This window comes from Microtus oregoni, unplaced genomic scaffold (assembly GCF_018167655.1).
Source record: "Microtus oregoni isolate MIOR12 unplaced genomic scaffold, Mior012 000027F_ref0000203, whole genome shotgun sequence".
NCBI classification, from domain to species: domain Eukaryota; kingdom Metazoa; phylum Chordata; class Mammalia; order Rodentia; family Cricetidae; genus Microtus; species Microtus oregoni.
The window spans coordinates 30,973,299-31,045,387 of NW_024543086.1; the positions used below are offsets into that span (position 1 = coordinate 30,973,299).

General features: G+C 44.4%; 1 protein-coding gene across 4 annotated transcripts; it reads left to right on the plus strand.

Moving 5' to 3' along the window:
- The first annotated feature begins 27,609 nt into the window (after positions 1-27,609).
- On the plus strand, positions 27,610-55,493 carry Ercc4 (ERCC excision repair 4, endonuclease catalytic subunit). 4 transcript variants are annotated; one of them, XM_041675839.1, is made up of 12 exons: positions 27,694-27,825; positions 28,774-28,897; positions 29,190-29,370; positions 37,518-37,713; positions 38,487-38,694; positions 40,595-40,775; positions 41,710-41,838; positions 42,634-42,744; positions 45,446-46,043; positions 47,892-47,984; positions 51,951-52,063; positions 53,611-55,493. In XM_041675839.1, the coding sequence occupies exons 2-12, from the start codon at positions 28,856-28,858 to the stop codon at positions 54,342-54,344; spliced, it is 2,586 nt and encodes an 861-aa protein (XP_041531773.1). In that variant the 5' UTR covers positions 27,694-27,825; positions 28,774-28,855; the 3' UTR covers positions 54,345-55,493. The 4 variants fall into 4 exon arrangements, with proteins under 4 accessions (XP_041531771.1, XP_041531772.1, XP_041531773.1 ...); XM_041675837.1 differs by lacking the exon at positions 28,774-28,897 and having other exon boundaries at positions 27,610-27,825; XM_041675838.1 differs by lacking the exons at positions 28,774-28,897; positions 42,634-42,744 and having other exon boundaries at positions 27,610-27,825.
- Positions 55,494-72,089: the final 16,596 nt, after the last annotated feature.

A 72,089-nucleotide genomic window follows, 5' to 3' on the forward strand; every position in this document is an offset into this window, starting at 1 on the left:
AGAGTCTCTCTGGCTCCTCCTCCACCAGCAGGTGTTTTCTCACTCCAGAGCCTGCAACGTACGCATCTTCTAAGACTACAAAAACAGGCGTCACTGGTGTTTCTCTGTAGGACACTGAGAAACAGAAGGCATTTCACCTGGAGAGCAGCTGCCTACATCTTTTATGAATTTGTTCTATGGGGGGCTTGCTAGGTCTGTGTGTGAGCATAGGTTCATGGAGAGTAACACATTTCTGGTGCTGGTGTACTTCAAGTATTCGGCTTCTGAGTGGGATGGGTCAACTATAAAGAAGCATTACCTTTTATTTTAAAAGTGTTCACTAAACAAACTTCTAAATTGTAAATTTCTAAATTGCTTCTGTTGCTAAAATTTTGAAGTTATAGATTAGGATTAAAAATATCAAATTCTAAGTATGATATTGTGAAATGCTCAAATAAATTTAATTTTCTAATTTAAAAAATAATTACTACCACAATAAGACAATCTTTATACAAAATATTTTCTATCTATCTTTATTTATAATTCCTCTTACAACTAGACTTTGTTCCCAGTAGAAGAAAATAAATTCTATACATAATAAGTTTTGTAAAACTGTTTTTATTCTAAGACTCCAAAATAGATTGAATGTTCTTTTCTGGTGCTTTATAACTTGGGATCAATAACCCATGTGATAAAAAGCCACAGATCTTGCTATTCATCAAGAATGTTTTGGTGGAATCATTAATTAAATGATGCGGAGACTTCTGTGAAGTTATGATTCACATGTGAGGATTATAAAAAGACACAAAACATAAGGAAAGAGAACATCACCCTCCAGACACAGAGAAAAGCTTCATTTAGAAGTGATTTTCTAAAGAAATGAACAAGAACGTTGTAAAATGCCAAGTAGGTATTTATATTTATATTCATACCTATATAGGCTCCCTTTATAGCTGCAGATACAGCTACTTGGTTCATAGCAGATAAGTGTTTACCTAATATCTGTATCTATTCATACATAGATATAATTAGACGCAGATATAATGGGTAAAGAAGTTGATATAATCAAGAGTTCCCCATGAAATAAAAGTATCAAACTGAAAGAGCTGAAGACAGCCCCTCCCTCCTTGTCCACCAGCCTTACCACTGCACACTGCATCCCTTACCCACTGCACACTGCATCCCTTACCCACTGCACACTGCATCCCTTACCCACTGCACACTGCATCCCTAACTCACTGCACACTGCATCCCTTACCCACTGCACACTGCATCTCTCTCCAGGCCCCAGTGCAGCACATCTCATTTATGCCCCGGCAACTCTTAAGCCTGCTTGGGCAATCCATTTTTTGGCGGTTCTCCCGTTGTTCCTATCCTGGGCAGTCCTAGATGCTTGTGCTATTGTCATACCCAAGGTTCCACAGTCTTCCTTATGCTGTCTATCCAGCATTTTATCCCGTGCACTTCTCCAAGCAGTGCTGTCTTCGGGTATCTGCCATCATTCATTTTCATAACATGGCCCAAGCGGCATTGCTGTATCCTGTAGTTTACTTCCTTCTGTAGATGGAGATGTTTCTTAATGTCATCATTACAAAGCCTATTTCTTCATGTAACACCTAGAATCCTTCTGAGACATGCCATCTCAAACACATTCAGTCACTGTTCAGGGGAGTGTTTCCCTGTCCAGGCTTCAGAGTTGTAAAGAAGTCAGTTCAAGACAAGCATCTCATATACTTGTAACTTTGTTGTTGTCATTATGTCTCCTGCTGTCCAAACCTTTCCTAGTGCCTGGAATGCAGTCCTCACTATCCCTATCCACCTCCACCTCTTGATGTCTGAAACAGATCCCTCCTTTATACTGAGGTTTCCTCCCAGATAGACAAAGTTGAGTGTTTGCTTGAGGTTCCGATTCTTTATTACAATGTTAACATCCTTGTGTGCCCTTCCCGTGTGTTGTATCTCAGTCTTCTTGATGTTTACTTTCACACCAAAGTTTTCACTGACTTCCACCTCCCTATTTACCATGGCCTGCAGCTCATTTGAACTTTCAGCAAGTAGCGCTGTATTGTCGGCGAAATGCAAGTTATTGATTCTCACACCACCTATCTGCAACACCTATCTCTTCATCCTCCAGGGCTGTTGCTATTATTAATTCCAGGAATATATTAAAGAGTAGTGGTGAGAGGAAGGATCCCCGCAACACTCCTATGATTGTCTTAAACTAATCACTTAATTCTCCACAGACTTTGACTGATGCAAAGGTATCTTTATAGGCATTTTATGTATTAGGATTTTTCTCTGGGTACCTGTAGAACCTCAGTGTTTCCCAAAGTACTTTCCTCCAAATGCTATCAAATGCCTTCCTGAAGTCAATGTAACAGACATATAAGTCTTTTCAAAATTCTTTTTATTTTTCTGCCAGTTGCCTCAAAGGGAAGATCTGATCACTTGTGCTCCTGTTAGCTCTGAATACACACTGGGTCTCTGATAGGATTTCCTCTGTTCTGCCCTTGATCCTTTGCAGGATAGTAGAGGAGAAGATCTTGCTGCTATGGCACAACAAGCTAATGTCCCTGTAATTTGAGCAGTCCAGCTTGTCCTTCTTGTGTATGGGAATTATGACTGAGTGCTTCCATTCCGTAGGAATCACTTCATGTTCCCATGTCTCTCTAAAGTGTCTGAGAAGCGTCTCGGCCCCTGAGCCTATTGTAGCTGCCTCCAGCTCCTCCACCATGATGTCATCCACTCCTGGGCCTTCTCACAGTTTGCTCTCTTGTTAGTTTTTTCTGTCTCACTCCTGTCAATATTTAATATTTCCTCATTGTCTCTGGTATTTGAGTGGCTGCCCAAGTATTTGTCATTGTCTCCCAGTAGATGCCTCTTCATTTCCTAGTGCTGATTTAGGGTAGGATCACCAACTTGTTATGGCCAACATTCAGCTGAAACTTAGGAGAGGCATGCCAGGCAAGATGAATTGGAAGATCAATCGTAAACAACTGAGGAGCCCAGCTATACAGAGAGAGTATAAGAGAACCACTGAAAAGAATATGAGGGAAATCATTACACAGCCTTTACAAATATAGAAAGTGAACAGGAGAAAATCAAAAGAGCTATACAGGAAGCTTCAAAGGAGATGCTCGGTTATGCAAACAGGGGACATCAGTAGAATGGCTTACTGCTGAAAGAAAAAATAAAGAGAGCAAATGAAGGCGCAATCTGGAGGCAGCAAAACACCACAACTATCTGTGCAGGGAAGGCAAAAGAAGAGCAAAAAAGTAGAGAACTGTATATACAAAGAGGCCGAAGACACTAGACTCCATAATAAAACACAGCTTGTCTACAAAGCTATCAGATGAATAACTGCCAGATATGCTTGCTCTTCAGATTCGGGTGATTAAAGATGGGCATGGTCATTTATTCACAGAATTGGGGGAAGTAAAGCAAAGATGGAGACAATACTGTGACACCTGATACAATGACCCCAATGCTGTCAACATAGGTCAAAGTGTACTGCACACCATATCTACCATCCTGCCCTAATGTACCACATACCATATCCACCCTTCAAGCCCCAGTGTACTGCATGCTACAATCACCCTCCAGCCCCAGCACACTGCACACTGTATTCACCCTGCAGGACTCAGTGCACTGCATACCGTACCCACCCTGCAGAACTCAGTGCACTGCACACCATACCCACCCTGCAGGACTCAGTGCACTGCACACTGTATCCATCCTCCAGGACTCAGTGCACTGCACACCATACCCACCCTGCAGGACTCAGTGCACTGCACACTGTATCCACCCTGCAGGACTCAGTGCACTGCACACTGTATCCACCCTGCAGGACTCAGTGCACTGTACACTGTATCCACCCTGCAGAACTCAGTGCACTGTGTATCGGCGTAAATAATTGCAATGCAGATATTAAAGAATATTTACCACTTTAATGATAAACTTACAGAACCAAAGTTCCCGTGTGGCACAGGAGGTAGGAAGGAAAGGGCGGAGCCGCCTCCCGCGCGCCCATTTATCTGTAGGCATTTGCCCGAGGCAAACCCCGCCCCCTAAAGGGGCTGTCTTAACCCTATAGCACTGCACACCGTACCCACCCTGCAGGACTCAGTACACTGTACACTGTATCCACCCTTCAGGACTCAGTACACTGTACACCGTATCCATCTTCTGGGACTCAGTGCACTGCACACTGTATCCACCCTGCAGGACTCAGTGCACTGCACACCGTATCCACCCTGCAGGACTCAGTGCACTGCACACTGTATCCATCCTCCAGGCCCAGCCCTGATGCACATCCTGTACTTTAGTACACCCTGGTAAGTCTGTTCTTTTAATTCTACCCCATGTGTATTCACGCCAGTCCTCAAGTGTTGTAGCTCCCACATGCAATGCCTACATGTACCTTCCCTAACCTCCAGGCTTGACTCAGGATAACATCCTGTATGTCAATCAAGTCTGCTGTGTTCACATCAGATACAAAGTCAACAAAAGGAGTCTGTATGTTCAGGTCTCATCCCAAAATACAAACAATGTTAAAGGTCAGAACAGAACTGCCCCCATCAACAAATTCAGGAATAAATAAAAATCCATGTATTCTATGCAATCATAGTGCAGTAAAATAAAATCAACAGCAAAGAAATCAATAGTGAGAATACAAACCCATGGAGATTAAAGAGCTCATTACTTACTGAGTGATGAATGGGTTAAAGGAGAAACAAAATAGAAATCAAAAAACTCCTAGAGCTAAACAGAAACAATAATAAAATACAAGAGAACCTCTACAACATGGTAAAAGCAGTCTACAAGGGAATCTTGCTAGCAGCTCCTGTGCTGGAATAGCAAAAAGAGCACAAACAAATAACTTAATGATGCAACTCAAGGAAGTAGACAAACATGAGCAGATCAAGCACAAATCCAGTAGAAGGAAAGAAATCATAAAAATTAGAGCAGATATGAATGAAATAGAAACAAAGAATCAATGAATCTAACAGCTGGTTCCTTAAGAGAATAAATAAGTCAGCCCAACTGATCCAAAATAACAGAATCTGAAATGAACAGAAAATATTATAAGAGATACCAAAAATCCAGAATATAATACCTTAAAAACCTATACACCCTTAAGTTGGAAACTCTTTTAAAAATGAATCGATTTCTAGATTCATCCTGATCAACAAGATAATCAACAACCTAAACAGACTCATAACCAATAAAAAGATTGAAACACCAACAACAGCAACAAAAAAAGCCCAGGCCTAGATGAATTCAAATGAACTCTACCAGACTTTCAAAGAAAATCTACACCAATGTTTCTTGAATTATTTAAAAAAAAAATGAAACAGAAGGATCTCTTCCAAACTCTTTCTACAAAGTCAGTATGCTTTAATATTAAAACCAGGTAAAAGTAGGATAATAATGACAGACCAATATCCCTCATGAACATAAATGCAAAATTCTCAATAAGATACTTACAGACCAAATATAAACACATGTCAAAAAGATCATCCACCACAATCAGCTTTATCCCAGAGATAGAGTGACAGTTTAGCATGTGTTAAGTCACTAAATGTAATAACTCATGTAAAGGGATTAAAGATAAAAATCATATGATCATTTCAATAGATGCATAAAAGGCCTTTGACAAAATTAGCATAACTTCATGATAAAAGTCCTAGAGGGAGGAAAACTCAACATAATAAAGACTGTATATGACAAGCCACAGCCAACATCATTCTAAATGGAGAAAAACTCTCAAGTAATGGGATAGGACTATGTTCTATCTCCACTCTTTATCAAGATAGTTCTCAGAGTACTAGCTGGAGTAATAAAGAAAAGAAGGAAATCAAAGGGACACAAATAGGGAAGGAAGAAGTCAAACTATCCCTGCTTGCAGATATGCAGATATATGATATTATACCCAAAATACTCCACTTGAATTGAAGCAAAATACCATGATACAAGATCAACTTAGAAAAATCATTACAGACCGATACACCACCAACAAACATACTGAGAAAGAAATTTTGGGCATATTCATATTTACTATAGCCCCAAAGAAAATAAAGTATCTTGGAATAAACCTAGTTAATTGTGGAAAAGATCTCTTCAATGAAAACTTTAAATCTCTGAATTGAAAAAAAAAAACACTAGAAAATGGGAAGACCTCCCATGTCATGCATTGGTAGAATTGTGGGGGGAAAAAACATTCTAACAAAAGTAATTTCCAGACTCAATACAATCTCAATCAAAATCCTAACAACATTTTTACAGAAATAAAAAAAATACTAAAATTCTTATGAAACTAGAAAATACTCTAGATAGCATATGCAATCCTAAAGAAAAAAGAACAATTCTGGAGGGATTACCTTTTCAAGTTTAAAGATGTATTACAGAGTTATAGTAATAAAAGCCGTATGGCACCGGTACAAAACAGACATGAAGGCCATTGGCATAAAATAGAAGACCTCAACATGAGTACATATAATGTCAGCTGTCTGATATTTGACAAAGATGTCAAAAATATACAGTGGAGAAAAGAAATGCTTTCAACAAATAGTGCTGGGAAAACTAGGTAGTCACTTGTATAAGAATTAAAATAGATTACATATCTATCACCCTACACAAAAAGTAACTCCACATATAAGACCTCAATTTGAAATCTGAAACAATAAAACTGATAGAACGAAACATAGGTAGTACCTACAAGATATAGGAGCAGGAAAGGACTTTCAGAATAGAACTCCATTTGCCCAGAAATTAAGGCCAACAATTAACAAGTGGGGCTTCATAGAACTAAAAAGCTTCTGTACAGCTATGGAAACAATCAATTGAGTAAAGAGAAAACCCATAGAATAGGAAAGAACCTTTGCCAGCTATACATCTCATAGAGGATTAATATATAAAATATATAAAGAACTCAAAAACAGAAGAGTCAAGAAACCAACACAATTTTAAAAATAGACTATGGTTCTGAAAAGAAAGTTCTCAAAAGAAGAAATAAAATGGCAAAGAAATATCTCAAAAAATGTTCAGGATCCCTGGCAGGTCAGGAGATGTAAACAACTCTGAGATTTCATTTCACCCCAGTCAGGATGGCAAAGATCAACAAAATAAGTGACAACAAATATTGGCAAGGATATGAAGAAAAAGAAACTCCAAATCGCTGTTGGTGGGACTGAAAACTGTTTTAGCCATTCTGGAAATCAGTGTGGAGAAGATTAAAAAAGCTAAAAAGAAATCTACCATATGACCCAACTTTACCACTCCTTGCCATTTGCCCAAAGGACTCAGCATCCTACTCCACAGATACTTGTTCAGCAGCAGTCTTTGCCCCTCTATTCACAATAGTGAGAAAATAAAAACCATGTAGATATCCTTCAGATGATGCATGGATGACAATAGCATGGTTTGTGTACATGATGGAATACTTTTCAGCCATAAAGAAAACTAAAATCATGAAATATGCAAGTAAATGAACGGATCTAGAAAAAGGATAACTCCAACCCAGAAACATAAACCTCATGTTCTCTCTCTTCTGTGATTCCTAGCTCCAGATCTCCAGTGGTGAGTAAATGAACGGATCTAGAAAAAGGGTAACTCCACCCAGAAAGATAAACCACGTGTTCTCTCTCTTCTGTGATCCCTAGCTCCAAATCTCCAGTGGTGAGTAAATGAATGAATCTAGAAAAAGGGTAACTCCACCCAGAAAGATAAACCGCATATTCTCTCTCTTCTGTGATTCCTAGCTCCAGATCTCCAGTGGTGAGTAAATGAACGGATCTAGAAAAAAGGGTAACTCCACCCAGAAAGATAAACCGTGTGTTCTCTCTCTTCTGTGATTCCTAGCTCCAGATCTCCAGTGGTGAGTACATAATCTGGGGTATTTCCAGAAACCAGGAAAGTTCAAAGGGACCTGGACTGTCAGGAGGACCAGTAGAAAGAATAGTAGGATGCAGGTAATGTGGAGGGGGAATGGGAAAAGGTTAAAGACCCTTAGTTGCAAAGGGAAGAGGAAGGGAATACAAAAGAAGGAAGTAGGGATAGACAACAGTAAGAATTCTTGAAAAAGATACCATGAATATTTTATAGTTAGGTAAAACTACTTATCAGTGTATGTATATACATGTACATATATACATACATATACAGTTTAAATTAAGTTACACCACTTGGGATGACGACATTTGCCCCAAGAGCCATAGACTATCCAACACAAACCCCAGTGTTGGGCACAGAAAATGTTCATTTCTGTTGTTGGTCAGGGGAGTCCAGGAGACTCGAAAACAACATAGACTGCTTTTATTGCCCTTAGTAGCTTTCCAGAAGTTGAAGGTGAGTCCGTATTATTGAAGACACCACACACCTTAGACATAGAACACAAAAAAAAATTAGAACTAGAAGTGGCCAAAAAAAAAGCCCTCCTTCCTGGAAACTAGGTTTCATGGTATGAGAAAATGCTATGGAAGCCGCTATGGAAGAAAGCAACCAATAACCCTACCTCACTGTGATACTTATGAACCACAACGATGTCCAACAAGGAAAATTATACCCAAATGTACAATAGAGGTACTTATATCTTGTCAGTAGCTAAGCTGTCTAATTGGACTCAAAGCCAGTTTGACAGAAGAGAAATCATGCGTGGAACTAGAAGCCTAGCCAGCTACACACAGCAAATAAGGTCATGGATCTTAGACACTTTCCTAAACAATTGCAGTTAGTAACTACACTCTAAATACTCATCCCTATTCCCTTTACATAGTGTAGCTCTCACACCTCATCAGATAAATTTCTTTTTGCAGCAGGTGGAGACCATTACAGAAAGCCCACAACTGTTCAAAATGCAATAAACATTTGACCATGAGGTGCCCAGCCACATCCACATATACACCTCCAACACAACTCCTGTACCTACAGCTCGGGAACATCCCAGACAAAGGAGTGGATAGATTGTAAGAGCCAGAGAGCCAAGGGGTCTTCTGTGATATTGTGCCTTCTAGCTATGGCAGGGAGAAATTTCAGAAACATGGTTGCCTAAACAAGACCTGAATAATTCCAACAACAGATGCCATCCCAACTTGGACAAAGGAAAACTCACAAGGCCCGTCCTAGGTGAAGCAATTAACAACTGAGAAAGAATTAATCTTCCACGGGGAAGAGCCCCCTGATTGGTTACCCAGTACAACACTGAACAGACTCAGCAAGTTGTATTTATTCATTTTTATGCATATGTAATAGCAGTGGTTAAAGAAAAGAAGTGTACTTTTTGTTTGGGAGAAAGCAGAGTCACGGGATGGAGAAGACAGAAGGAAAATTAGGTGATTATATTTTAATTAAAAATTTTAAAAAGATAAACTATAAGTGTCATATTAAGTAATACAATAAGTCAATAAACTCTTAGTTTTAATAAGAGTTAAAATTCACATTGGCAGCAGTTTCAAGGCGAAAAAAACTGTAGAAGACAGTGAGTGATATAAGAGATAAATCTAAGTCATCCCAAAGAAGGAGATGAGTCAATCAAAGTCAATTTCCTCTAAGAAGAAGAACAAAAATGGCAACCATAAAATATTGGGCTAAATCAAGCATAGTTTTGCAAAGATAAATATAAATAGGTACATTTCCTTGTCAGCTGTAATCATAAAACAAAATAGTAGATGGAACACCAACCATATTTATTGTGACAAAAAGTATAAGTGGATTAAATTCCCAGTCAAATGGTTGGAAATTTCAAACAATGTTTTAAAATGATATATGTTTAAAATACATATATCAAAAATGAAGATTAAACCTATAATCTTAGCACTCTGGAGGCTGAAACAGGAGAGTAGGGAACTATAGGACATCCTAAGCCACTTGGTAAGTTCAGGGGCAGCCTGAGTGTTGAGAGCCAGACCCATCCAAGGCTTTCTCAGAGGCCCTGTGAAAACACAAAAGGTACCTAGTTCTGTGCACCTGCCCAAGTGCAGGTGTGACAAGGCTCAGTCTGGGATGGCCATGGCCTCAAAGGAGTTAGGGTTTCAGTTCCTTGGAATCTTACTTTTTCCCTGAAGAGACTGAAGTCATCAACTCAAGGCCACGGTGTGTTTAGTCCTCAGTATACTTGAGGTACTGTGTTCCCTTTGTGCAACATTGCTTAGTTAGCTTCCTTCTGACTTCATCCCACTGTGTTATAGTTTCTGCTGACTTCATCTGTTTTTATCCACAAATAGCATATAAGATGCTATACTTTTGAATAGCCTTCTTGGTATAAAACAAAGCTTGTGCAAGACCTTCTGATCCTAGTCATCCCCTGTCCCATCTCTGGGCTCTGACTCTGAATAATGTAGTCCAGGTCACTTGAGTGAGGTCACAATGAAACTGCATTCGATAAATAAGTAAATGGCAAGTATAAGCAAAAAAGGTGAAATATGGCTACATTATACACATATATGGAATTGTTGTAACAAAACTCACTGTTTTATATGATTAATATATGCTGATTTTAAAAAGATCATGATACAAGGCCAAGTATGTAAGTTTAGCACATATATGAATGCTCAGGGTGTGGAACATCTGTTCACAAGAGCTGGCTGTACAAACCTCTTCTCAACTCCATGTTTGGTAAGGTCACCCTGGTAACCAGATGCCAGACACCAGCAGAATGCTAACACTGAAAACACCAGCATCGCATACAGAGATTAGGAAGGGCTCCTCTTCTCTTTGGGAAAGTGCTCTACTTTGAATCATAAATGTCTCCCCAAAGGTCTGTGAGGTGAAAGGTTTCTTCACTATTATAATGCTACAGGGTGGCAGGGAAATGTTTAAAAGGAAGGATGGCAAATCTGAAGTCTTAAGACAATTGAATGAGCCCTTCATAATGGGACTCGGTCCCTTCTTTCTCCTCTAGTCCACCTTCTAGTAATGACTCGAGTGGTTTTATTGTGCTTCTTCATAGGCCTACAGCAATGGACTGAAACTTTGCACCAATATAAGCATACTATAGAAACAAAGGGCATGAGGGAGGGTTGTTGGCTGTGACTCTGGCTAGGGTGGGTGTGTGGGTATAAAGCTGGCTACTGGAGCTTACTATAAACACCTTCCTTCATTCATCTGCTAGACTTATCTCAGTTTTGTTATGCCAACTGCTCTTCAGACCCTAATTATGATTCCTGAAGGGCTTGTATTAATTGTCATGGCCTCCTGGTTTGCGTTTTGGATCTGTGGTAAATACCATGACCAACAGCACCTTGGGAAGGAAGAGGAGGTTTATTTTAGCTTACAGCTTAGTCTATAACTGAGGGAAGTCAGGGCAAGAACTTAAGGAGGGAACCTAAACGTAGGAATGGAAGCAGAGGTCATGGAGGAACTCTGCCTAGTGGCTTGCTCTCCATGACCTGCCCAGCCTACTTTCTTATACCACCCGGGACCACCTGCCCTGCACTAGTCCAGGGGTCTGGGTCTTTCCAGATCAACCGTTAACCAAAATAACGCCCTCACACACTCGCCTATGAGTCAGTCTGATAGAGGCGTTTTTTTAACCGAGGTTCCCTCTCCCCAGATGACTCTAGCTAACTGACCAGCAAAGTATTCTGCATGTGGGTAGGCACCATCAGAAGGCATCAGAGCACTGGGACTGGAATTGTGGGTGCTTATGAGCTGCCACATGTTTGGGTCTGGAAGGACACCAAGTGTTCCTAACAACTGAGTCATCTTTCCAGCTCCTTCACTCTTTTGAATGCTAAACTTACAGTGGCTTGCCTTGAACTCACTCTGTAACTGTAATGTTTTGAATGTAATTGGCTCCCATAATCCCATAGGGAGTGGCACTATTAGGAAGTGTGGTTTTGTTGGCGTGAGTATGGCCTTAATGGAGGAAGTGTGTCACTGTGGAGGTGGGCTGTAAGGTTTCCTTTGCTTAGGATATGGCTCAGTGTCTCAGTCAACTTCCTGTTGCCTGCACGATGTAGCACTCCTCCAGCACCATGTCTTCCTGTATGCCATTGTCATGCTCCCCGCCACGATAACACTCTAAGCTGCCCCCTCAATTAAATGTTTTCTTTATAAGAGTTGCTATAGCCATGGTGTCTCTTCACAGCAACAGAAATCCTAACTAAAACAGTAACCCAGGCAAACTTAGAACTTGTGATCTTCCTCCTTGGCTTCCCTAGTCCCTGGGGCTACACAAAGCATTAGCCCAGCCAGTAGTCTTCCTCCCAACCTTAACACACACCTTCTCGAGTCTCGAACTTCCCATGCCATGAAATGAACTCAGACATGCCAATCTGCAGTCATGTCTGTCTATCTTTTGATAAGCTGTAAATACATATGCAATCTGCAGTCATGTCTGTCTATCTTTTGATAAACTGTAAATATATATGCAATCTGCAGTCATGTCTGTCTATCTTTTGATAAACTGTAAATATATATGCAATCTGTAGTCATGTCTGTCTATCTTTTGATAAGCTGTAAATATATGTGCATCTTCTGTCTCAGTGTCTCTGGAGAACATCAACTAACACATTTCTATCATATGCTTTTGCTTCTCTTTAATGATTTTTTTCTAAATATTTTGGTTAACTTAGAACTATGCTAGTAATAATTATTTAATGAAAGCATTATTAATTCGATAACTTAACACTTTATTTCCAATCATGAATTCTACATTTTTAATATCATTGATTCAATTTACCTCTTGACATGATGGTCAGAGACTCGTTTAGGGCAGTGTGTTAGACGGACGTATTGAGAATGTCTCTACTTCATACCCACTTCAACAGCAAAGGAAGCATGTACCAAAGTGTCCTGTGCAGCTTGCTCCACTGGCCATCTGATGATTCTGAGACATGGTGCTGGAGAAGTAGCTGAGAGTGCTGCGCCCTGTGGGCAACAGGAACAGGAACGCCCAGCTCTTGCTTCCCTTCCTCTTGGAGCCATCTTTCAAGGTGTGCATAATTTCTCTTTTGCCTTAAAATTCAAGTATTTCATCATAAGAGCCAATTTCATGCATTCAGGAAAATGAATTTTCCCCTCATTGTCCACTCTGAAATCACATGGTACAGTGGTGTGTCACATCAGGATTGCCATTGTCCAGTCTGGTGGCACTTCTGCACAACTACCCTAAGTCCTTCCTAGGCTATGTGTGGCTTTTACTATTTTTTATTCTTTTTCATTGGTTTATTTTTGCCTCGACTGGTAAACCATAAATGTAGCACCTAAGTTCATGTCCATTTAAAAGTACTAATCTTGTATTATTCCTCTGAACTATTTCTCCAGAAGTAACTGCTTCCTTCCTCTGAAATTCTCACTCTTGTCCCTCTGTTCTTACTTCTTTTTTTTCTTAAGTTAGCATTTGTGTCTTTAGGCTTTTCTTCCCCTTGGTTTGGGGAGAGGCTGTATCATGCTTCCCACTCCATTTGGTTCTGTTGTCTGAAGTACACTCCTATAAATGGGCAACAATCATATCCTTGCCAGATTTCAGTTTTCACATAACTCCTCTCCACACACTCCTTTCCTGTCTTCACCTTCTTGTAGAACACTACAAATGCAATGCTTATGAGTGCAGTGCTCTACAAAGTGCCAAGACAGATTCAGCAATATCTGTAGCACATTCTCTTCTTTCTCGTAGCTCCTCTGGCTCATAGGTGTTGTAATAGGAGTGGCGGGGCTATGTCCCCGGCACCTGGCCACCTACATGGCTAGCTTATGCTCCGAAATAATTACACGGAAACTGTATTCTTTTAAACACCGCTTGGCCCTTTAGTTCCAGCCTTTTCTCGGCTAACTCTCACACCTGGACTAGCCCATTTCTATTAATCTGTGTAGCCCATGAGCTGGCTTACCAGGAATGATCTTAACCTGCATCTGCCTGGAGTGGGAAAATCATGGCGACTCACTTACTCAGCTTCTTTCTCCCAGCATTCTGTTCTGTTTACTCCACCCACCTATGTTTTAACCTATGAGGGCCAAGCAGTTTCTTTATTGCTTCACCAATGAAATCAACAGATAGAAATATGACCCTCCTCCATCACATAGGGCAGTGCTGGTTTTGAGTATTGAGCCTCATCCAAATCTTCCATCTTGATGAACTAGTTACTTTACATTGCTGAGCCCAACTTTGTGTCAGGGGACACAGACCGTCACAGTAGGATGGCATATACCATGTCGTAGTCCATGTTGATGAGTGCTTGAGACTGTTCACAACATAACCAACCAGGAAGCAGGAAGAGGTTCTAATCCTCAAGGCCAGCCATTAGGACCCACCTCCGCCAGCCAAACATTTTGTAACTCCTTAAAGATTCCCACCATCCGGAGACCAAGCGATGGAGCACTTGAGCCTGTGGAGGAGATTTTACACCCAAACCACAGCTCCTGCTGTGCTTTCATGCCAGATGATTTTTCCCACACACTTGCTCCAAAGAAAGCAGCAACATCAAAGCCATTGCATCTTGAGTTAGCGATGTCTGTCCACCAAGCATGCCTCTACTCCTTCCCTACAGGAGAAACTAGCCCCTAACGATTAAAATAGGTGGCTTAAATGGTTAGAAAGCAAACTGCTTGATCACCACCTCTGCATTCTGCCCTTAACATCTGGTCCGTCCTCCTCATCACCAGTGTCTCATCTGAGCCCAGCTCGTATGTCTAGCTCAAGTCGTTTATGTCTTGAAGAAGTCAGCACAGTAATGCACAGCCATCCTCTAGAGCGCCACCAATCATTTTCCTACAGAGACAAAACACGCCCCAGAGACACACTCTTGCTTCTGCTAAAGTGATGTGAGATAATTAAGATGCTATTAACTCATTTGAATCATTTTGTAGTCTTTGAAGTTTTTTTACCTAATAAGATTAAAGAGTCACACTAATATCATAGGAAAGTTAATTTATTTTCTTCATCAGAATAAGTAAGCAGTTTCTCATGTCTCCACAAGATGGTGGGGTCTATATTTGGGAGCAAGACACACATACACAAAAAAAGATAAGAGAGCCTTTCTGATTTACTGCTAATCACATCAAGGTCAGATCTGCACTGGTGCAAGTCAGTCAGGGTAAAGATAACCATGCATGGCAATTATTGTACATGCACGAAGCTACGTTAAGCTTTTATAGCTGTGTTCACATGTACTATATGTGCTCCTCACTAGTAAACCACAAAATCGCACCGTGTGCATGTGTATGAACTAAAGATGCATCTGTATTTAAAGCAGACTGAATCCCTATTTATGTTTCCTTCTGACTTACTGTCAATTCCAAATAAATCTTCTGACCATTTTAACTCCCAGTGTTTCCTCCTCTTTTGTTTGTTTTTCTTGCTGGAGAAAGAAATACAGGGAAATTTCTCTTAAATATATTTTTATTTAATTCAATAAAATAACTTATTTTAAGTTTTAAAGGATTCCTTTATTTTATTTGCCTATATCTTGTATGCACACCATTTAGGCTCCATAAGAGGCCACCAAATCCCCTGAAATGGGCGTGATAGAGTTGTGAGCTGCCGTGTGGATGCTGGGAACCGAGCCCCATCCTCTGCAAGAGGAGCCAATGCTCTGATCCACTGAGCTGTCTCTTCAGCTCCTTAGTTACATATTTTAATGGGAGCTGTCAAGAAGAATAAATAAAAACTAAAGAAAGAAAATGTACTTTCCCAAAATATGCATAATTTAATATACAATATAGTTCTTTGAAACAGCAACTCCAACAGAATTACTTATGTAGTGTTTTTTAAAAATTTATGGTTACAAACTGCTCTGATGGGTCAGGGATCTACTTAATTAAATAATGTCTTTGCCCTAATACTCTCTGATCTCTAACTATGCTATGAGGGAAGTAAGTTAATTATTGAGACATTCCCACAAGATGTTTTCCATTTATGTATTCCCATTCTACATGGAAAAGGGCAGACACTAAAGACACCTGTGGACACGGCATGGATACAATGAAAAGAGAAACCCAGCCACATACTCTCAGGCTCCAGAAGACCAGACCGAAATGCCGTGGAATGGAGTTTCACCTTTGGTTACCATGATTCTATCTCATATGTTCTCCCAGGGGCTTCCAAAAGCACTATGACCTAATTATCTAAAAGTCATGTGAAAATCAGGTATGGACTAATATTAGGACATTCAAAACTCAGCCCATTTCTATAATAGGTCAAAGAGAAGATTCATTTGACCATAGCAATAGATGCTTGAAAGTATTTTATAAAATTCAACACCCATTCTCAATTTATATTCCTTATAAAGGAGAACTGTGGTATGAAACTATCTCAGAGCAGAAGCATACACAAGTGACAGTGGCCGGCTCTGGAGGCAGAGGGGAAACATGGCCATCACTAGACTTGGATCTACAAAAGCAGGATGGCAAAGTCTAGAGTCATGGAAACCATAGTTAAGCTTGTAAAAGACTAGTGGACTCATCTTCACAGGGACAAACCTGTTCAAGAGGAGAGTACTAGAGGTATGAGGCCCAGACATCCCTCAGTGAAACCAAGAGGTCCGGAAGCTCCATGTACACACGGAATTGGAAGGCAACATGCAGGTTCCTTACCCTGTCCTTCTCTGTTAACAGAATCACAGATCTCCAGGCACATGAGCCAGCCTCCAATAGGCAAGATGGAACCAAAGAAAAAAACTTCTAGAAAACAAAAAATGGCTGATGATTCCCTTTCCAGACACTAAAATAGTCCATTTACAAGTCTCCCCCATTTCCTAACTGCTGGTTTACATATAGATACTTTCACACAGACTCCTGAGTCTGAAGCAAGAGATACTAAGAGTCTGAGGAGAAGACTACATCCTCCATCCAGAGAGCAAAACTCCTCCTGCTGTCTTGATCTCTACTGTCCTTGGTTCCTGCACTCATGCTCTTTCATGTTCTCTCTCTCTCTTTCTCTCTCTCTCTCTCTCTCTCTCTCTCTCTCTCTCTCTCTCTTCCTCTCTCCGTGTGTGTGTGTGTGTGTGTGTGTGTGTGTGTGTGTGTGTGTGTGTATTTGCAGGGCGAGGTGCACACACATCTTCACACTGAGTAGAGACAAGAGGACCATTTTCAGTGTTGTTGCTCAGGAGTTAGCCATCTGCCCACCTTGTGTTTTGAGACAGGGTCTCTAGACAGCTTGAAACTCACCAATTAGGACTAGGGTGACTGTCCAGAGTCCCGGGGACACACTCATCTCCACCTCCGCAATGCTGGGATTAGAAATTCATACCACTGTACCCAGCTTTTTCACACTAGTTCTGGGGATCAAAGTCAGATATTCATGGTTGTGTGGCAAGTTCTGGGCTGAATAAGCTGTCTTCCCACCCTGCTCCTTTTAAATAACCTGGTTCTTCATCTTCATGGAAATCATGTGGGTCCCACAATAGCTTGCCACAAGCTCCTAGGCTTTTTAATAAGCCAGAATTCTTTTCAGTTGCTAGCCATTCAGCATCTGTCTCAACTAATTCCCAAATGTCACTAGACAAAATATAATACAATATTTATGGTATCATTTAAATAAAAATAAACCTGCCCACAAAGCAACAATTATGGCTGTCTTTATTCTCTTCTTTTTACTGTTCTGTATTTTCTAATTATTGTGCAGTATATATGTATATAATAATGATAAATATGGTTAATGATTGATAAATGTATTCACTCACTATCACAGTCTCCCAAAAGCTGATTCTGTGAGACAAGTCTTCATGCAGGAAGTTCACTGGGGAATTCTCAACACCCGTGAGGAAATGGTCCCAGACCTGATTCGTGGAGGAGTTGAGACTACAGGAGGGACTCTGAACTTAAGTCTTCTTCTGTCACCTGGACTGGATGGGAACCACAGCTTAATCTTCACATAAACAGGGCATTATATATGGCCTATCCCTAATCATGAGCAAAGCAGCTTTTTAACTGAAGGCAAATCTTTGAAAAGAGTTTGGCTGAGCTTGCAGCTGCCAAAACCCAAGCAGCTGAGGGAATTATTCCACACAGCCAGAGTGGAGCAATCTGCTCAGTACTGAGCAGTACACACAACTGCTCGGATGTGTGCTTACCATAATCAGATCTGGAAACAGCTCTTCCAAGACTCTGGGCATCTTTTCTGGGATGAGTTTGGAAGAGGCTAGTTAATGCAATGAACTATAGTGACTCCACCTATCACTAAAGCTTCCTTCCTTCCTCCCCTCTTCCCTTTATTACCCTTCCTTCTCCCCTCTTCTCTTCCTCACCTCTTCCTTCTTCCCCTCTTCTCCTTCTCCCCTCTTCCTTCTTCCTCTCTTCCATTCCTTCCCCCACTCTTCTTTCTTTCTTTCCCTCTTCCTTCCTTTCCTCTTTTTTCTTTCCCCTTCCTTCTGCCTTCCATCCTTTCCTCTTTCTCCTTCCTTTCTTCCCTTCTTCCTACCTCCAGAACTGTTCTTTTTTTTTTTAGTTTTTCGAGACAGGGTTTCTCTGTAGCTTTGGAGCCTGTCCTGGCACTAGCTCTTGTAGACCAGGCTAGCCTCGAACTCACAGAGATCCGCCTGTCTCTGCCTCCCGAGTGCTGGGATTAAAGGCGTGCGCCACCACCGCCCAGCTCCACAACTATTCTTGATTCCCCACCATGGACAGAACATTTGCTTGAGAAGTCAGAAACCCCCATCACCAAGAGGTCTTCTAAGAGGCATCTGTGCCTCTTAGAAGTGGCTGCTGTTTCCATGCTTTTTCCACCAAAATTGGGGCAACAACAACCAAAAGACACCCATGGAAATGATGACCTGTGTGTCCACTATATTCTCCTCTGCCCTTGTTATATCACCTAAGCCCAGCATTCTTTCTGTGACTAGTTAGAATTATACCTGTCAAAATGGTGGCCCTGTCCTTACTCACTCTCTTTACTCTTACCATAAAAAGTCTCAGGTGCCCAAGAGCATTGTAATGGCTTTTACTGTCTCCTCTAGTTTAAGTATTCCATCTTGGGATCCAGACCACTAAATCCACAGAATTCAAAATGTGTGTGGACAGAGTATATAAATTCTTGTGAATCACTGGGAGCATCCCTTGTTTCCAAGTCCAATTCTTCCTATGCATACAGTGCACCATAGACCAGTGATTCCCGTAGGATTGACTCTGTACTGAATGATGCTGTGTGACAGTGGTTTTACCCTGTAAAGATTTGTTTCTTGTACTTGTGTGTGTGCATACAAGCAAGTTTCATGTACTTGTTTAATAAAATGTTGATTGGCCAGTAGTCAGGCAGGAAGTAGAGGTGGGGCAATGAGAACAGGAGAATTCTGGGAAGAGAGTCATTCTGCAGTCATCAACAAGACACAGAGGAAGCCAGACACAAAGCAAGCAAGATGTGACTGCCTCGCCGAAAAAGCTAACACATATAAGTATTATGGGCTAATATAAGTTATAAGAGTTAATAAGAAGCCTGAGCTACTAGGCCAATCAGTTTATAATTAAAGTAGACCTTTGTGTGTTTCTTTGGGACTGAATGACTGTGTGGCTCTCATGGGACAGAAATCTCTGTCTGTCAACAGGATGATGCTAGTCTACAGGCTACCCTCACCTAGCTATGTCTCATCTACAGATCCACAGATCCACAGGCCATGTTCTCGATCTATCAAGCCAACAGTTCCATGTACTTTTTCCTTTCATCTCTCATATAAATGGACTTCAAGGTCAGTGACCTATGTAGTCACAGTCAAAAAGGACCTTTTTTCAATTAATTACATTACTCTGTTGTGACTCTCTTGAAAATATCAATAATTGTGTTTGTGTGTGTGTATTTGTGTGTGTGCATACAAGCATACGCACATGCATGATGGTCAGAAGACAACCTGTAATGCTTCACAGAAGCCATCCACCTTGTTTTTTAAGACAGGAACTCTCATTGGCCTGGAGTATCCCCAAGCAGACTAGACTGGCTAACCAGGGAGCCCCAGGAATTCTCTTGTCTTAGTTCCCCAGTAACATGCCCAGAATTTTTAGTGTGGGTTCTGGAAACTGGACTTGGGTCCCCATGTTTACAATTTTGGCGTCTTACTGAATGAGCCACCTCCCCAGTGCCTGGATGATGACTTTTGAACAGGATGCCCTGCGTTTTTTCATTCTGAGATGCACCCCACAGATTGTGCAGTCATTTATTCCCTCTGCCCTTCTCAGAGTGAATACCAGGAAGAACAAAGCAAGAGGGAAAACCTTCCAAATAAGGACAAACATTCCACAAAGCTTGCCTGCTTCCCACACTATTTTCTACACAGAAAACTTCCTCAAGACATCCAGTGAATCCGTACAGGTTAACTAGTCATCCATGCAAACATTATCATGTTCCCAAGACGGGCAGGTGTCTGGTGTTCCTGTTCAGCTTCATTCCTGCTTTTCTCTGCCCTTTTCTGATTGTGATGAATGGCTTGTAAAAGCGTGTAAAAAATGTTTAATTTAACAAATAATCAGTGGTCCTTATTTGCGAGAAAAGAGTTAATGATTAAACGCCCTCTCACTCTCGGTGGTTAGATAGCAAATACAGCATCTCCAGTCAGTGGGCACAGGCCAGTGTGCAGGTGACTTTCTGCACAGAGAATTAACGTGATACCATCTGGGTCCCCGTTTTCAGAGAACTGATGTAAGTGGTGCAGACAGAAGGGTCCCCCGTGGCTTCCAACCCTGGGCAGAGCTTCGGAGCCATTGCAGCTTACAGCGGTTTCTTTTCTGCCAGCCTAACAAGGCCGCAGTATGGCTGGATGTTTGGTGGGTTATTATTCTAGGTGTTTCTGTGAGGGTGTTTACTTCCTAATTTATTTACTTTTACATACAAATTGTGCTTTAGTACGTAACCTCCCACTTTATACTTCAACTGTCCCCCACTTCCTGGTTCCCTTCTCTCATAGTTCCCTTTCTACTTTCACTTGATTTTTCTTTTTAACCTAGATCTGCATATGACAGAATACAATGTTTCTCTTCTTAGCCTAGATCTGCATATGACAGAATACAATGTTTCTCTTCTTCTTAGCCTAGATCTGCATATAACAGAATACAATGTTTCTCTCTCTAGCTATTTTGTTTTGTTTAATGATGCTCTCCAATTCTACCCATTTCCTCTGAAGGTCATAATTACATTCTTTTTGTAGCTGAATAAAACTCCTTGTGTATATTTACATGTATTTTACCCACTGACTTCATGACTTGGCTATTGTAACAGGACCACAGCAAATAATAGAGATATGCAACACACAAATGTTTCTCTAGTCTCTATCTTTGTTAACCATTGTCAGAAAACATAATATGTTAAAAGTATAACCTGTCTAAAGATGGCTACTGGATTCTTTAAACATATGCAGATGCTTGGATTAACAAGACACAATCTATATGCAATTGTTGCTAACTCATAAAAGCTCTATGACATCACAGCAATGTAGGCATTTCCCAGCACCCACATGGATGTAGCGCAACTTCAAGGAGATCAGATGCCCTTTTCTGACATCCTAAGGCATTACACATATGGGGTGCAGGCAAAATATACATGTAAAAGAAATAATTTTTTAAAGTCTTGTAAACATCAGTGGACATAAAAGTCCAACTCTAGTCACTACATGTTGATCCAAACTTTATGCTAAAGGAATGCTTAAGCAAGGAGAAGATGGAAACCACCTGACTCTCGAGTTCAAGTCTAAAAGGCAATTGATTTAAGTCAGGCATCCAAGGCAGCCTGTGGGAAAGGGTGATTAACAGGTACGGCAGGCATCCTGGGCTCTGTGCTCCAGGCTTAGCCAGGTAGACTTGGAAAACTTATTTAATATCTTTGAGTCTTATTCACTTGACAAGTAAAGAGAATAACATTCCCCACCTTTGTGGGGACATGGAGACGTGCTTAGTCTGAAGGTGGGTGCATAATAAGCCTCTCACGGAGCTTTAGGTCCTTTCACTTGTCATCCTTATTTCCTGCCCATGCGCAACAGAGGAGCCTGATAAACACGTGCCTACCAAGAATCAAGCAGTGTCCCAGCCTTATCACTCATTATCAATTTATCACTTAGCACCCTGTGCTAATCCCACTCCACACCCTGGCTGAGCCCCTAAACTACCATAGCAAGCGCCATAAGCCCCAGGGTGACCTGGCCCTAGAATCAGTCAAACCCAGTGATCAATTGCCCCCTAGTTGGTCTCCTTTCTGTCTTAAAGGATTTCTGCTTCTGGTTCCTCTACCCAAGACGGGTTTTTTCTCTGTACCCTATTTAATCAGGTCTCCAAGTTGTGTTCACCACAACCAGAGCAGAGAAGCCCTTAGGATGCACTCTGAGACCTCTGAACGTTCTTTCAATGCACCCAATTATGAGTTTTGACCTATTTTTGTTATGCTTAACTTTAATTGTCAATTGGCACAAATACCAATGTGTGACATTAACTGTTGCCCTCCATAAACATCCTAAATCTAGAATCACCAGGAAGAGATGCTCAAAGAAGGATTATCTACAGTGGACTAACCTGTCACTATCTATGGGAGAGAAGGATTATCTACACTGAGCTAGCCTGTGGCTGTTTATGGGAGAGAAGGATTATCTACCCTGGGCTAGCCTATGGCTATGTATGAGAGATTTGTCTTAAGTTATTGCTCTGGACAGACCCAGCCCATTTTGGGTGACACCATTCCCTAGGCAGGTTTCTGTGAGTAAAGAAATGGAGCTGAGTACAACAAGCGAGCATGCAAGCAAGCATGCATTAACCACTCTCTGCTCCTGACTGTGTAGATGTAACTGAGCTCCTTCCTGCCTGGTCTTCTCCACAGAGCTGGGCTGTGACCTGGAATTGTGAGATGTTGGAAATTCTTTCTTGCTTTCTGAAAGGATATTTTATCATAGCAACAGAAGCAAAATTAAAACATTTGGTTAGAATCTTTTTTAAGTAAGAACTCCAGGAGTGACCATCCCAGAAGGGTCTAGATTTAATGAGCTTTTGCTGTAGCTCCACCCTGTATCTCTAAACTGCATATTCATGCATCCAATCAGTCACAGACAGGAAAGAATGGTAGCTGTACTGGTCATGAACAGACTTTTTCTTGTCAAAATCTTCTCCCAGACAATGCACTTCAGCAAATGGTTATGCAGCATATGAACTGTGTTAGGTATTGCAGTCTAAACTGTGCAGCAGGATGACTGACACTCTGTGCAAAGACTACACCATTTCAAGTTAACACTTTTGTTCTGTGACAGAACCGAGGGCTTTGTACATGCACAGCAAGCCATGGTCTATGTTTTCAGCCCACTGTGCCACTTTATACAATGAATTTGAGTATTTTATGGTAGTGATGGGGGAGGGGGAATGGAACCAACCCCATGGATATCAAGGGATGGCTACATATAGATTGAAAGATTAAATGCTGAGAGAGATGTCAATGCCTGGCTCTGGCAGTTGAGATGAGGCTGGGATGTGTAGGAGAAAAGTGATGCTTAATCTCATCGGCGGCCTCATGTCAGAGGCCAGTGAGGGCTGTCTATATCCTTATGAGCAAAGTAAGAAAGAGGCGGGTCTGCTCAAAAGAAAGAAGAGAGGCAGAGGCAAGGGAGATGGAGGGGAAGGATGGGGAGAGGATCAGAACAGGGGAAGAAAGAAGAAAAGAGGGAGAGAGTGGGGAAGGAGGAGGGAGAGCAAGCTAAGAAAGAAAGGCTTGGAGAATCATTGTGATAGTAACATGAGAGAGAACCATTGCTCTGCTCATGAAGGACCAAAGGTGAACTGTAAATCCAACCTGTGGGAAATGCACAAAGATCCACCACCACAGACACCAGCATGAGACCTTAGCCGTTGTCCACCATGCACGTATTAAATCTAGACTTCACAGGGTAAAAGTTCTGGTGCTGACCAAGTGTTTACACAGTAGTTGGGAGGTTTCTCCTACAAGGGAAGGAAGGCAGCTGAACGAGGGGAATGAACAGAAAATGTAACGTTTCACAGGCGGTGCTGGCCTCCTACCTTGACTACCAAAGGTGACTGCTTGTGTTAAGAGATTTGGTTTCTTTCTGGCACTTTCCATGCCGTCGTCTGAAAATAAATACTATTGATATTTTTGACAAGTAGGGCCATCCATGCTATCCACTTTTGCTTCACAGTTTATTCTTCCTTCAGTAGCTATTAGATATTGGTCCTTCTCCACATTAACATTTTAATAGTTCTCTGCAGTCTGCTTACTAGGGATGCATAATTTTTTCAAGTACTCTTCTGTGGTTGGACAATTAAGAAAACTGTTCAAGAAGCAATCACAGTTCACATATTGAGATGATCAATAGACTTCTTCATGCACGAGCTCCTCGGAAGACTATAAGGCAGGGATTTTGCCTGCTTTGTTCCCTGATAAGACCCTAGCCCTGATACATTGTGTGTCCGATTAATATTCTTTGAAAGAGTAAATCCTAATACATGTAAACATCTATATGGCTATTGTGTGTGCACATGTGTGGACTCACACATGTGTTCATGTATACGTACTGTGTGTGTAGTAATAGGAGCGGCGGGGCTGCATCCCCAGCACCCCGGCCGCCTGCTCGGCTAGCTTATGCCCCGAAATAACAACACACAAATTGTTTCATTTAAACACTGCTTGGCCCTTTAGCTCTAGCCCTTACTGGCTAATTCTGATATCCCGATCAACCCATCTCTAATAATCTGTGAGCACCGGTCTTACCGGGAAGATTCTAGCCTACATCCATCCTGGGTAAGAGCTTCATCGCGTGTGTCTGCCCGGGAGCAGGGCATAGCATCTCTGCTCCAGAGAGCAGAGCTGTCAGTCTGAGCTCACTTCCTCTTCCTCCCAGCGTTCTGTTCTGTTTACTCCACCCACCTATGTTCTAAGCTATGAGCCCAAGCAGTTTGTTTATTACTTAACCAATGATATCAACAGATTGATGTATGACCCTCCCACACATCACTGTGTGCACATGTGTGGAGACCAGAGGCTAACCTTGAGGGTCAGTTCTCAGTAACTGTCACCCTGGTTGTTTGTTCTAATTACATGCATTTATTTGTAAAGGGTGCAAGCCATAGCGCACACATGGGGGGTCAGTGCATACGTGGGGGTCAAAGGGAAACTTTCAGGAGTCAGTTCTCTGCTTCCAGTATGTGCTTTCCTGAGACTGAATGACAAACATCTTTACCCACTTTGTGTTGAAGACAAGCTGCCTCAGTAGCCTGGATGACAAGCCCTAGTACTGACCTGTCACTATCTCCCAGTAACGGGATTCTCCAGTTCTTTCCATGGGTCCTAGGATCATACCTATTCTTTCACAGTAAGCACCTCTGTACTAGCTAGACCCCAGTCACTATACACAGACTTGAACTTTCAGTAAATCTTGACCTTCTAAACAATTGTTTTCTTTTCTGTTGCTTCCTTATATTTCCTCCTTATATATTTCTATCTATAGGGGTTTTTTTAAAGATTTTATTCATGTATTTATTATGTAAACAGTATTCTACCTGCATGTATGCCTACACACCAGAAGAGGGCACTAGATCTCATTATAGATGGTTGTGAGCCAACATGTGGTTGCTGGGAATTGAACCTAGGTCCTCTGAAAGAGCTTCCATGCTCTTAACCTCTAAGCCATTTCTCCAGCACCCTATCTATGGTGTTTGTTGGTTTGTTTTGATAGAGCTGGGAACTTCGTCTTCAAAGTTCAGTGAAGTCAAAATAAGAAACGCTTGTTCATTCATTTCCCATTATCGTTGTGACAAATTCCAGAGCTTAAAATAACACAAATCCGTGCCTTCCAGCTCTGGGCACCAGATATGCAAAGTGGGTTTTGAAAGGCAGCTGTAATATTTCTTGAGGTACCAGGAGAGATGCCATGTGATCCCGGCTCTTTGTGCCTCACTCTGATCTCATTTTCCCCTTACGCTAGCTCTCCCGCCTTTAAGCACCTTTATCATTTTATTGGGCACACCTGTATAATTCAACATCATTTCTGCATCTATAAAGTGTTTAGCTTAATCACGCCTACAAAGTACCCGTTGCCTTGAAAAATAACATAAAAGATTCTGGGAATTTAATGCGGGCAGGCATCTTCTGGGTTTCATTATTCTGCCTGCCACAGTGTAGGAAGAATTGGGTGTAAATACCGGTATTGTCACCCACGCACCTACCTACCTCTGAATGTGTGTTTGATCCCTACTTACTGTATCCGGAACAAAAGCTAAGAAATACATCACCTGGCTCTGTAGCCTTGCCTGGTTATATAACCTACTTGTAGAACTACAGGCGTTACTGCGTGGCTCGCAGAGACACTGTAAGTAAAGCATCTGCAGGCATTGCTTTCCACTTCAGGAGAATTCGGGAATTATTATATGCTGTTTTCACTGTGACTAAACTTAAGGAGAACACTGGAGGAAGCAGAGGAGGAAGAGAAGCAGGTCCTCTTATAGGCTGCTGATGTCAAGGGAAACTGGTAGATATTTTGGAAGGCAATGTAATAAAGGTAATGCAAACTCAGATAACTGTTTCCATTTTATCCCACTAATCATCGACTTCCAGAAGTGGACCTCGAGGGTTTGGTCGGGCTTCTTACAAAGCAGCCCGTGGAATGGTCTGTATGACGCTGGTGAAGGGGAGTGTGAGCAGACTAATTAATGAGATAACCAACATATGCATCCACACTACAGAAAACTCAGCCACATAAAAGAACTTTAAAATATCAGAGATTTGTGAAATGTTAGTGACAAATTCGGGGGTCTACCATTGAGCTATATCCCAGCACTCTTTATACTTTGTGTTGGAGGGTCCCCATCTGTAACTCGGCTGACCTTGAATTTGCTTCAGCATCTGGAATAGCTGGGATTACAGCCTGTGCCACCTGTATAAACCAAGCCTCGGGTTTCAAATCCGGGTTATTATTTCACATAGATAAAACGTGGGGGGGGGGCATCGTATGAATTCCGTGGCGTTGACCGAGGTTATTCCTGTATAATGGAACTGTAGTATTTTGGCTTTATTTGTATTTCTTATGGGCTAGCATTAAAGGGAAGTGGAGGATGATGGGAGAGAACAGGTCTCTTACCTAGCATTTCTAGGCAGTTACAAACACGACCCAAGATGTCCCTCTAGTGGAAGGCGGAACGCGACTGCAGTTGGCACCTGATTGTGACTTTGTGAAACAGTATATTGTATTCAAGACTTTTGCAAATAAGAAGTAGAAATTCATAAAGTATTTTGCTTATTTAAAATTTTTGAACGGGATAATTACAAAACAGAGACTAAACTATACGCTGTTACCCGGTGCTGATTCTGGATGCGCTTGGAATATTAACAGCTAACATTCTGAACTGTGGATATTGGAGAGTTACGCCTTTTGCATTTTGTAGGTCTAGAGAACCAAATTCCGAAGCCACCCGGTTACCACCTGAATCGAACATCTTTCCGCGCGCTAATGCCTTCAACTGCTTTTGCTGGCTCTCGGCTAAATTCGGCTACCTCCGGCACATTTATCCCTGTCTCGACTCTTCTTCGGCTACAATCGGTTGACTCTCCTCTTGGATTCGGCTCCCTTCGGCTATGTCCGGCCTCTTTTTGTCTCAAACTACTCTGTTGCTGTTAACCTTCCTTCCGCGATCCTACAGCAGCGGCGTTCAGCCCTTGCATTCGGCCAGCGCTCGGTTAAACTCGGCTCAGTTCGGCTCTTTCCGTTCTCGTCCGGCTACAACCCCGGAAGGACGCAAATGGAGCGGTGCCTGCCGGCCTTAGGCAAAGCAATGGCGCCGCTGCTGGAGTACGAGAGGCAGCTGGTACTGGAACTGCTCGACAGCGACGGGTTGGTGGTGTGCGCCCGCGGGCTTGGCGCCGACCGACTTCTCTACCATTTTCTGCGGTTGCACTGCCACCCGGCCTGCCTGGTGCTGGTGCTCAACACGCAGCCGGCCGAGGAGGTGCGACTGAGAGATGGGTGTTCTCGAGGGCGTGGGGACTTCCGAGCCGAGTCCGGCGCGGCGTGAACGCAAAGCTGTGCGGTTGCAGGGGCCCCGAGCCAGCGCAGGTCTCAAACGGGACACGAAAGGGAATGAATTGAGATCCCTGGGGGAGACTCAGAACGTCTACATAGTTCTAGGGCGCTGCGAAGGAGGGGAGAAAACCCCAGGGAAGTCCTAGTAGCTGCCAGGACATGCGAGGGCATTGAGTGCAGGGCTCTGGCACTGCGGGAGGACCCTGCGAAGGAGGGCAGCGCGAAGTCTTGGCTTCCTCTCTTGGCCCGGAGGGCACTCAATAGTGCTCTTCCGGAGAGATACAGAGCCTACAGCTTGAATACACTAAAAATACGGGTCCCACACACTCTGACAGTGAAAAAGAGAGGCGACTAGGGTACACATCAGTGGAGTGGGTTGGATTGCTCTACAAAGGAGGCAAGCTGTAGGGATAATGTTGAGTCTGGAAGTTAAGTATTAAGGGTGTTTCTGGTGACTGCTGAGTGGGGTCCCTAAAAGGGCAATGATGGGGATGGGGATGGCAAGGTCTCTGGGAGTAGTAGAAGATGGAAAAGGAGACCTTTAAGGATGCACAAAAGAAGAGGGACTAGGGACATAAGGCCAGGAAGGAAGGACTGGAAGCCAAGGCTATTAGGAGAGGTCAGTCCGGGTTAAGGAGAATAGGTGACCCAGAGGACAGTGGAGTGGGACATGTTGAGAGATGAGAACACAGCCTAGCATGATACATCTGCTGATCCTGTAGATGGTGTGGCCAGGAAGAAAATGCCATCCGAGAACAGGCTCTGTGGGACTCCCCTGGGTATCGCCTTTTCTTGGCATGGGACTTGATGCGATGTAAGATGCCCAGGAGAGACTATCAGCCATGGGACCTTTGGACATTCTGACTTTCTCTAGGATGCATCGATAGTGCTGTACTAATGACAGCACCAGCAGTGAAAAGCATTGTCTGCAGAGAGGAGTCCCTTACCTCACAGATATGTTGGCTGAAAACCTGGCTTTGGTGGGAAATAGTTTCAAGGTAGTAGAAAACTTTTAACCCAAGGTTTTAAAAGGTTCTGTTTGGGGGTTTGTGTTGAATGGAAATAATGACTGAAGCACAATTTTGTCTTAGTGTAAACTCCAAAGCACAACTAAACAAAACCCTTAACTAAAGTAACTCAATTGGCTGACGGGTATAAAGAAATAACTTAGTTTGTCTATTTGCTGTGGTATTTAGGAATCTGAGACTGGAGACATTTTAAATCTCTGCATCCTATTTTGAAAGGATGTCCTGTGTTAAACAGCTTCCTAATGAGTATACTCTGATTTAGGAATATTTTATCAATCAGTTGAAGATAGAAGGAGTTGAACACCTCCCTCGACGTGTGACAAATGAAATCACAAGTAACAGTCGCTATGAAGTGTACACACAAGGTGGTATTATATTCGCAACAAGTCGAATACTTGTGGTTGATTTCTTGACTGATAGGATACCTTCAGATTTAATAACTGGTAAGAATTTGATATCTTCCTTATTTACAATGTGAGCATTTTTATTTGTGCCTGTCTCCTCTGCTAAATGCTACACTGGCTCTTATTGTCCAGCCTTGTTGTCAAACTGTTGGCATAATACCCGATACGTTGTAGGTGCTCAGTAAATATTTATGATATAAATGTGGATACATATCACTTAATGGCCACGGGTTCTCAGGCTGTGTGATTTAGCTATTGTATGAAGACCTTAGAGCTACATACATACAGAAACCTGCATGGATGGGCTAGAGGGGGGAGCAGAGGTTAAGGTTGCATCCTGCTCTTGCAAAAGACAGCTGCTCAGCTCCCAGCACCCATGTCAGTGGCTCACAGCTGACCCATAACTCCAGCTCCAGTGGCATCTGATACCTTCTTTGGCCTTCCAAGAGCACTGCACTCAACATGCACAAACATATGCATAATTTTTAAAGTAAATATAATTTTTTAAAAATCCTAAATGCCAAAACTCAATCAGATATTGACCTCTTGATGCAACCAAGAGACACGGTATACATGAGCTGTTTGGGCCTGATGCTGCCATTAGCACAGCACACTGTTTTACGGTTGATTTGTTTTTATAAGAAGGGGACCTCCAAAATAAGGAAGAAAAGCACAGTATAGTAAACTAACCAGACAGTCATTTGCTACATTACCGAGTATTATGTATATAGCACATAATTGCAGATACGTGTCTGGTGGCCCAGTGGTGTATTTGTTATAGCTGTTTTTATGTTTGTGATGTTTTTCCTGCACCACATACATGTCTGGTATCTGCAGAGGTCAGAAGAGATCATTAGAATCCTGGAACTGGAGTTACAGATGGTTGTGGGCCACCGTGTGGGTTCTGGGAATCAAACCTGGATCCTCTGTGAGAATACGTGCTCTTAAGCACTGAGCCCTCCCTCCCCAGCCACAGCCTTGTGTCCGCACACAAACCGTCAAAGGTCATGATCTGACAGAGGTGCACCTACTGCCACACAGGTACCTTTCAGCTCTGCTTTAGCTTTTATGTCATTGTTCAGTGTGTGACTTTGTGTAAGATGTGGCCTGTTGTTTCCGAATCTTACTTTCACTGAGAACATAGAGGGGACTGACTATAAGACACCTTACGAGACCTGGATAGAGGTGGGCAGTCCTTGGGCTTCCCACAGGTCAGGGAACCCTGATTGCTCTTCGAGCAGGTGAGGGAGGGGGACTTGATCGGGGGAGGGGGAGGGAAATGGGAAGCGGTTGTGGGGACGAGGCAGAAATCCTTAATAAATAAATAAATTTAAATAAAAATAAATAAATAAAAATAAAAAAAATAAAATTAAAACTTGCAAAAAAAAAAAAAGACAGGAGGAGACAGGTTTTAGGCTCAGTCTTATTCTGAGGATTCTTCAAGGCAGGATCACCATTTCTGGACTGAGGTAGATTAGATGTAAGAGCCAGTGGCTGGTTTGCTTTTCTGGTCTTCAAGTTGAACCCCAATATCTGTCTCTGGGTTTTTATTAATCATGCTACATTATAGTTGGCAGGCATTTGCCTTTTGGGCATAGCCAGACTCGGTGTGTTTATCAATATTCTTCATAGATCTCTAAATGAATGTATTGCCCTTCCTTTTCCTATGATTTAAATTAACCTACATAGTTACTTAATACTTTGAGTGGGAGATTTTAGCTAGGAGTAGTATAGAAGCAATCAATTTCATTATCATTTATTTCTTCAGAAACGGCTGCTTTCCCTAGAGCTAATCTAAGCCCTGTCACTCTGCCATTAAACTTTCCCTGGCTTCTCTACCCAGAGTGCACAGGACAATTCATTGCACTTGGCTCACCCGTAAGATCAACTTTGCACCGGGAAACTCTTGTTCGTCCTGGTCTGGAGAGCAGTGCAGGTGGCTCACACACTTGCCCCCTGCTGTTGACCTGCGTGCACACTGCTGCCACTGAGCATAGGAGGCAGGAAACGCAGATTCATGAGCACACTTCCCAACATGTCCACCTTTTTTCCAGACTAGGCTTGGTGAGGTTCCTGGGGCTGAGGAAGGAGGTCTTGTCATTCTTTTCTGGCATCTTTATTGCCTCAGACAGTGACTTGAGCCTCTTGGCCAGACACACCTTACTTAGAAACACCAGCACGTGCTTAAAAACAACATCCTTCGCTTTCCTGAATTTCACTTACTCATTTCTTTTTTTAAATTTTTTTTATTGAAAATAGATTCTTCTCTCATACAATACATCCCAAATCCAACCATAGTTTCCCCTCCCTCCACTCCTTCCAGCTCCCTCCCCCTTCCCCTCTTCCCCAGACCCCCTCCCCCTCCATTTCCTCTTTAGAAAAGAGCAGTCCTCCAAGAAGTTAACAGACAAGCACAGCCAAACAAGATACAAAAAGACAAGGCAACGCCCTCATATCAAGATTGGACAAGGCTACCTGAGAGTCAGAGACACGCCCGCCCCACTGTTAGGAGTCCCACAAGAACACCAAGCTACCAGCCGTAATAATTACATAGAGGACCTGGTGCAGACCCATGCAGGCCCCGTGTTTGCCACTTCAGTTCTGTGAGCACATGTGAGCCCTGCTTAACTCTGTGGGCCGTGTTCTCCTCGTGTCCTCCATCCCCTCTGGCTCCTATAGTCTTTCCTCCCTCTCTTCGTGGGGTTCCCCAATCTCTGAGGCCTGAGATCCAATGGAGACCTCCAATTTAGACTCCTCTCTCCCCATAATGTCTGGCTGTGTGTCTCTGCACCTGCTCCCCTCTGCTCCCAGAGGAAGCCTTTCTGATGACTACTGGACAAGGCACCAATCTACAAGTATAGCAGAATATCATTAGGAATCATTTCATTAATTTTTTAAAGATCATTCCTGTTTGGTTCTACTGCAGTTCTCTGGACCACCCAGTCTCCAGTCTCTGGCCATCTCAGTCCCCAGACTCCACCCATCTCAGTCTCCAGACTCCACCCATCTCGGTCTCCAGACTCCACCCATCTCAGTCTCCAGACTCCACCTATCTCGGTCTCCAGACTCCACCCATCTCAGTCCCCAGACTCCACCCATCTCAGTCTCCAGACTCCACCCATCTCGGTCTCCAGACTCCACCCTTCTCAGTCTCCAGACTCCACCCATCTCAGTCCACAGACTCCACCCATCTCAATCCCAGACTCCACCCATCTCAGTCCCCAGACTCCACCCTTCTCAGTCCCCAGACTCCACCCTTCTCAGTCCCCAGACTCCACCCATCTCAGTTCCCAGGCTCCACCCATCTCAGTCCCCAGGCTCCACCCATCTCAGTCCCCAGACTCCACCCATCTCAGTCCACAGACTCCACCCATCTCAGTCCACAGACTCCACCCATCTCAGCAGTGTCAGGCATGTGCTCCTTCTTGCAGGATGGGTCTCAAGTTAAATCAGACATTGTTTGGCCACTCCCACAAGTTCTTCACCTCTATTGCTTCGGCGAGCAGGACAGATTGTAGGTCAAGGTCTTTGGTCCTGGGTTCAAGTCCAGGTTCTCCTCCCATAGCCTGTACCTCCCCAGGTCAAAGAGACTAGAGCATAGAGGTGAAAGTTCCAAGCCCACGCCAGCTTGGCCTCTCTGTGTTCAGTGGACTGAGCAGAAGTTGTCCTCAGCAATGAGACCCTACTGTCAGTTTTCAGAAGGCTGCATCTGTCCTAACGTCAATCTGGGTTATTCTTTTGTTGTTATTTTTGTTTTGATTGTTTTTTTGAGACAGGGTTTTCTATGAAACAGTTCTGGCTGGCCTCAAACTTGCAAAGATCCACCTGCCTCTGTCTTTCTGGGATTAAAGACAATGATGCCCCCCCCCCTTGGCTCAGTCTGAGTTGTTTGGGGATCTCCATGGGACCTCCTCTGCCAACATCCAGTCACAGCACTGGAAGACTTGCCTGGCTACAAAAGATGGCCAGTTCATATTCCGTATCCTCCTTAGTACTAGGAGTCCTCTCTAAGTCATCCTTACAGATTCCAGAAAGTTCCCATTGCCACCCCAAAACCCCACTCCAGCTGCGGAGCCCCCTTCACCCCACCCCTCTGTTCCCATCCTCACCCACCCCTAGTCTGCCCACAGAATCTATTCTATTTTCCCTTCCCAGGAAGATCCACGCCCCCACCCCGTTAGCGCTCCTCTTTGCCTAGCCTTTCTGGGTTTATGGATTGTAGCTTCATTGTTTACTAACAGCTGGTGTCCACTCATAAGTGAACACAACCATATTTGTCTTTCTGGGTCGGGGTTACCTAATCCAGGATAATTCTAGTTGGATCATTTGCCTGAAAATTTCATGATGTTATTTTTTTTTAACTGATGAGTAATACTCCACTGTGTAAACTTGCCATGTTTTCTTTTCATTCTTTGGTTGAGTGGCATCTAGGTTGTTTCCAGTTTCTGGCTATTATGAATAAACCACAGTGAACATTGTTGAACAAGTGTCCTTGTGGTAGGATGGAGCAACCTTGGGTCGTGAGGTAGATTGAGTCCCCATTTTCTGAGGAACTAGCATATTCATTTCCATGGTGGCCGTACACCCAGCAGCAGTGGAGTGTTCCCATTGTGCTACATTCTCACCAGCATGAGCTCTGTCATTGATCAGAGCCCTTCTGACAGGTGCAAGATGGCGTCTCAAGGTAGTTTTGATTTGATTTCCCTAGTGGCTAAGAATGTTAAACATTTTTTTAAGTGTTTCTCAGTCATTTGAGATTCCTCTATTGAGAATTCTGTTTAGATCTGTACCCCATTTTTAATTGGATTTTTTTTTTAAAAAAATCTACTTTCCTGAGTTCTTTATATATTTTAGATATTCGAACTCTATCAGATGTGGAGTTGGTAAAAAATCTTTTTCCATTCCTTAAGCTGTTTCTGTACAGTGTCCTTTGCCTTGCAGAAACTTTTCAGTTTCATGAGGTCCCTTTTATTAATTGTTGTTCTTAGTGAGTGTGCTGTTATTCTGTTCAGAAAGCTGTCTCCTGGGCCAATGAGTTCCAAGCTATTCCCCACTTTCTCTTCTGTCTGGTTTAGTGTATCTGGTTTTATGTTGAGGTCATTGATCCACTTGAAGTTGAGTTTTGTGCAGAGTAATAAATGTGGATCTATTTGCATTCCTCTACACGCTGACAATGGAGTTTGACCAGCACCATTTATTGAACATGCTGTCTTTTTTTCCAGTGTATATTTCTGGCTTCTTTATCATACAAGCAGGCAAGACACCCATACACATAAAATTTTATATTTATGTATATATAATAAATATTAAATATTTATCCTTTAATCCCAGCACTCGGGAGGCAGAGGCAGGTGGATCTCTGTGAGTTCAAGGCCAGCCTGGTCTACAGAGCTAGTTCCAGGACAGGCTCCAAACCAACACAGAGAAACCCTGTCTTGAAAACCAAAACAACAATGCCTGTTGTGCCACTTGCACACGGAAATCCCTCGTAAACTGTGCCAGTAGTTGCCCTCTTATAGCTGGAGATATCTGTCCTTCCAGAGCTTTCTGCTTTATGTTGTGTAAATATGTTGCTAACATGAAAACATCTTCTAGAAACTACCACTAGATGTCAGTATTGCACCATACTAGTTGTCAGCTTGCCCTGCCTGGGCCTGCACAGTCTGAATTAACGCCCTCTCCCGGCTCAGCCTGAAACTGCCAGAATCAGGTCCATCCTGGTCTATGCTGTCCTGCCTGCCTCATGAGAGACTCCTGTGGCACTGAAGCCCCCTCCACACACACTCTAGGACCCCAAGGGGCTTCACTCGCAGGAAGCGTGTGGTAGAGCCTCTGTCAGCCCTACTTCCGGATGATCTTGGTCAGCTTTCCTCCCCACTGCCTTTGTAAAAAATTTTTAAGTTTTTTTTTTTTTCATTTTACATACCAACCACAGTTCCCCCTCCCTCCTCCTACTCCCTCCTCCACCTTCCTCTCACCCAAACCCCCCCCCCATCCACTTCTCAGAGAGGGTAAGGCCCATGGGGAGTCTGGTATATCAAGTTGAGGCAGGACCAAGCCCCTCCCTGTGTGGCGGCTGAGCAAGGCATCCCACCATAGTGAATGGGCTCTAAAAAGCCCGTTCATGTACTGGGGATAAATCCTGGCCCCACTGCCAGGGGCCCCACAGACTGGTCAAGCCACACAACTGTCACCCTCATTCAGAGGGCCTAGTTCTGTCCTATGCAGGTTTCCCCGCTATCTGTGCAGAGTCAGTGAGCTCCCACTAGCTTAGGTAAGCTGTTCCTATGGATTTCCCCATCATGGTCATGACCCCTTTGCTCATATGATCGCACCTCCCTCTCCTTTTTTTAATCTTAAAATAATCCTTACATAAAATGAAAACGCACAAAGCCCTCTGAGCACGACTGTAGGAGCAAGCCTTGATTGCACGATGAACCCTTGGGGACATTTCCTATCCAAGGTGGCCCAGAGTGGCCCAGCCTCAAAGAGCTTACCTGAATCCTGTTTGCCAAGCCTGGCTGGGCCTGGGCCTGGAGTCGGGGTCAGCTTTCCTCCCCCTGGATTCCATGGCCATGGCAGCCTCTTGGAGCGCATGGCCTGTCATACTGAAAACAGTTTTATGTGCTACTTCTGATGTGTGCACTTGTGTGGGCCAGAGGAAGAGAGTGACCATCCTGCTGTATCACTGTGCACCTTACGCCCGTGGGACAAGGTCTCATGGGCTGAAGGCAGGTTGGCAGCAGCCCCAGTGATCCTGCCATCTCTGCCTCCTACAGCTCTACAGCCAGTGTGCACAGGGTGGCCATGCCTGGCTTTTTATGTGGGTGCTGAGGACTTGAACTCAGGTTCCCATTCTCATGCATCAAATACTACTGGACCACCTCCCAGCCCCTGGTATAATGTTTCAACACAGGCTGCAGGATCCTTGGGAAGGCCACCTGCTAAGTTTAGAATATTTTCTGAGCAATAAGTGAGTCCACCACATTCACCAGTATGATTGGAAAGTCTTTGTCCATAAATTTGTAAATAAATTTTCCTTGGCTAGGGAGAATAAATTGTAGTGCCAGCCACCTTAGTCCAGAATTTCAAAATAAAGTAATAGAATCTGTGAGTTACTGAATGACAAGAAGGGCACACTGATCTCTGTGTCATTTTCAGGACCCGATTAGTGGGGAGAGCAGGCCCCAAACAAGTGCATGTATGTGCATGTATGTGTGTGTATGTGTGTGTGTGCGTGTATGTGTGTGTATGTGCGTGTATGTGCATGTATGTGTGTATGTGCATGTATGTGTGTATGTGCGTGTATGTGCATGTATATGCATGTATGTGCATGTATGTGTGTATGTGCGTGTATGTGCATGTATGTGTGTATGTGCATGTATGCGCATGTATGTGCATGTATGTGCATGTATGTGTTGATGCAGCTTGATTTAGGTCTAAAAAGACGGAGAATCATTACAGAATGGTACGTTCGACCCAGAAATGATGTCTGTTCTCTGTTATATCTCCTGCTTCTCTTTGTCACTGAACACACATGGTACCAACAGGGCCAACAAGATGGCTCAGTGGGTAAAGGTACTTTGTCTCCCAGCCTGACCAGAGTTCCATCACCAGAGTCTGTGCAGTGGAAGGAGAGAACCAACCCGGAAGTTGTCCTCTGACCTTTACCTGTGCTACGCCACACACACACACATACACATATGCTCACGCACGCACACACACACACACACACACACACACGCTCATGCACAGTAGCAAATAATCAGAATGGTAGTGCATTCAAGATCTGTTTAAAATTAAGAAACATTTATCACTGTCTTTCTACATGCATATGTGTGTGTGTGCTCACGTGTGTAGGTGTGCACACCTTTGCTCACACTCCTCCCTCCAAATGGTTTCCTCCTTTCCACTTGTAACATTAAATATTTTACTGAAGTTATTTCAAATTCCACAAAAGAACATGACTTACGTCTGTGCCCATCCTAGAGCAGGGCCTGCCTGTTTTCAAGTACGTGTTCCAGAAAAAGGGAATGAGCCGGAGTAAGCGTGGCAATCACTCACGTGCACCACCACCCCTGCCTTCTCCAGAGTTCCTGTTGTACTCTACCACATCTCCCTTCTATGCGTAGAGCTTCAGCTGTAAGTTCTGTCACTTACAGAGCCTGACCACTCCACCCCCACAGGCATCCTCGTGTACAGAGCGCACAGGATCATTGAGTCCTGCCAAGAAGCCTTCATCCTGCGTCTTTTCCGCCAGAAAAACAAGCGTGGCTTCATCAAAGCTTTCACAGACAACGCTGTAGCTTTTGACACTGGTTTTTGTCATGTGGAGAGAGTGATGAGGAACCTTTTTGTGAGGAAGCTCTACCTGTGGCCAAGGTAATGACATTATGGGACCGCTTTGTGAGCAGAAGAGCCGTAACTTAGCTGCACTTTACTGCGGTTGATAAAACCCATGTGAAACTTGCTATTCTGTCTTTGTAAATACATTTGTGCATGTGTGTATCAATTTTGTGAAGAATACTAGTTGTATGGTTATTCTTTTGTTTAATTGTTCCTTATTTCAGAAGTAAAACCCACCAATAAGTGACCAAATAGTAAGTGTTTTGGTACTAGAGGCACAGTTAGCTCAGCCTTGCTGTTAGAAGCACACGGCAGAGCCAACAAGACCACTCAAGGGGTAAAGGTGCTTGCCGCCAAACCCTGAGGATCTGAGTCCAATCTTGAGGACTCACATGGAAGAAAAGAAAGAATTGACTATTGTCTTCTGAGCTTTGAGTGCTCACAAGGAAATAAAAAACATGTTCTTTGAAAAGAATTGGAGTAAGGGTGGCAAGATGGCTCAGTGGGTAAAAGTGCTGGCTACTGACCTTGATGCCTCGGGTCGGTCCCCAGAACCCACGGTTGTCCTGTGAGCATCATTCATGCACACAAAATAAGAGTGATTGGGTTTTTGTTATTTTTTTGGTTGTTTTGGCTGTAGATAGTAGGAACTCAGTGGCTGGAGCCGTGTTCCCTCACCAACACTTGGTTTTGAGCCTGTCTTGCTTTAGTAACGCTTCTCTTCAGCAAGACCCAGTGTGTTCTTAAGTCCTGGCATTTTGCTTCTATTGTGTTCGTAGCTGTTGATTTTGGAAACTCTGTCTCCTTAGGTTCCATGTAGCAGTCAACTCGTTCTTAGAACAGCACAAGCCTGAAGTGGTAGAGATCCACGTGTCCATGACTCCTGCCATGCTCTCTATCCAAACAGCCATACTAGACATCTTAAGCGCATGTCTGAAGGAGCTGAAGTGCCACAACCCATCTCTAGAAGTGGAAGATTTGTCGTTAGAAAATGCTCTCGGGAAGCCGTTTGACAAGGTCCACTTCCTTCCCTTCCTTCCGCTGCACGGCTGGTTAGGTGGTCGTCCACTTCCTTCCCTTCCTTCCGCTGCACAGCTGGTTAGGTTGTCATTTTAAAGCACACACGGCATTTTAATATTCAGCTGTCCTGGTTTAAAGCGGGGCTGCTTTACCTACTGGGAAATAGTAATTTAGTGGCATCTGTGTTTGGCATGTCAGCATATGGCTGACTTTTCTGTTACATGGTGAGTAAATGTCCTATTGGAAATATAATCAGTGTCTCTGTTCCACGATGACTGGAGCTGGGTATCTGGAGACACGGAGTCTATAAGGGAATGCTTCATAATTATGCATTCCTGAATTTACCATCTTTTTTAAAATAGAAAGTTAGGTGCGTTTCTTGATGGAGGATATTTCTATTTTTGTTTTGAGACATGGTCTCACTGTGTATCCTTGGCTGGCCTAGAACTTACAGAGATATGCATGCCTCTGCCTCCCAAGTGCTGGGACTAAAGGCAATTTTTATTACTGAGACCTCTGTTCTGTCTTCAAAATTATGTTCTGAACAGAGAAAACGCTATGTCTTCAATACAAGGAATTTTTTTTGTTTTTTCACCATAGCTTAATATTAGGTATGTAAGTGTTCAGTCCAGCATGGTACCTTTCAAAAGTTCAGGTAGCATTTTTTTAATTTATTTATTATGTATACAGTGCATGGATAATATATATATATTATATGTATACCTACAGGTCAGTAGAGGGCACCAGATCTCATTACATATGGTTGTGAGCCACCATGTGGTTGCTGGGAATTGAACTTGAGATCTCTGGAAGAGCAGTCAGTGTGCTTAACCTCTGAGCCATCTCTCCAGCCCCCAGGTAGCATTTTTTAAGAACATGCTACTGTCTTTTGAACTGTGACTCCATCTTGGTGTCACTGGGAACAGTGTGTGGGGACTGTGTGCGTGGTGACAACAAATCTTATTGTTCTAATAGAGTAGATATGTCCTAGAAACGCAGAATGCTTTATTGAACACTGATTGCTGGCTGATGTCGCTGGCTGGGGAGAATCAAGGATTGGTTTGGACATCCTCACATTAATCACATCTAAATATAGATAGATCTTGCATCAGGTAAAACAAAAACTTGTGCATCTTTAAGAGAAGTTGCCATTGTAGAATGGCTCTTGCCTTCCTGTTACCCTGTCACATGCATCCCTCAGGCACCCCGTCTGCTCAGTGTGAGCTGTCAGATGAAGCTACTATTTCTGTTTCTAACAAGTTGCTGGCTTTTGGTACTCAGCAGACCTTTTCTGTCTGTAGTGTGTTTGTGTATGTCTGCATACATGTGCCACTGTGTGTTATGTCTGTGTGCTGTGCACACGTGTGTGTATGGGTGTTGTACATGCTTCTGAATGTATAGAGGCCAGCAGAGGACATAGGGCGACTTCTCTATCACTTCTTTCGCTGACAGCTAGAATGTCCCAGAGATCTTTCTGTCTCTGCCCCTCATAGTTCCAGGGTTATAAGGCATATGCCTGTCTTCTTATGTGGGTGCTGGGGATTTTAACTCAGGTCCTCCTGAGCCATCTGACAGTCAGTTAGTTAATAAGAATTAAAGGAGATTAACTTCATCCCATCATAAAAATAGTAGTAATAAGATATACTTTTAAAACATTAATAGGACCCTATCTCAAAAAATAAATAAATATTAGTAGGATTTGGTGGCCTGAAGTGTTCTAGCCACTTTCCTGTAAAGAAATATTAGTAAAATATAAATAACAAAATATTTAGAATTTTAAATATGCTTTTACATATACATATAAGGTTAGTGAATAACCCTTATTGAAAGCATGGCTGTGTTGAGAAAAGCTATAATGAATATATCTTAGCAATAATAAATTATATTCTTTTTTCAGACAATCCGCCATTACTTGGACCCTTTATGGCACCAGCTTGGAGCCAAGACTAAATCCTTAGTGCAGGATCTAAAGATACTAAGGACCCTACTGCAGTATCTCTCTCAGTATGATTGTGTGACATTTCTCAATCTTCTGGAATCTCTGAGAGCAACAGAGAAAGTGTTTGGCCAGAACTCAGGTGGGAGATGGAAACACTAATGTTATTCTGGGAGTGGTTGGGATGAAGTGTGCGGGAGGATGCTGTATTCAGCTGCACGTTGTAAACTGCGTCCCATCTCACTGCACAAGGATGTAGAGCTTTAGTGAAAGCTAATGCTCCTGCCTACTTAACTTCTGTTCTGTATATTAAATATTCATAGCCATTCCAGGCAGCTTTATTTCCAGAAAAGACTTTGTAGTACAGACAGTCTCCAATTTGGAAATAGGTTGTGTTCTGGAAGTTTAGTTGGTAGGAATTTAAAATTAATTTTACTCAAAGAGACCCCAAGGAATGGGTTTTATCTACTAGAGTGCCAAAGCACTAAGAGATTTGTTTAGAAATATATCCATGTACAGTGACGTTATGCTAACTACTCAAGACCCTTGAGTCCTAAGGTCGAATTTTATGCAATTGATAATTTTTACTGCTTCTTTGGACATTCTTAAGTAACAGAGTACAGAAATAGGGATATGGCACCATGTAGAGCACATACATAGCATGTGTATGTTCCCTAGTATTGTGTGCACCAAAAAGAAATGAACTGTGAACTACAAGGTACACGAGAAAAGGCTTCACTAGCTGGTGGTACCCGGTACCCCTGCCTCAGGCTATTCAGAGTGGTGCTTCCTGCCCAGCCAGCCATGAAAATGTCAACACAGCTGTCTTAAAATTATTGTAAAGAAAGTTTGGATATCCCGTGCCCCGTGGAGACCTCTTGGGGAGCCCTGAAGGAGTCCCTCGGCCACACTCTGAAACCGCTGGTCTAGTCGAGCCGAGGCCACGGCAGTGAGAGACACTAAGACACGGCTGCTGCGAAAGCAAGATTGTAGCGAGTGGCCCGGGTGGGCTCTGTGCCGTTAGAGTGTTTAACACTGCCACTAACCGAAGCCCTTCTTTTTAACCATTTCCTTAGGTTGGCTTTTCCTGGATGCTAGCACCTCCATGTTTGTGAATGCCCGTGCACGAGTTTATCGTGTTCCAGATACCAAACTGAACAAAAAGGCCAAAATGTCCGAGAAGGTGGCGAGTGCAGAAGCTCAAGGTCAGGCTCAGATGCCTCTCTGCTCCATTGGTGTGGGAGCAGGAGCCAGAGTAAACCTTCTGTTACACATGTGAATGCCTGTGGTGTGTGGGAAGAGCACGCATGAAGACCAGCTGAGCGCCATTGCCAGAGAGCACCAGGGTCAAGGCCAGGCGTCAGTCAAGAGTCTTCTTACTGCTACATAAGAAACAGTTCAGCCATTACTATTCTGGGCACTGAAAGTCTTAATGAAACGTTATAGCATTCTTTGCAACGTTTAAAGATTATAAATATGCTAGCCAGAAGTAACTGTAGTCTGTATTCTAGTTTATACCTCGTAAGTGCCAAGTGTCACTTTTTCTAAGGCCTGGGATGGAATAGTTAACACTTATTTCTACCTAATTTAAAGATCTATTCAAAGTAGTGTGTTCATAATCTGTTTGAATGCTTTTAAAAAAAATAGTTGTTACCTGCTTTTAGCCATGTTTGGGATTGTAGAAAGCACAGGCACATTAGAAATAATAAATATTGATGACCTCTAGTCCTTGCTTTGTGTAGCTGCTTTACAGTGTCACAAGCAACAATAGAGCTGTCTCTGTTGGCCATGCACACAGCCTATCCATGCATGCCGTCACCTCTGCACATTCCGGCATATTTGGGCAGCAGCTTTTTCCAGGGAAGCAGCTCCTGTGTAGTATGCTAGACACCCAAGGACATGTCTGTTCCCAGCGATGCTAGTTTTCTGTTGTGGGAAAGCTTTTGGCATGGTTTGGCTACAAATCATACAGGATGTGGTTACATTTTATTTCTATACAGAAACAAAAAAGGAACTGGTCCTAGAAAGCAACCCAAAGTGGGAGGCATTAAGTGAAATCCTGAAAGAAATCGAAGCTGAAAATAAGGAGAGTGAAGCCCTTGGAGGTCCAGGTAGGAGCAAAGGGAGATGGTGACATTGGCTTAATCTTTGTTTTTGTTTCTGAGACAAGAACCCATTGACCCAGATTGGCTTTGAGCTTGCTGTGCATCTGAGGCTGCCCTTGACTTTCTGATTTTTCTTCCCTATACTTCCTAGTATTAGATTCCGGGCAGGTGCCACAAGACCCCACACAGCGCACTGGCATTAGCTGTCAATCACATGGCTCCCAAGGCCACTTCAATTTGTTCTGCTTTTCTCTGGGTTGAGTTATTCTGTATTCATGAAGCACATTCTTCACTGCCTGGCTTCTTGGGACCTATTTAAAATTCAGCAAATTTCCATGTATATATTCACCAGGTTTCAAATCTCGAATCTCCAAGGAATCAGTTAGTGGTGTTTCTGTTTTATATCCCTAGCCAAGTGTCTTTCCAAAGAAGCTTGAATGCCTCCACTAACTGAGCCCTTAAAAAACAATTCCGAGTTCTGGGCCTTCTACCTGCAAACATGTGCTAACAGATGACACAGCAGACTACGCCAGAACTGTAAATTCAAAGTAAAACTAGATAAAGAGCAAATCCACATGTTTGAAAGTACTGCAAAGTAATAAAGGCAAGCAGGGTGGTATAGTGGGTCGTGGGTAGATGAGAGCAAGGCACAATGGCACTGTACGGTACCGCGGTGAAACCAATTAGTCTGTGCACTACTTAAATGGATAGTCTTTCCAACGATACTGAAGGGGCTGGCGGGGTGGTGCAGCAATTAGAGCCCTTGCTGCTCTTGCAGAGCGTGATGCTCAGGCCCAGCACCCATGTTAGGCAGCTCATGAGCACTTGTAACTCCAGCTCCAGGGGATCTAGTGCCCTCTGAGCTCCAAGGCATCTGCATGTTCACACTCGAATTTGGGCACATGCACAAATAAAAAATGAATCTTTTTTTAAAAGGCGTTTGATCCTTAAATTAGTAGATACTGGTGATAATTACCCAAAACTTACAGTACTGTGATCTAAGATCCAAGGTCTCAAATGCTCACTTAGATAAGGTACAAAGACTGATAAAATGTGGGGTGAGGTTTCCCAATACCAGATGATGTGATGTTGACATCAGTTTGTCTCCTTCTAGGCTTCTTTCACATGGTTTTTAAAGTCATTCAGATGTGCCCAACCCTTGTTCTGCAGCCAGGATAGCTAGGCCTATGGACCAACACAAGGGCTCACACTTAGAGCATTAGGAGTGGCTGGTGAGATGGCTCAACCTTTGCTGCCGAACTAGACAACCTAAGTACAGTCCCTGGAAACCACATGGTGGAGGAGAACAGGGTTTCTGACCTACACACACACACACACTAAATAAATAAATTTAACCAAAACTTATAGTTAAAACAACTGAGCGGTTTTGTAACTTTGTTACACAGTTCTCAAGAGGCTCAATTAGAAACTTGTTCTGTAATCCAGACTGTCCTTGAACTTGGAACAACCCTCCTGAGTGCTGGGATTACAGGCTGTCATGGCGTTGGTTTTTGTGACATTTTCATTTGACTCAGCTAACTAACTGGAAATTCTCTCATTTTTATCTCTGTACCCACGCTTTACACATGCATAACAACTTTACTAACTCGAGAAGACATCTTAAATGTTGTTAGGAGTAAGCCCCTGCTCTCAGCTGTATTTCCTGTTAGCTGCCTGGAACTTAAACTACACCAGTTTCTCAGCTCATTGTTAGTTAGGATAGTGACATTGATCAGCTGATTATGTCTCCAGACTTTGCAACGCTGTTTTTATTGCTCTAAAATCAACCTTTAGATATAATCTTCTCTGTGAACTACTTTCCTACTTTTCTTAAGAATTTCATTTTACATTCCAATCACAGTTTTCCCTCCCCCTCCTCCCTCCCTCCCCTCACATCCCCCCAGCCCACCCCACCCTCACCCACTCCTCCCAAAGGTTAAAGCCTCCCTTTGGGAGTCAACAAAGCCTTGCACATTAAGTTGAGACAGGACCAAGCTCCCCTTCCCCCCCACACCTCTGCATCAAGGCTGATCAAAGCATCCCACCATGGGGAATGGGTTCCAAAAAATTAGCTCATGCACCAGGGCTAGATCCTAGTCCCACTGCCAGAGACCCCTCAGACAGACCAAGCTACACAACTGTTTCCCACATTCAGAGGGCTTAAGTCCTGTGCAGACTCCACAGCTGTCGGTCTAGAGTTTGTGGGTTCCCACCAGCTTGATTCAGCTGTCTCTGTAGATTTCCCCTTCATGATCTTAACCTACCTTGCTCATAAATTCCCTCCTCCCTCTCTTCGACTGGATTCCCAGGGCTTACTTTTCTACTTTAAAGATAGAAAATCACCTCCATCTTGGGGGTGAAGGCAAGCCATTCTTTTTTATGATTTAAGATTTGACATTTGAATATATCCATTTGGGCTGTATTTTGGCATCTAGAAGCCTCTAGAAAATTAGTCATTAGAAGTTTCGTCAAAGCCTCTGTTCTACCTCGGCTCTGCTTTCACTAAAGTGATTAGTCCTGGCCTGGGTGTCACTCTGTGACTCAGTCTGGAGGAACAGTGTGGCATTGGGGCCCCAGCCCTTTTTTAAGAAATTTATAAATTGGGTTCTTTACCAAGGGTTTCTCTAGAAGGGGACAGGGGACCCAGGGTGACCCAAAGGAGCCGAGAATGGGAGTGAGCAAGCAAGCATGCGTTCTCTGATTGCAGGCCAGGTGCTGATCTGTGCAAGTGATGACCGCACATGCTGCCAGCTCAGAGACTACCTGACCATGGGGGCGGAAGCCTTCCTGCTGCGGCTCTACAGGAAAACCTTTGAGAAGGACAGCAAAGCTGAAGAAGTGTGGGTGAATTTTAGAAAGGAGGATGGTGCAAAGAGAACCAAGAAGTCTGACAAGAGACCCAAAGATGCCCAGAACAAAGAACGCACCACTACCAAAAAAGGGGCTCCCAGAAAGAAGAAGCCAGAGCTGACTCTGACGCAAGTGATGGGGACTGCTGAGGAGCCGCCAGAGGAAAGGGCTGCGGAGGAAGGCCATCCCAGACAGGTCGCCAGTAGCCCAGAAGGCTGCGGAGGGGAGGTTCAGCACGAAGCTTTTGATTTAAATTTGTCATCTGATGCGGCCTATGGCATCCTGAAAGAGCCTCTGACCATCATCCATCCGCTTCTGGGGTGCAGCGACCCCTATGCCCTGACGCGGGTTCTGCACGAGGTGGAACCCAGATACGTGGTTCTGTACGATGCAGAGCTCACCTTCGTCCGCCAGCTGGAGATCTACAGGGCCAGCAGGCCGGGGAAACCGCTGAGGCAAGTCTGCTTGGTGGTTCTGTGGGCTTTAAGACAAAAGCTGACTGACCTGCATGGGAGTTTTCTTACCTTTAATCCACCGTGTGGTTGGTTTGTCCCTGCTTTGTGGCATGAGGAAGTCAGCCACCCCTGTTAAATTACAATCTTCCAGCACCTCTAGCATTTTTCCTGCCCTGTTCATAGCTGTCTTTATGTCTGAGTGTGTCTCTTCCAGGGTACACTATCTGTAAAGTCTAGGAAATTTATGACGTTCTGTGTAATATCAAAGAGACTATGCTAATGACATAGCCAAATGTTCTTAATCTCCTAAAACACCCTGTAAAGTTTTAAACGTTCTTCACTGTGTGTTGGTGTATGCACACCATGACAACTTGCAGGAGCTAGTCAATGCCTTCCCTCTTGTGGGCTCCAGGGATTGCACTCAGATAGGAAGTCTCTATCTATTGAGCCCCCTCACCATCGCCCAGTTTACAGACATTAAGACATGACTCTAGGTTTTATTCTTATAAAAACCAAAGTGTTTTAGGAATTACTGTACCAAGTTTTCTTGGGTTTCTAGAAATATCTCTTAAAAATCTATCAGTCTATCAGATGAGAAAGTGATGTTTCCCAAAGAATACAATGTTCTCGTTCTCCAGCTAGCTCAGGGGAAATAAACATCAAAATTAATATCTTGAACTCAGTCTGAACCAGAAACAGAGCCAAGAGAAACCTTTGTAGCAGGGTAACTAAGGCAGCCTTTCAGAGCAGAGGCCTTCTCAGGAGCCCGGCCGGCATTGCGAGCCAGTCAGCTACCCAGCCTCCAGCCAGGGGCTCCCAGGTACTGTATGTGCACCAAGCTTCTTACCCAAGAACACAACCCTGTCTTGTTTGAATCAAAATGTCAAGCATAGAAGAGACCTGGGAATTCAGCTGTTCGCCTTGTCGGTGGGAAACTGAGGCCCAGAAATAGAAGTTGATTTGGCTTCAGACAACGTGGTACATCCACTGAACAGCTCATGTCTTCTAACTCATCCAGCGACCTGTCCCCCCTCTGCGCCTCAAAGTAAGATAGTCTGGGAAGTGCTCGAAGGAAAGCACTTAGAGGGACACGCCTCTAACAGGGTGAGGTGGGGGTGGCATGAGGCACAGGACGCAACCTCAGCCACACAAAGAAAGCTGTCTGGTTTTTAATGATGTATGTGTGCGCGTGCACCAGTCGCCAGAGACCGAGTGTGGGTGCTGGAAGCTGAATGCTGGCCCTCCAGAAGGGCAGGAAACACTCTTAACCAACTCTCTCCAGCCCCAGAACAGAGCCCTTTAGAGACAAAATACATCGAAAGAGTGAGATTCCTGATACTATCCGTCTGTTGTGACGTGAGCAGAGGAACTGAGAAAGTACTGTGAGGTGAAGGCCTTAAATATTTAATGCGTTTGGTTGTCGCCAGCAGTGAGCTGTCCTAAGCTGGTTCTGATGATGATTGTCCAACTTCTAAGCTATGGTTTGGCAGAAGTACAAAGAAAAAAGTTGAGAAAAGAAGCCTCTAAGAGATGTATGGGTTTTTTTTTATTTGTTTATAGTTGTAAAGAAAGAGTTCTATCGTCCAGTTATATTTCAGTATTTACCTAAACTGTGTTCCTCCAGTTGTTGAAAAGAAAAGGAAGCCTCACGGGTACCAGCCCTAGGAGGCGGGGTCCGTGTAGCTCCACGTGAGCCTGTGTGCCGCGCGTGAGCAGGCCTCACTCTTACTTGCCTTTCTTTGCTCAAGTGTCCAGGGCTCCCTTTCTCAGATTTTCCACTGTGCTGTCTCCCCAGGGATTAAGAAGCTATGGTTCTGCAACCTAAACGAGTTCTGTCTTAACCCACAGGGTTTACTTTCTTATCTATGGAGGCTCCACAGAAGAGCAGCGCTACCTGACGGCTCTGCGAAAGGAGAAAGAGGCCTTTGAGAAGCTCATCCGGTGAGATGGTGGCCCACAGCACCGTGCTTAGAGTAGCCCTTCCCAGGGTCAGTGGACGGCCATCGGACACCTTAGGAAGAGAGGCAGGAGAAAAGGGAAGGGGGAGGCTGGTCCCTGGGGCCTGCTTCACACACCCCTCCTCTCCCTCTCTCACCCCTGCAGGAGCTTAGTGTGGGTTTAGTGAGTAGAACCTAAGTTGTATCCCTTACCTGAAATACTTGGAACCAGAAGTATTTTAAAATTTGTAATAGTTTCCTATGCATAATAAGATGTGTTAGTGACAGGATCCAATCTTGAACATGAAGGTAGTGTGTCTGTTAGTTCTGTGGCCTGGAGGCCATTGGAGGCAACATTTGGGCGTGACTGTGGGTCCCTTCAGCACAGGACTGGGTGTGGGATTCCCTTCCCGCCCTGCTGTGTTTGTGGGTTCCTTCAGCACTGGGTGTGGAGTTCTCTTCCCGCCCTGCTGTGTTTGTGGGTTCCTTCAGCACTGGGTGTGGGATTCCCTTCCCGCCCTGCTGTGTTTGTGGGTTCCTTCAGCACTGGGTGTGGAGTTCTCTTCCCACCCTGCTGTGCTGAGCAGCCACACACTCTGCATTTCATAGCACTTTGAGTTCCTATCAGAGATGTGTGAAGGAAACTGCTTCTCATCCATAGCGTGTGGCACCAGACGCACTTGCTTCCCCAGGAGACGGCTCTCCAGCCTGCACCCTCTGAACTGTGGATTTTCCCATCTTAGACAAGCCTGCTTGTCTGCAGATGCTCTCCCATTTCTGGCCACTGGAACTAGAATCACTCTAAGGTGGTATTTTTTTTAAAAAAAAAAAAAAAAGGTGTGCTGTTTTTTGAACGTGTGTATGTTTTTGAGAGTGGATATCATGTTGCCAATCCTGGTAGGAAATGCTTTTTGGTTTAACATGAGCTGTTATGGACAGTCACAAACTGATTGTTGGCCTCTCACCCCTAAGCGCCTGAGGAGCTCAGATGACCCACCAGTAAACATACCAATAGACTGCCATGGACCAACCATCCTAGACCTGACCCAGAGAAAGCAATGGCCTACATCTTCTTAACTGACTTTCCATGCCTTGAACATTGGCAGTGTGCAGGGGCAGTAAGCCTAGCTCTGAGCTAGACAGAATCTCAGAGTGGTCAGTGTCCCACAGGACTAGCTGTGGGTGCTCATCCTCTCCTCTCTCATCCTCTGTATATTCTTTTTTTTTTTTTTTTTTTTTTTTTTTTGGTTTATTGAGACAGGGTTTCTCTGTGCAATAGCTCTGGCTGTCCTGGAACTCGCTCCACAGACCAGGCTGGCCTCAAACTCACTGCCAGAAGTACTTTTTTCTAAACTCGGACCTATTTATTATAAATAAAGTCTTCCACTTTGCCTGGTAGCCGAGCAGTTATACTGTTCAGCATCTTATGACTTACTTTCCTAGAAGATTGGAGGATTTGAGTGGTGTTTGTCTTTAAGAACACAAAACATTTGGGATCCATTGCCAGTAGGGTGTTTGCACTCCAGCTGAGCCAGGAGAACGTTTGCTGTAACAAGACCTCCAGGGTGATGTTGTAAGAAAACAACCAGAGAGGAATGACTCGGGCTGTGAGCGAGGACTGCTTGGCTGCCTTAGAGATGAGTAGGTTTAATTGCTGGAGAGTAAGGGCAAGATGCCACTTGTTGGGCGGGTCAGCGGTTCACAGTGAAGGGTCAAGATTGCGTGCCTTTGCCAAAGAGGCCTGGCCTGTGTGCCATCCAGAGACTCCTTCTTCCCACATCATATCACTACTAAAGCCATGCACATACCACTGAAAATCCCAGCACCCTGGGCAAGCCTGAGCTACGTAGTAAGAAAATGAGCATTGGAGATTTTACTGCAGCACTGGAAAATGTCAGTACCTGAGGTTGGAGTGGACAGTGGTCTGGGACTTTAACATCTCATGTCTGTTCCGGGACAGCCAGAGTAGCTGTGCTGAGCAATGCCAGGAAGGGACGGTGCTTTTGGTGGCAGAAATGTCTGTTAAACGAGTTTGTGTCTGCTGAACGAGACTAACTTTTTTTACGGTTACCAGTTCCTTTCTGGGCTGCGAATTTGCTCAGGAGGGAAAACAGTGCCAGCCTTCTTTGAAAGTAGACTGTCAGCTTCTTAGCTAACCCTGGATAACCGGGAGGCAGGCCAGTGCCACTGAGGGCTTCACTCAGCATAGCAGGGGTGAGGTGCAGGAACTACTCTCAGGACAATAGGCGCATCCTGCAGTCGGTCTTTTCAGGTAGATTGCGTCAGCATTGTTTCCATTTTACAGATTCTTAAAGAACTGAAGCAAGGAGCCACTGAATGACTTATTCTGGGTCATACTGCCAATAAGGGCTCGGTCCCTGCTACTGACTACACTATCTAACCACAAACAGCAGATCCGTCAGGAAGCTGGGGCACCGCCCCCCCCCCCACACCAGTGACCTGTAACTTAACATTTGAAAATAGTAGAAATAAAGAGGAAAAATCAAAAACTGTTAGCGAAAAAGATACTGAAGATCTCCTAGTGTCCTTGAGTATTTGGCCGTCCTCTCGGGTCCCTAGGGTATGGCCAGGAGGTGCAGCTGGTCAAGGGTTTACGTTAAAGAGCCCTTGACCTGGCCTACAAGACAGCAAGGAGACCAACCAAAGCCTTGTCCATCCCCACTTGTGGACCAGGACCAGCTCTGTACTGGGGGTTACCATGCATCATGTAGAGTCCACATTATACTTTCTGGCTCACTTGTGCTCACCTAGATCACACCATCCTGCTCTGCATAGTGTGTGAGTGGAGCCCTGCTGACGCTGGTGGAGACGCATGCGCCCCGGCAGCCCCTCCTGTCTTCCCTAGCCCCAGTCCCTGCTGCAGCTGTCCGCGCTGTGGGTTCAGAACTGATTTACGTCCAGGTGTGCGTGTTCTCTCACACCAGGCACACTTGGTACTTCAGTCTTGTGAGTTAGCCGTCCCAGGCTTAGTGGTTTCACCATGGTGAGTCAGGGACTTACTTGACATCATGATGTCTGTCAAGTCTTAGCAAGTGACACAGTCCTCCTAACACATGTGTGTGAGATACTGGGTTATTCCAGAGACTAGAAGAAGGATTATATGGTCATCTTTATTATGTTTGTTTACTTGTTTCTTGCATGTCTGTATCTGTATTCATTCATGTGTGTGTGTATACTATGTGGGGTCAGAGGTCTACTTGCGGGAGTCAGGTCTCTTCCATCAGGTGGGTTCTGGAGCTTAAACGTGGATAGTCATGCTTAGTGGCAAGCCCCTTAGCCCACTGAGCCATCTTGGCAGCCCAGTGATTACTTATATCCTGAGCGCCGACACAGAACAGGGGGCACTCCATATTGCTTTCAAGCAAACCCACGAGGAGTGACTGCTGTTCCCAGCTCTTTCCCAAGATGTTGATTATCGGTTTGATCCCTGACAGAAATCTTATCCTTGGATTGGCTTTGCTTCTCCTTTGAAGCTCGTGGTAGTTGGTGGGACCTCCCACCTGTAGGGTTTCTATCCAGAGTCCTGTCGTGTCTGTTTCCATTGTCTTTTTCTCAGTCATTGACTGAACCCTCCCTACTTACGACCCTGAAAAAATATCAGACTTTAAATAATTAGTTTTTCATTATTGATATTGCCTTAACCTTGCAGCAGGCTCAGGCAATCTCAATCACATAATGGAAACTAAAGAACTTCTTATTTGTACTCTGGAGGGTGAGAAAGGAAAGCACAGCCAAGTGACTCTTCCTGCTCAATTCTTCCCATTTTCTTATTTATTTCTGATGCATTCCATGTCAGTCAATGTCATAGACAATCCTCCTGCCTCAGCCTCCTGAGTGCTAGCATCGCAGGTGTGCACCCCTAGTGCCACCTTAGAGATGAGACGTTTCCAAAGATTCATCTAGAATGTTGGAATTAGTCAAGTAATGCTTACCATACTTGTTCCCCCAGGGAAAAGGCTAGTATGGTTGTCCCTGAAGAACGGGAAGGCAGAGATGAAACCAACCTGGACTTAGCAAGAGGCACGGTGTCCACAGATGCTCCCACTGACACTCGGAAAGCTGGTAAGTCCTGCCTGGGTCTAGTAAAGGAAGCTGTGAAGCCCCAGGGCTACATAGCTTGAGTTTTTCTAGATAAAATATTAAAAACACAAATCAGACTGGGGAGATTGCTCACCTGTTAGGAGCGCTTGCTTGGCTGTTCTTGCAGAGAACTTGAGTTCAGTTCCCAGCACCCACATCGGGGAGCTCACAGCCACCTGTAACTTCAGCCCCATCCTGTGGCCACTCTGAGGACCTGCTCTCCTGTTGCGTACATAACCCATGCAAACACACACACACACACTTCAAATAAATGAAAATAATAAATATTTTATAAAGAAAATGAAATGAGGGGCTGGAGAGATGGCTCAGAAGTTAAGAGCACTGACTGTTCTTCCAGAGGTCCTGAGTTCAATTCCCAGCAACCACATGGTAACTCACAACCATCTATAATGAAATCTGGTGCCCTCTTCTGGCATGCAAGCATACATGGAATGAATGTTGTATACATAATAAATAAATACATCTTTAAAAATAGAAAAGGAAATGATTGGGGGAGATTCCAGATGAACTCTACCAGTGAAGCCTTGGGAGAGCCGAGTAGGTTCTGTAACCTAGGGAAACCCGAAGATTCACAGGGTAGCTGAAGGAAGTTTTCTCTAAGTTCTTCTGCCTGTCCTCTCGGGGTCATACATTGCTGGGACTTCTTGGGGCACACATGTACCCTTCGTGCTCTGAAGCATTTTCTGCTCCTTACTGTCTCTCCAGTCCAGGTGTTTGGCATGCACCAAGGCCTGCTGGCCTCCACGTGAACCTTATTCATAGATCCCCATCCCATGGCAGCGGTTGTCAGCCAAGCAACATGAGAGGGTTAAAGTTGACCTAGCCTCTGAGGCCAGTGGACTGAGGCTTTCGTGCCTGTGCCTTCCCTGTGGCAGTCTGCCTGCCACGGACTCAGAAACAGTGGAGCAGCTACCAGTGCACAGAGGCCCTGAGCCAAAGTGAACTCCTCTCCTTGTGTTGTTCACGCAGGGCTTTGTCAGGGACCGGGAGAGAGGGCTGGGAAATGGCTGAGGAAGGCCTGACAATCTGAGGCCCATGTCCCACCCCATTAGCTAGCAGGAAGGAAGCCACTACCGAGAACTGTCCTCTGAACTCCACACACAAGCTGTGCGTGTATGGCCCGCTGACTTCAAACAGATTCTGTTTCTGTGTGGGAGCATCTGATGGTGAAGGACCTTGGACTGCGCACCCCAGAAGCACTGTTTCAGAATATCCGTGCCTTTTTTGAGGCGGATACTTAGCTCTGCCTAGCTTGGTGACCTTTTAGGAAGAACGGGTGAAGGGGGGAGGGCCAAGCATAGTGCCACACACAGAGCACTTTGTAGAGGTCTGCCCTTTGGAAACGTCTGTCTGAGTTTCCCATTGCTGCTGAAAAAAAATTACACAAACTTGATTCCATTTCATTCGGGGAGAACTACCTGTTTTCTCTACAAATACTATTTTCTAGAATATTTGAAAGTGTTATAGCACTCTTCCCTGTGACATGACCTAAATAACCCTTTTCATAGGTGGCCAGGAGCGGAATGGCACCCAGCCCAGCATCGTGGTGGACATGCGTGAGTTCCGGAGTGAGCTACCATCCCTGATCCATCGGAGGGGCATCGACATTGAACCAGTGACACTGGAGGTGGGCGATTACATCCTAACGCCCGAGCTGTGCGTGGAGCGCAAAAGTGTGAGCGACCTCATCGGCTCGCTGCACAGCGGCCGCCTGTACAGCCAGTGCCTCGCCATGTCACGCTACTACCAGCGCCCAGTGCTGCTCATCGAATTCGACGCGGGCAAGCCCTTCTCCCTGGCGCCACGTGGTGCCTTCTTCCAGGAGATAAGCAGCAGCGATGTGAGCTCCAAGCTCACACTGCTCACCCTGCACTTCCCACGCCTGCGGCTGCTCTGGTGCCCCTCACCTCATGCCACAGCCGAGCTGTTCGAGGAGCTGAAGCAGAACAAGCCACAGCCTGATGCGGCCACAGCCATGGCCATCACCGCAGACTCGGAAACGCTGCCTGAGTCTGACAAGTATAACCCCGGTCCCCAAGACTTCGTGCTAAAGATGCCAGGGATCAATGCCAAGAACTGTCACTCCCTGATGAATCAAGTGAAGAACATCGCAGAGCTGGCCTCTCTGTCCCAGGAGCGGCTCACAAGCATCCTGGGGCATGCAGGAAACGCCAAACAGCTGCACGACTTCCTCCACACCGCTTATGCAGACGTGGTGTCGGGAGGCAGAGTGAGAAAATGAGCCCCGCGCTCAGATGCTGTTCATTAATCATTTGCCTAGCAGTTCATTCGTTCCCAGGGCTTTTAAGGGACAGACCTTCTGTCCCCACCATTTCCCCGAGCTCTGGGCTGAGGTGTGTCCTTCCCTTCCCTTGCTGGCTCTGGCCCCTCTGTGCCCTGTCTGCACTAGGTTTGCAGTGCTTATTTTAAATGGGGTGTGGCAGGATTGTGCCACCTGAAGCAGGCAGTGCCAGCGTGTGCTGCTCAGGCTGGTGAAAGATCCTCCATCGTGTTCCTGGCACTGTGTACACAGGGTGTGGCAGAACTGAGACAGGCAGGGCCGATGTTCTTACATTCCTGCCAGCCACAGGACAAGCCAGCCCACTAGTCTTCCGGTCACCACGGATATGTAGCAAGTGCTGTGACGTGGTTGCTTAAACCGGTGCTTTGGCAAAAACTGTTGACAAGATTTGATGAGGTCACGAAGGATTCCTCAGAAATCTTGGTTTTCTCAATGTTTGACCTCCAAATTCCTACTCTAAGCCCAAATCACATCAAAGAGTCCGCAGCCTCCTCCCACCCCATGTCACTGACATCATTCACACGTCAGTAACGTCGGCGCCATACCAGAGGCACGGCATCTTGCCCATGCCCCTGTGCTGACCAGACACGAGCAGAGGAGGCCCAGGTGCTTTCTAGATGTGGGTTTCTCTTCTTCACATTAAACAGTAAATGCAAGGTCAGTGCAGAGAGTGCCTATGAATTCAGAAGAAATGCGTAGCTGTTTAAAGACCCACAGATCAAATCTCATGGTTGATTTAGACTGACCTTTCTGTGTTAACATGGAGTTCACATGCCATTTGCAAACTGTGGTATGTTAGTCTAGCTGTTGATGTGTGCAGTGACAAGCAGTAAATGTTCTACCTCAGGAGCTGATGCCGACATGAATTCTAGCCTTGCCGCACACGGTTGATTGCGTCATCAGTGTCAGCCATCTTTGGGTTTGTCATGCCAAACTGATTAAAGTGGACCTTGTAGCAAAAATACTGTCTCCTACTTTAACAAAAGCACTTTGAACTGAAATTTCCTGTTGACATCATGATTTATTGGTACTTAAGAGTGCAGCTGTCCCTCAGTGCCCATGGGCGGTTGCTTCCAGGACCCTCTGATGGAGCAGAGTCTAGATGCTGCTGACCTTTAGTGACATTTGCTCATAAACCCCTCCTCCTGTGAACTTCAAACCATCTCTAGGTGGCTTACAGCAATAATGTAGCATAGGTGGTGTGGGGGGCTGTCCCCTGGGTGTTCAGGGCTAACGACAGAGTCTGCATGTTTAGTAGGGGTGCATTTGTTTCCTGTGTTCCCCATCCTTGGTTAAATCGGAAGACGTGGTGGACGCTCAGGAGGATCTGGTGTTCTGTCCCGGCCCGTCAGGAATGAGTTGAGAGTGTCAAGACCCTGTCAATTATTGGAGGCTTCTATTATACGATGTGGGAAATAGGGGGAAGATGAAAAAGTGAGTTCAAGGTGGAAAAGAAATCTGAGCTCCTTGTTTCTTCCCGGGATAGAAACATATCTGCCTTCCGGACTAGGGCAGAGCTGCCTGGTGAGCTGCACTCACATGCTGGCATGGGTCCAGCTCACTGACACTGACGTGTCTCTTCCACTCATGGTGCAGGAACTCTACCTCCCTTTTCTGTTGTTTTGTTCCATAAACCAAAAATCTTGGCATAGCGCCGCTATGATAGGCATTTCATTCAGGGTTAAATTCTCACATCACCACTATGATGGACATTTCATTCAAGTTCAGATTCTCACAGCTCCTCTCAAAGCCGCCATTTTAAACGTCCTTGTTACCTAGTGCAACAGTCTTTAACACATTGACTTCCAGTTCCGTCTGCTCCCCGCATCAGCTGTTCACTGTGGCGCACATGGGAATAAGCAGCCGCACAGTCTCCCTTGGGCTTGACCATGGCTGATGGTTTCTACTTAACCATAAGTGGTTGTCCCGATGATAGCCCACCACCTCTTCCTGACTGTCTCTCGGATTTCCAGTGTGGAACCTTCCAGTACATCCGTGAGCTGTTTGGTTTTCTCGGACTTTCTTACACATGTTTAGAATCTGTGCTAAAGGAACAGGAAGCTGCCAACTGCGAGTCGGACTTGGTTTGCAAGCATGTTCGGCTGCCTTTGACTTTTGTTGTTGCTCAAAGTCGTAAATACCCAGTTTACTGATGAGCCTGGGGCAGCTCTTAAAAGGCCTTTGCAGGCTGGGTCAGCCTTGTGGTTACAGCCGTTTACATAAAACCTTGAGCCTCAAAATTACAGGAAATTACCCTTGGGTTTACTTGTTTAAATCCTAGCGCCTCTCTTGGTGTTTTCTTGAAATTATCCAAGGAGATATCGTACTTAATAGTAGCCACCAAGCAGAGCGTGGTGGCACACAGTTCTAATCCCGGCTCTGCCAAGGAAGAGGCAGGTTGATCTAAAAAAAACTGAAAGTGGTGGCCGTCAATACTGTCCTCGGGTAGTCTTGGCTGCCCCTTTGGTGGACAGTCACCAGACTAACTGCAGATGTCCGAGTGCCTCATGTTGCAATCCTCACTCACAAGTACTGGAAATGACCTCATCCAGCCCCAGCAGGTCCGGAAAGTATTGAGATCTAGGGACTGGGAGGAAGGAGGCTCAAGTCTGGCCTTTCCTTTTGTTTTTCCAGCAGAATTTGATTTCATGTTGCCTTAGAGAACATCTTGAGGGAAATTCTCTGTTAGTTTAACTTAGAAATGTTCACTCAAAAGAATCTTAAGAAAGTATAGCCAGCCAGGCTTTGACAAGAATTGTTACTTTCCTCATTTAGATGTTGATTAACTGTGTCCTGTCTGGTCCCGAGCTTCATCACATGATTGTCCATATTTGTCAGTGACACTTGGTAGCTGCACCCCTGGACTGCTGGGCGGCTGTTCCTGTCTGTCTGTCTGTTTTAATTTATGGTTGTATAAGCCAAGAGTCGATAAGAGGGAGAGAAATATCTGTGTGTGTTTGTGTGTTTATTCAGTATCTTCCTCAGCTTCGTGGGCAAAAAAGGTTTTCGTTATACGGAATACATGGTTTAAGTGCATTTGCTCCGAATTTCTACTCCCGTCTGGAGCGCCGTAATCCACATTCTGGGTCATCAACACACTTTCCTCTGTCGTTCCCTTCTCTACATCTTATGAAAGGAGGTGGAGAAGAAAAGGACGCCAATTGGTGGTATGGAGCATCCAAACAAAGAGTCATATCCTGTATTTTTTTTATTCCTTTTAACTCAAAAGTTGGAAGAGGTAAATTATCCTTTCAATAGCAATGGAATTTATAATCTCTTAAGCAAGTTTAATTATAGTTTATATTGGGTCACTACAGTGGTGTCCTGGTTACTGCCTCTGCTTTGAAGAGTGCAGTGCACAGCCTTTGTAATGGATGGGAGGCAGCCGCTCTTGATGTTCCCCCCTCTGAATGAAGACTGGCAAACTAACCTTTTCTTTTCAACAGTGCTGTCCCACGTTGATTGACCCTCGTGCCTTATCCCCTCAACCCCCAGCACAAGATCATGCAAGTGCCGCCGTGTAAGCCTCCTTCATGGTGACGAAGAGACCAGAGGGCTTGAGCAGTTCACCTGGTGTCATCCAGTATTCATAAAGCCGTAATTGAAATCCACATGGTGGGGCTTCAGAGCCATAATGAAGCATGGGTGTGGGAGGGCACCTGGAAAATGACTGTTTGGGGGACGAGTGTGTGTGTCCACTCTCATGCCTGTGACTCCACACACACTAAAGGAAAAGCAGACCTGCCTGTTTCCTAGTCAAGATGAACACGGCTCTGGGCAGAGGATAGAAGAATGCTCAGAGCCCCTGTGCACAACCACCTGTCACCTCCAGCTCTGTAGGGCTGAGTATCTTGAGCTGGATGATTAAGAGGGCTGTTTGCAGCTCTATAAAGAACATAGGAATTTGGGGGCTGGAAAGATGGCTTAGTGGTTAAGAGCACTGACTTCTCTTCCAAAGAACCCAGGTTCAATTCCCAGCACCCACATGGTAGCTCACAACTGTCTGTAACCTCAGTTCCAGGGGATCCACCATCCTCATATAGACATAGCAGGCAGAATACCAGTGCACATAAAATAAAAATAAATACGTTTAAAAAAAAACAGATTCTTGGTAGATATAGTTGTGCTTGCCTGTAATCGTAACACCAATACAATGGGGACTGAGGCAGGATGATGGGATTCAGAGCCAGCCTGGCTGTTGGTCTCTGCATTTGTTCCCATTTGCTGCCCCTCTGATGATGACTGTACAAGGCAGGGATCCAGGAATACAGCAGAATGTCATTAGTGATCTCTCCATTGATTTATTCATTTGACAGTCGTTCTTTGGTCTGTCCAGGTCTGGAAAGAGGACTTCAGTGAGTGAGAGCAGTTTGCTGCTCCAGTAAGAGGTCCTGAGTTCAAATCCCCAACTCTCAAGTAGCAGCTGGGCATAGCTGCACGTGCTTGTAACCTCAGTGTTGGTGAGTGAAGACAGCCTATCTGAAATGGCAAGTTTCGGGCTCCCCCATCTTCTACATGCAGGTACATGGACATGTGTGCATACATCCAAAATTATTTTATGAAAAAAATCTTTACCTTATTTTTCTTTTCTATGAATCATGGTTTTAATCTTTGAAAACTATCCTTTCTGATAGTATTCAGCCCAGCTCCCCTGACTCCCAGGGATAAAGGCCGTTTCCAGCATCATACATCCAGAAGTTACACCTCATTTAAAAAGTGTATTGCTGGTGTAAACGGAGGTTTCTCTGTCCCATCCCATGTGCAGCCGCTTCTACATAAAAACTCAGAGGCTTAATATTAATTACAAAATGTTTGGCCTATAGCTCAGGCTTATTACTAGCTAATTACATTTGAATTAACCTGTTCCTATTAATCTTTGTATTGCCATGTGGGTATGACTTTTACTAATCTGCTGGCATTTTGCTTCTTGGGTGGCTGGCTTGTGTCTCTCCCCACTCTGCCCTCTCTCTCCCTGTATTCAGTTTGGCTTTCCCGGCTAGCTATATTCTGTTTTGCTACAGGCCAAAGTATGTTTTACTATCAACCAAAGAATGCAACACAACATACAGAAGGGAAATCCCACAGCATTTCTCCCTTTCTGTCTATTCAGAAGGGAAGGTTTCAACTTTAACATAGTAAAATTACAGACAACAAAACAGTTATCAAGTAAGAATTACAGTTACAATATCTATTTTTTAATTGAGAAAATACTCTATTATCTACTTGGTGAATGAAAAGTTTTATATCTAATTTACCTTTTTATCATAACTGAGAAAAACTATAATTTTAACTATCTAATCTTCAACTCCATCAAAGACCTGAGAAGGAAATAATACCCGAGTAAGCAGGAAGTGAAGCAGGCACTAAAAAATGTGAGAAATGACAGAGACAGCTGACGCCTGGACAGCTGTTCCTCTGTAATATTGGGGCATCCATCTTTGGCCTATGGGCCTAGTGTATCTAACAGGCTTTGCTGTGGAGCAGGAATTTGAAGGACTCCTACCTTGTCTTGGCAAAGCTCAGCAATCACCTTTTTTTATGTTCTTCTGGTGCAGCTTGGACAGTAACTGTCAACAAATGAGGCAAGGGCAGTTTCTTTGCCCACATGGCTTGCTTTTACCTAAAGAGAACAAACTCCATATGAAGTTTCTTGAATGCCCATCATCTTCTCTGAAGTAAGTTGGTGCTGCCGGGAGCAGATGTGTCCCACTGTCATTTAAGTTATTAAAACATTTTAAATGCCATGTGCTATAGGTCTTTAAAATGTTTAAAGAATACCTATCTATCTGAAATATATCTTTGTATATCTAGAAAACCTAACATTACTATGTTTGATTATTATAACAATGTTTTTGTAAATTTGTATTTTTAATTATACCTTACATTTTGAATTGAGCTACATAAACACAATACCTTAAACAAGTGTAAAATAATACATATATAGTATAACAAAATTAACCTTAATTTATAGCAATAAACTAAAATCCATGCCAGTGTAGAGTATTTTGAGATTAACAGTTGTATTTTGGATTAAAGTAGATTCAATATTCTACCCTCTTATCATGTTTCTGTATCATATCTCCCTTTCTTCTTTAGGATGAAATTAGCTATGACTAATAACAATTTATAACCAAGTCCCCTTAAATAGAAAAAAACATTCATAAACAATATTTTGGGAATTTGGGCATAGTTTTCTAGACTGCTTCCTGTTGATTGGGACACTGGTAATCTTATGGGAACCCTGAGAAATTTTTAGAATTATGGTCAAGTCTCTACCAGCATCCTTGGAGCTGTTTTGAAGGTAGAACTCAGAGGATATTGTAACAGGTGTGTTGAAACATTGGATCGTTTAGACCATCATTTTTATTGATGTCTGGTCCCTTTATTCTGAAAATATATAACAATATCTGTATTAATATAAATATAAACTTGTATTACACACAAGTCAAGCAAAGATAATTTTGCTTTATACTTGAGCAAGTAAGATACATGACGTGTGCCTTGTTTAGGTTTATTTTCAGGATTTTCAGGACGTCTTCCTTGCTCAAACCTGATTTTTCTGAACCTGGAATGAATCTACAGCCCTCTCACCTTCTGTGGAAACAAAAGCAGAATCTCCTTTCAAAGGAACACATCCCCAGACTCAAATTTTAAAGTCAAGATATTTGTGTGTTAAGGATCCTCTTTTTTTAAGCTCTCTCGGGTTTTGTGAGGAAATTCTTGCCAAACGTGTGAGTGTCATGTGTAAATGGAGTTTCTTTGTTCCACCCTACCCTATAGCAGCTTCTAAATAATCGCTCAGACTTAATGTTTATTCTGTAATTTGGGCTTATTACCAACTAGCTCGTACATTTAAATTAACACATTTCTGTTCATCTATGTATTGCCACATGGCCCTGGTTTTTTACCAGTCTGGCATTTTGCTTTTTGGGCACATGACCGGAATTTCTCCCCACTCTGCTGGGAATTGAACCCAGGTCCCCTCGAAGAGCAGCTAGTGCTCTTAGCTGCTGAGCCACCTCTCAGTCTGCTGTGGGATAACCCTTTTATACACTGTGAAAATATGTTGCTCTCATTGGTTGATAATAGGAGCTGTCTGGCAGAATATAGCTAGGCAGGAAAGTCAAACTGAATACAGAGAGAAAGGAGGGCAGAGTCCTGAGTTCCTTGCTCGTGCTCTCTCTCCTTCTGCTCCTGATTTGGACCTTGAGATGTCAGTCCTGTGCTCCAATGTGGGTCTCTGTCTCTGTCTCCTTTCATCGCTTGCTGAAGGTTAATATTCAGGAGAATGCCTATATGTTTTTCTTTGGGTTCTCCTTGTTTAGCTTCTCTAGGATCCAAATATGAGTGAGTACATCCCATGTTCCTCTTTTTGGGTCTGGCTTACCTCACTCAGGATAGTGTTTTCTATTTCCATCCATTTGTATGCAAAATTCAAGAAGTCCTTGTTTCTTACTGCTGAGTAGTACTCTAATATGTATATATTCCATACTTTCTTCATCCATTCTTCCATTGAAGGGCATCTAGGTTGTTTCCAGGTTCTGGCTATCACAAACAATGCTGCTATGAACATCGTAGAGCATATACTTTTGTTGTCTGGTAAGGCCTCTCTTGGGTATATTCCCAAGAGTGGTATTGCTGGGTCCAGGGGTAAGTTGATCCCGAATTTCCTGAGAAACCGCCATACTGCTTTCCAAAGTGGTTGCACAAGTTTGCATTCCCACCAGCAATGGATGAGTGTACCCCTTTCTCCACAACCTCTCCAACAAAGGCTATCATTGGTGTTTTTTATTTTAGCCATTCTGACAGGTGTAAGATGGTATCTTTTTATTTATTTATTTTCGTATGTTGAACCAGCCCTGCATCTCTGGGATGAAGCCTACTTGATCACAATGGATAATTTTTCTAATGTGTTCTTGGATTCGGTTTGCCAGTATTTTATTGAGAATTTTTGCGTCGATATTCATGAGTGAGATAGGCCTGTAATTTTCTTTCTTGGTTGGGTCTTTGTGTGGTTTTGGTATCAGGGTAACTGTAGCTTCATAAAAGGAATTTGGCAATGACTCTTCTGTTTCTATATTGTGAAATACATTAAGGAGTATAAGTATTAGCTCTTCTTGGAAGTTCTGGTAGAATTCTGCATTGAAACCATCTGGTCCTGGGCTTTTTTTGGAAGGCAGATTTTTGATAACGTTTTCTAGTTCTTCGCGACTAACAGGTCTATTTAGATTGTTCACCTGGTTTTGGTTTAGCTTTGGTATGTGGCACTTATCTAAAAACATGTCCATTTCTTTTGCATTTTCTAGTTTTGTGGCATACAGGCTTTTGTAGTAAGATCTAATGAGTCTCTGAATTTCCTCTGTGTCTGTGGTTATGTCCCCCTTTTCATTTCTGATCTTATTTATTTGCGTGTTCTCTCTCTGTCGTTTAATTAGTTTGGATAGGGGTTTGTCGATCTTGTTGATTTTCTCCAAGAACCAACTTTTTGTTTCATTGATTCTTTGGACTGTTTTCTGCGTTTCTATTTTGTTGATTTCTGCCCTCAGTTTGATTATTTCCAGTCTTCTACTCCTCCTGGGCGTGTCTGCTTCTTTTTTTTTCTAGAGCTTTCAGGTGTGCTGTTAAGTCTCCGATGTATGCTTTCTCTGTTTTCTTTAAGTGGGCACTTAGTGCTATGAACTTTCCTCTTAGCACTGCTTTCATAGTGTCCCATAGGTTTGAGTATGTTGTCCCTTTATTTTCATTAAATTCAAGGAAGACTTTAATTTCTTTCTTGATTTCTTCCTTGACCCAGGTGTGGTTCAGTAGTTGACTGTTCAGTTTCCATGAGTTTGTCGGCTTTCTGGAGGTAGGATTGTTGTTGAATTCTAACTTTAATCCGTGGTGATCTGATAAGACACAGGTGGACACTGATATTTTTTTGTATCTGTGGAGGTTTCCTTTGTTTCCGAGTATGTGGTCAATTTTCGAGAAGGTTCCATGGGCTGCAGAGAAGAAGGTATATTCTTTCCTATTTGGGTGGAATGTTCTATAGATGTCTGTTAAGTCCATTTTAACTAGTTCCAGGATCTAGTTCTCCTAGAAAACACAGCTTACTGAGGACTGGGGGCTAAACAAAAATCCATTCTTGCTGTTAGACAAAAGGGCTTTCCTAGGATTCCAGACAATGGCAGATAAGAGCCAGCAGACAAAGGTATTTGCCACCAAGCCCAATGACCTGATGAGTCCCTGGGGCCCACATAGTAGGAGAGAACTAATGCCTGGAAGCTGTAATCTGACCTCCATACACAAAATAAATATAATTCTTTAAAATATTTAAAAATGATAAGCCAGAGCTAATGAAATGTTGGCCGAGCCTATCTGACAGGGCACTTGGAATCCTTCTCCCATCATTTAGAGGTCCAGAGTCTGTGTCAGTGAGAGACCACCTGTCTTGCCCGGAAGCCGTCTCTCCAGGAAGCTTTATATCTGGGCAGAGCTACACCCAGCAGCAGCTGAGGACAGAGCCGTGGGCAGCAGCTGAGGAGAGAGCCGTGGGCAGCACCTGGAGAGAGAGCCGTGGGCAGCAGCTGAGGAGAGAGAGCCGTGGGCAGCACCTGGAAAGAGAGCTGTGGGCAGCAGCTGAGGAGAGAGCCGTAGGCGGCAGCTGAGGAGAGAGAGCCGTGGGCAGCAGCTGAGGAGAGAGAGCCGTGGGCAGCACCTGGAGAGAGAGCCGTGGGCAGCACCTGGAGAGAGAGCCGTGGACGGCAGCTGAGGAGAGAGAGCCGTGGGCAGCAGCTGAGGAGAGAGAGCCATGGGCAGCAGCTGAGGAGAGAGAACCGTGGGCAGCCGCTGAGGAGAGAGAACCGTGGGCGGCAGCTGAGGAGAGAGAGCCGTGGGCGGCAGCTGAGGAGAGAGAGCCGTGGGCGGCACCTGGCGAGAGATCCGTGGGCAGCAGCTGAGGAGAGAGCCGTAGGCAGCAAGTCCGTTTTCTGCATGAGGCACTTATCACAGAGGACACAGAGCCCTCTCTGTTTCTGCTGTCACCGTCCAGGTCACCAACGCTCACTCAGTCCTGCAGCAAACAGTTCAAAGGCAGAGAAGACCATGGGAGAGATGAAAGGGCTCCAGGGACCAGAGGAAGAAGTAACACTCACACGTGGCCAGCCAGGGCATCAGAGCAGACAGAAATTGAGCAGGGAAATGGCTGGGAGTTTGGCAGACAGATGTGGAGGTTGCACTTGGTCCAGTCAACTGGATTAGCTGTGGAGCAGATGGGAACTGAGCTGTGCCGTTTGTGGAGTAGCGGACAGCAAAGCAGAAGCTGCATGGCTGCATTGCCAGAGGAGCCTAGCTGGAGGGGCTGCTTCTGCGTCATCGAGAGATCTCTTTCCTTGACTGTGGTTCTCCCTGGCGGTTCATTCAGCAGGCTGAAGTAGACACAGCACAGGTTTCAGGTCACTTAATAATGAACGAGCTTGAAACCAGCCTGAGCTTCGTAGGGAGATCCTGAATTAAAAGTGTAGGAACGGGGCTAGAGATGTGCTCAGTGGTTGAGAGAACTAGCTGTTCTCCTAGAGGACCTAGGTTCAATTCCCAGAGTGGTCTCACAGTCATCTATTGTGGAGTATTTGTTTAACTATGCAGAGATGTGCTACAGTTGTTCATGTTGCAGGACAAATGTTTAACTATGGAAGGATGTGTTGCTTTCACCTTGCCTGCCTAAGACACCTCATTGGTCTAATAAAAATCTTAAAGTCAGGCAGTGGTGGCGCACACCTTTAATCCCAGAACTCAGGAGGCAGAGGCAGACGGATCTCTGTGAGTTCAAGGCCAGCCTGGTCTACAGCGTGAGTTCCAGGACAGCCAGAGCTGTTACACAGAGAAACCCTGTCACACACACACACACACACACACACACACACAAACTAGGCAGAGGAGGGATTGGCAGACAGAGAAAAAAGGAGAGCCAGTCAGTCAGTCAGGGTCCAGCCAGGCGCAGAGGAAACAGAAAGCAGGATGGACAGTCGTAGATGAGGTAAGTGAGCCTCAGGCAGCACGTGATTAATAGAAGTGAGGTGATTTAAGTTAACAACAAAGCTGACTAGAAAGAAGCCTCAGCTGAGGCTGAGCACTTGTCATGATTTGGGGGTTGGCAGTCCAAGAAAGCATGCTGCAGTTATCTGTAACAGTAGGTTCAGGGGTTCATCACCCTCTTCTGGCCTCTCTGGCACCAGGCATTCACATAGTGTACAAAACACCCGTACATTTTCTTTTCATTGAAATCGAGCGTGGTAACTCATGCTGTAATCCTAGCACTTGGGAGGTCGAAGCAGGAGGATCGGGAGTTCAGGATCATCCTCAGGTACTAGTGAGTTTTAAACCATCCTGGGCACTGTCTCAAAATAAAATGAAATCAATTGAAACTGAGTTTAAGTGGAAAGAAACTACCATTGCGTACTTAGTGTGCTGAGTATCCAATTGTGGTAGTTCGAATCAAATGGCCCCATATGGAGATGCATTATTAGGACTGTGGCCTTGCTATAGTGGGTGTGACCTTGTTGAAGGAGGTATGTCACTAAGGGGTGGGCTTTGAGGTCACTGTCACTTCCTGCTGCCTATAGATCCAGATGTAGAACTCTATCTATCTCTATCTATATCTATATCTATCTCTATCTCTATCTATCTGTAGCTACCTCTTCTGTGTGCCTCCATGAAGATAATGGGTCAAACCTCTGAACTGTAAGCCAGTCCCAACTGAATGTTTTCCTTTAAAGAAATGTCATGGTCATGATGTCTCTTCACAGCAATAAAATTCTAATTAAAACACTGAGAGTCATTTTAAACTATAAAAGATTTTTTTAACAATCAAAATCTTGGAAGCCCATTCACCCCTTCCGACTACATCACCCCTTCCGGCTACACTGGAGGAGTGGGGGGTTGAGACTACTTCCACAATCACCATAACAGTAGTCTCAACAACAGGAAATGAGGGTCATATATATATGTAGTGACTTCCGGCTACACTGGAGGAGTGGGGGGTTGAGACTTCCACAGTCACCATAACAGTCTCAACAATAGGAAATGAGAGTCATGAATGTGTAGTGACTTCAGAAATGGAAAGAAAAGTTATAAATGGAAGAAGCATGATGGGTTGGGAAGGAGGCCCACTTGCTCTACAAACAAAATGAACTCAGGAGAGTTCAAATCTCCAGTACCCGTGTGAGAAGCTAGACATGGCTGCATGTGCCTGCACCCAGCACAGGCATAGAGCTGAGCCTTCTGCTTCCTTGGGAGACCCTGCCTCAAGGCAGCAAGGCTTGAGAACAGTAGACACCTGACATTCTGCTGTGGTCTCCACACATGCGTGCACTGCACACACATGCCAAAGAAAGCAAGTCTGGAGAGGGTTTGGTTTTATTGGAGGAAGGACAGTTCCATATTGATTATTTGACTGTAAGTCGGAGGTGGGACAGTGTCATATGGAGATGTAGCAAATGCTAGCATTGGAACAGGGCTGGAGACCTGTGATAAGTGTAAAAACACAGGACAACCAGTAGACACTTTAGAGGGGAGGAACCGAGTCAGCAAGCACATGACTAGAGGGTCTAGCCGGGAGTGCACCTTACACTGCGACCAGAAACAGGCCGGTGAATTACAGGGGTGACAGGCGGGAGAACCTGGGGGCGCACCACTGCTCGGGAGACTGAGAAACTCTGGGAAGGCTGAGGGCCAGAACAAGGGATGCAGTGAGCATCAGTGCAAAGGCCGTCTTGCTGGCTGTGGCCATGATGAAGGAGCAGAGCTGACTGAAAAAATACTGGCATACAAGATGGCTCATCTGGTGAGGGTGCCTGCGAGTACATCTCACGACCTCAAACCAGGAGCCTGCTGGTTGTCCCCCAAACTCCGCATGTGCTCTGAGGCTGGAATACAATGGTGCAGGCACACATGGGTGCGCGCTCTCTCTCTCTCTCCCCCATCTCTGTCTCTCTGTCTCTTTCTCTGTCTCTTTCTGTCTCTCCCCCCCCCATCTCACACACAGATAGAATAAATAAAGATGGATTTTGCTTTTGTAACATGTCCCACCTACAGAAACGTATTTGAGTTGTGTCTTCCAAGAGCAGCGTTTATATTCTCGTGCGTACCCCAGCCTGTGATGGAGCTGCAAGCCCCAGTAAATAGCAGCGAGCCACTTGCTTGTGTCTGCTATTTTGCACAGCATTGCTGTTTGGCTGTTGAGTCTGCAGGTGTTGGAAGGTGACTGAGGAACAGCCTAGAACCCCTTCGTATATGAAACCCAACACTATAGGTTTATTATTACCTTCTGCAAACTTATAAAATCAAAATATGTACTGGCTAGAGTCACCTGAAACTCAGTCAGCATTCAGCAGCTCGGTGAGGATTTTTATTTTGGTGGTGCTGGGAGTACTGTAACTGGGGCAGCTGGGTTGCTATGGTGACTGATTCTCAAAACAGAGCCCTCTGCTTCCACGCATCACAGCAGATAAATCCCAGGTTGACATGGTCGCAACATCCTACTTGAAGCATCCCCCATCAGGACTTATGAAGGGAAATTTGGGGTCAGAGCCAAAAAAGCATTAGTTAAAAAAAAAAAAAAATTGCGACTTGGGCTTTTTTTGACCTGGCCCTTCTCAGTCCTCACACTCCTGAGAACCATCGGCTCACAGCCTGGAGCTCTTGAGGGTGTCGTAGCTCGGGAAAGGCTCGGCCCTGAAGCAACCATGTGATTAATGGCTCCATTGTGGACATAGGCTGAAAGTTGAGACCTCGGCCTCAGTCTTATCACTGAGAGATGGAGTGGGGGGTGTAGGACTGTCCTGAGGACCTGGCTGCTGCTTCTGGGACATCTTGCAGATCTATGACTTACTAAGACCTGTCTGGAGCGGCACCCAGCAGGTCCTGCCCATCCACATTCGTGGCTACACTGTTGACAAGAGCCAGGTTCTGCCATCAGCACATTAAGAGAATGTGATGTTTTATTCAGCCACAAAGAAGAGTCTTGTCAATTCAGGGAAATGGGTGGAACTGGAGACAATTGTGTTTAAAAAAAAAAAAAAGGCAGACTGAGACAAATATCACTTTTCTATCATGTGAGGAATCTAGACTTTAAAAAAAATTAATTAAAATACAAATGTATGTGACATGACAGTAGACAAGCAAGATCTTCCGGGAAAAAGGAGGGACAAGAGAACATTTTCAAACAACAACATTTTCAAAACAAAACTAACAAAAATTATGTGAGCGCTTTGCCGAAGAGGGTAGGCGGGGACAGGCTGTGATGCTCCAAGCCAACTTCCGCGCCCGGGCCGTCCTCCCGGGTCTCGCCGGTAGGGGACCCCATTGAGTCACGAGTCTTAAGCTGCGCTGGGGTTTCCGGACCCTAAGGACGGTGGCACTTTGAATAGGGCGTATCTGCCTCTGGTTCTTGCCTAAGCATGACTTGGGAAAGGGGAAGAAGAAAAAAAAAAACAAAACAGATTCCTGATTTGCAGAATGACTCATTATGAACAAACTAAGGGCAGACTCTTATCAGAGCTCCAATGCGCCCCAGGACAAGCCTGAGTCAGACCAGAAGTCCTGAGTCTCCTCCGCCAGAGAGCATGTTCCCCCTTGAGGGAGAAATGTATTTAGGGCAAGTGCTACGGATTTCTTAATATTGTCTGTGACCCCATGTCAAACCCTGGTCTAGGTGACGTCACATCCCTCAGAAACAAGACTTCCAGATTGAAGATAAAAACTGGCCTCTTCCGCAAAGAAACCAAGAATAGGTAAAAAGATTTGTGATCGTGGCAGTAATAGTTCTACAACACACAAATCCGTAAGCCACACCTGACCGTGCCACCTTTCTGCGTACAAACTGGACCAGTGGTTTTTATTTTGTTGGTATTTATTTTGTTTTTAAGACAAAGTCTCAAAATGTAGCCCAAACTAGCCTCAAATGCAAAATCCTCCTCACCAGCCTCCCGAGAGCTAAAATTCTAGGTGTGGACCATCACACTAAACTTGAATGTGTTTTTTTTTGTTTGTTTGTTTGTTGTTTGTTTGTTTTGTCTGTCTATTTTACAAGAAGAAATACAGTTAGCCAGGCATGGTAGCACAGACCTGTAACCCCCAGCAGTAAGAAAAAAATAAAAAGTAACTGAGATGTAGGCTGAGTTTAAGGCCAACCTGGGCAACTTGATGAGACCCTGTCTCAACATGAAAAGTAAAGAGAGGGCTGTGGATATATAACTTAGCACGAGACTGTTTTCCCAGCATGCATATCTCCTGGCATGTTCATCCCAGTGTTATAACAACGGCCCAACATACTGTATTCATTGCACACTCCCAATGGCTACTCGCTTGCCTTTCTCTTGGCGATGTGTTGACTATATTTAGTGCAGACGTATAAAATGAGCAGCATGCAGGAACCACAACACCAAAGTGTGTAATCCCCATCTTAGCCCTCCAGAGTGTGTGTTGGTGGATGCCATACTCATTTCCATTCAACTCCTGTTCACTGGCCTGGAGGGAATGGAAGCCAAGGGAAGCCGTGGAGCAACAGCTCTGTAGTCAGCATGGGTAGAAAAGCAGCAATGGAAAAGCAGGGCACCTTCAGCGAACCCCGCCCCTCTCCACCCCTCAGCCACAGGATAGAGAGGACAGACACCTGAGGGCCGCTGCGAAACACACGTGAAACTACTAAACATGTGGAGGCCTGTACACCAGCAAGACAAAGCAGGGGAAATGAACACACATTCACTTAAAATGGCAAAAAAAAAAAAAAGTCATCTTGGCAGGTGGAGTTAATCAAAGAGCACATAGCCTCAGGGGCGGGCTGGCCCAGATTTTTTTTTTTTATGTAAGTATCTCTCATTGGAAAAATATGAGTATGTGTCTACACATGGGCTTGTTTATGACCTTCTAAAAACTATGTAGGGTTTTTTTGCTTTTTGGTAAACTGCCCTCAATGGCTAGGTACCTTTTCTATTTTTCTAAATAGGTATTTTCTTTAGGACATGTGCTTCTGCTGGCTAACCTTATGAGAAAGGGTCTTTCTGCTCTCAGTTTGATGGCTAACCTTACACCCAAAGACTTAAGGATTTCTTATTTTTTCCCTGCAGTTTCCGATGTGGCCTTTGTCTGTTCCTGTGGCTGTCTTTTAGCACATTCACCATACATATGCACATTTACAAAAAGAGATTTTACTTTTAATTATCTATATGTGTGTCTAGATCAGGATAAATGAGTGTGAGTGTAGATGCCTAATCCCTAAAGCTGGAGTTACAGAAAGTTGTGAACTCCTAGAAGTGGGTGTAGAGAACTCAAATTCCAGCCCTTTGCAAGAAAAGTACGTGTTCTTCATCGCAGAATCATCTCCAACCTAAGAAAGTTGTTTATGTAAGTTGGTTGCCTTTGTCTTCAAATCTGTAACCTTTGTCCCATGTGAGTGCATGCATGTATGTGTGTGTGTGCGTGCATGTGTGCGTGCGTGCGTGTGTGCGTGCGTGTGTGTGTGCGTGCGTGTGTGTGTGTGCGTGCATGTGTGCATGCGTGTGTGTATGTGTGCATGCGTGTGTGTATGTGTGCATGTGTGTGTGTATGTGTGTGTGTGCGTGCATGTGTGCGTGTGTTGGTGAAGGCCAGAGCTCGACTTCAAGTGTCATTTCTTAGATCTTGCTTGTTAGGTACTAGATCCTCAGCTACTGGGCTCCTTCACCACCAATGCAATAAGCCAAATCAAACCGAATTAATTAATCCAGATTTAATAAACAGGGCAATGGCAAGCAGAGCAGCCCCAGGCGGCTCTGAGGAAGGCAGGAAAGAGAACATGTGTGGCAGATCTGCGGGCCGGTTGAAGTCTGTATGCGGTCTTGAGAAGTTCCAGGAAAGGAGCGGCCAGGGGCAGGGTCTGGAATGGGAGGAGCAGGGTTGAGGGGCATCCCAGCATTGCTCGTCTGTATGGCCTAGACATCCAGCCAGCAGCCCCGGGACTTGGTGGTGAGGTGACAAATGGGACCACAGGGCCATTTTTGTTCTGTTTTGTTTTCTCAGTTTTTTCACCTGGGCTCTGGGATCAAACTCAGATCCTTATTTACAAAGCAAGCATTTTACCAACTGAGCCATCTTCCTAATCCTCTTCAAACCCGGAATCTTCACAACTGTTATTCAGAAAACCATGCCAGTTATTCAATAAACCCTGATGTGTGGCTACCATGTGCCAGAGCAGTGGAACGCAGCCTGCACACTGGTGATGGTTTGTGATATTCTCCAGGCCTTGGAGAAGTCAACTGCAAGGATGGTCTCACTCTGGTTTGGTTGTTTGGTTTTTCGAAACACTGTCTCTCTGTGTAGCTTTGTAGCCTGTCCCGACACTCACTCTGTAGACAGGCTAGCCTTGAATTCACAGAGATCCTCCTGCCTCTGCCTCCCAACTCCTTTAACAGACAAAGCCTGGTTGCCTGTAGAGTGTTTTGATGTGCTGTACAGGGTTCTGGGGTGCTGTGAGGACAGGTTTCGAAAGTTGAAAATGGATCTTTCTCTGTGGCGAACGGCCAGGCAAGGCCTCATTTCACACCTAACGCTGTGTAGGATAAAATACCACACGATGTGTTTTCCAGCCAGTGGGAGAATAACATGGTTCTCTGGGGGCTCGGTACTAGTCGCTGATCTCTCCTGAGAGCAGCAGAGAAAGGTAAGATG

Bases quoted from the DNA above. Each gene is read 5' to 3' on its own strand.
- Ercc4 (XM_041675837.1), top strand. From the start codon at position 27,619: ATGGAGCGGTGCCTGCCGGCCTTAGGCAAAGCAATGGCGCCGCTGCTG. The intron at 42,745-45,445 runs GTAGGAGCAAAG...CTCTGATTGCAG, and splicing joins TGAAGCCCTTGGAGGTCCAG to GCCAGGTGCTGATCTGTGCA. The intron at 47,985-51,950 runs GTGAGATGGTGG...TTGTTCCCCCAG, and splicing joins GCCTTTGAGAAGCTCATCCG to GGAAAAGGCTAGTATGGTTG.